The 72,089-nt window shown below is 33.4% G+C and overlaps 3 protein-coding genes, 1 long non-coding RNA gene and 2 pseudogenes across 6 annotated transcripts; 4 read left to right on the plus strand and 2 right to left on the minus strand.

Annotated features, from left to right (window-relative positions):
* Positions 1 to 16,862: 16,862 nt before the first annotated feature.
* On the plus strand, positions 16,863 to 18,348 carry LOC132273789 (uncharacterized; annotated as a pseudogene).
* Positions 18,349 to 20,003: 1,655 nt separating this feature from the next.
* On the plus strand, positions 20,004 to 23,268 carry LOC132299315 (uncharacterized). 3 transcript variants are annotated; one of them, XR_009480063.1, is made up of 4 exons: positions 20,004 to 20,116; positions 20,185 to 20,366; positions 22,052 to 22,353; positions 22,775 to 23,268. It is a non-coding gene; the product is annotated as an uncharacterized LOC132299315 (long non-coding RNA). The 3 variants fall into 3 exon arrangements; XR_009480057.1 differs by having other exon boundaries at positions 20,004 to 20,366; XR_009480058.1 differs by having other exon boundaries at positions 20,004 to 20,366; positions 22,779 to 23,268.
* Positions 23,269 to 23,664: 396 nt separating this feature from the next.
* On the minus strand, positions 23,665 to 30,360 carry LOC132273795 (probable LRR receptor-like serine/threonine-protein kinase At3g47570). Its single transcript, XM_059774869.1, has 4 exons — positions 30,149 to 30,360; positions 25,614 to 26,044; positions 25,117 to 25,464; positions 23,665 to 23,681 (listed from the first exon to the last, which is right to left on the minus strand). The coding sequence occupies exons 1-4, from the start codon at positions 30,358 to 30,360 to the stop codon at positions 23,665 to 23,667; spliced, it is 1,008 nt and encodes a 335-aa protein (XP_059630852.1).
* Positions 30,361 to 33,416: 3,056 nt separating this feature from the next.
* On the minus strand, positions 33,417 to 33,514 carry LOC132283944 (small nucleolar RNA R71; annotated as a pseudogene).
* A 16,141-nt stretch (positions 33,515 to 49,655) lies between these two features.
* Positions 49,656 to 50,930, plus strand: LOC132273802 (F-box/kelch-repeat protein At3g06240-like). Its single transcript, XM_059774881.1, has one exon. The coding sequence runs from the start codon at positions 49,656 to 49,658 to the stop codon at positions 50,928 to 50,930; it is 1,275 nt and encodes a 424-aa protein (XP_059630864.1).
* Positions 50,931 to 68,054: 17,124 nt separating this feature from the next.
* LOC132273812 (F-box protein CPR1-like) lies at positions 68,055 to 69,217 on the plus strand. The gene is made up of 2 exons (XM_059774889.1): positions 68,055 to 68,134; positions 68,668 to 69,217. The coding sequence occupies exons 1-2, from the start codon at positions 68,055 to 68,057 to the stop codon at positions 69,215 to 69,217; spliced, it is 630 nt and encodes a 209-aa protein (XP_059630872.1).
* The last annotated feature ends 2,872 nt before the right edge of the window (positions 69,218 to 72,089 follow it).

A 72,089-nucleotide genomic window follows, 5' to 3' on the forward strand; every position in this document is an offset into this window, starting at 1 on the left:
TTAGATTGAGTGTATAACGTTATTAAAGCTCTAATGAAAAATAAAATATTAAATATCTTGTCATTATAATCTAAACTCTTTAAATCATGCGTAGGGCCTTATTTTTAAAGATTTAATTACAATGAACATTTAATATTATTATTTTCATGAGATAACCATTCTTGTAATATTAAGACTCTTCAAATCATGCGTGGGGCCTTATTTTTGAAGATCTAATTACAATGGTTTTAATAACGAAGGCCATGGGGCAATATATAAAAATCCCCGCTCCCACTCAATTTTTAGTCATTAATAATTAGGGTTTTCAATTTACATGATATAATGCATGCAAAACGTCTTGATTTTAATCCCATTAAATTTAGAAAATATTTGGACTTTAAATGATTCACTAATATTAAATTTGAAGCACACTTTAAAAATAATTTACAAAAATAATTTTTCGTTTCCCAATAAGTGCCCTCAAATTAATTAGTAATCTAATCCAATTAATTTTCATAATTTAATTAATGTAAATCAAGCCATTTAAATAAATATCATGGATCCAATGCATGAATAATAATTAATAATCAATTATCTATTCCATGCATCACAGACATCAATAAATAATTAAACCACAGACAGAAACAATTTAAATGGCCAATGGATTTAGCTTTTAACATTTAATTGCTCTAAGTATTGCCCGAGGGTCCTTCATCCACTTGCAAACACCCATAGGAGACAAAAACGCGCCTGAAGAAGCATAACAGTGCCTGGAACAAGCCCGAAGGACCCCACATGCGCTCCCACGCGCCTAGGGGAGCTGCCAGGTCAAGACACGCGCCCCCACGCGCTTGCACGCGCCTGGGGCGCGTGGGAGCACCTCCAGCCGCCTGCACGCGCGCGTGGAAGAGGTTGACTTGTGCTGGCGCGTGCTTCTCATGCGCCAGCAAACTGATGACCCTGGCGCGTGCTCCTCACGCGCCAGGTGTATTATGTTGGTGCTGCACTTGATTGCAGCCCTTGATCAACGGTTGTGGATCCGGTTGTATGGTCCTGCGCTGCACCGGATCCCATCTCTTCCTCCGGTCCTACCTCTTGCCGCCAGCGAGCCTCCGGTCACCGGAAAATCGCCGTTAATTCCAGAAAAATTAATAAAAATTTTCAGAAATTAAATTTAGGCCCTAAAAATTTCAGAAAAATTCCAAAAAATTTCTAAAAATTCCCAGAAAATTCCTGAAGCCTAATTTAACCCTCTTGGACCTTCTTAAAGCTTCATAGCATCATTTGATGAAGATTACATGGCTTTAAATAAATTTACAATTTGAAATACAATGGAAAAATTAAATTACATCATTGAACTTTCAAACGGCTAAATCAAAATCTTAATTACAGTCATCCAAAGATAAAATTACATTCAATTAACCTATAAGCTTCATCCATGGCCCAAACACACATCATCATCCATTCACAATTATACATACATCATCATGTATCAATATATTAAATCATACATCAATATATATATATAACTTGGATCCATGATGATGATTTTGATAAAAACATGATCTCTAGTAATGAATCAAACCATGCTCTGATACCACTGTTGGGAAACGTGCAAGTTTTAAAAACTTTTCGAGGGATTTTGATTCATAGATCTTGATTCATCACATAGAGACAAGTTTTATGCAAAAATAAAAATATGATGTATCATTCAATTAATGAATTGAATACTTACATTAAAGGTCTGAGTAAACCTTTAAAACTTTCATCTAAAGTGAATGTTCTCACTTATTGTAGATCCCTTAGCAAGATGCCTTCTCCTTGGATCTCCATCTTCTTGGTAATTATTTTGCCTTTAGTAATCACTCATAAGCCTCCATGAATTACCTCAGAAAACTAGGCTTGTGGGAGCATCCATTAGATGAGAACATAAACCCTAATTTTCTAGAGAGAGAAAAAATATTCCTTTTTCCTTCTCATAAAAATCACACCCTAAAATATACATAGACCATGTATATTTATAGGCAACATAAAAATAAAGAAAAGGAAACAACAAATCCTTCTCCATCTCTAATTCATATGTCTCAAATCTAATATGATTCCAATATCAAGTTGGGCTATGAGTGAGAATCCATTGGGCCTATTATTTTATTGGCTACAATGAATTAATAATTGGCCCGGTCCATGGACCCAATTCAATTAATTCATAAATTAATTTCTACTCCACTAAAAGAAATTAATTGAACTCCAATTAAATAATAAATAACCTCTAAGTTAATATTGCACTTTGACCCCTCTATGCATAATTAGTTATCGGATAAATAAAGCCATCAATCCGACTACTTAATTAATATATCTATTTTGGTACCTTTGATTATTTCTGGCTCGATCACAATAAAACATTTGTTTGACAAAAATAATAATTTAAATAAATAAATATATAATAAATCATTTTGTCTAAAAATACACGAAGGCCTTCGAATTTACTTTGTGATCAACCATAATCAATACAAAATAAATACAAGTAGCAATGATGCAAATATTGAAAATATAACCCTCTAACTATTAATTACATAACTACCCAAAGTGTCGGTCTAAGGATCCCGAAGAATCCGCCGAATAAATCAAAGTAATTATTAATTAATAAAAGAGTCTATAATTTTCTCATACTTAAGAGTCAAATGCCATGACGGTGATAGGGAGCAATTGCATACGACGGCTCTCGCAATATATCTCAACCTAACGCGGATCCAATTCAAATCTTAATTAATTATGAGTCCATCCATAATTACCGACTATGAACCATTTATGATTACTATTTATATATCATGCATTGATTGCCATCACAAACATATATATAAATATCTCTTGTAATCAAATGGACACTATCAATTCTATAATGAATCGAAATATAATACATTGAATTCACCAATTGTATAAAATATAAATATTTCATAAACGTCAGGAACATATGTCACTTTAATCCAAACAGGAATTTGCTATGCCAGGGCATATAAATCCCAACAGCTCCCACTTGCCCTCATAGCCAATTCAAATTGCACAATGTAAACTTGTCATCTATATCCAAACAATAGATAATGCAACTCCATGCAATCTCACTATCTCCACATATAGGTCTACCAAGTGCCTCTGCGTTATCTGTCAATTATGACCTAAACACGATAAAGCCAATTCTGAACTCACATATCTTGTGTCATATTCAAATCGTCTAACTACATAACTATATGTGAGTATAGTGTAATACTCCTAATTTTAAAAGGATAGTCTCGGTACTTACTTATTTATTTTTATTGCATTTTTAATTGTTTAATTGATTATTTGACTAATTACTTATGTGTTTAATTGAATTAAGTGTTACGTAATTAACTGGTTATATGTCTACGTGTTATTTGTATTTTGTCTAGATGGTATTTGTATTATTTATTTAATTAGATTGTGTGCTTAAATGTTATGTTTAATTAATTGTAAAGTAAATGATTAAATGTTTTATTTTATTTTATGGTTATGCTTAGTCGTAATGGGCCAACCAATTAGGTCCCATGGACTACTTGGATAAGAGGTTTGATGGGTATGGATAATTACCCATGAATAGTTGTATATATATAGATATATATGTATATACATATATAAAAGGGAAAGTAATTTATTAATTACTTTTATGGTAACTTTAGTATTATTAAATAATCTGATGTATATATTTTATATATTTAATAAGAATATACATAGATTATATACGTAACATTTTAAGTTACCTTTTCAATATTTCAATATTTTAATTTTTATTTTTTTTAAGTTGACTTGGATTGGGAAAAGGATTAGGGTTATTTTATTTAGCCTATAAATATATAGCTATAGGTTGTAAAAAGGGGATAGAAATATATCACGTAATATATTTTAAAGAGAGAGAGTTAGAGAGAGAAGGAGGAAGAGGAAGGAAAGGAGAAAACCTTTAGAGAAGAAGATTAAGGAAGAAGAAGGTTAACTTTCGATCCAAAAGTTTAAGGCAAGTTCTTCTTTTATCTCTCTCCCTTTAATTCGTATTTCTATACATGCTTAGGAAATTCTAGGATTTCTTAAACACATAAAATTAAATAATTATGTATGTTTAATTGGATTAGACATAGGTTTTATGAAATTGGTTCATATTTGTTTTTGTTTTATGAATTGATAAATTTATGAATTTGATTTGATTCCTTTATGAATTTTTATATGGTTAAATGATGTTTTTCATATCTGAGGATTGATGGAATGTAGAAACATGCCTAGGATTCCTTAAACAACAAAAATTGAATTCACAGTAGGGTTTTTGGGTTGAATCGCGTAACAGTACTCAATCCGCCGTTACAGTGCTCGAGTCTTGGAAGTAAAGCTCGAGTTATAGGAAAATCTCAAACAATTGATGTAAAGCTCGAGCTATTGGAGAAAAGCTCGAGCTATGGTTAGGAAGCTCGAGCCTTGAAAGAAAAGCTAGAGCCATAGGTGAAAAGCTCGAGCCTGGGATGTAAAACTCGAGCAATGTACAGGAAACTTAAGCAATGTATAGGAAGCTTGAGCCTTGGATAGGAAACTCGAGCAATTAGGACAAAAGCTTGAGCCTTACCTGAGAAATTTTCGTAAACAACGTTAAATAGATCTTAATTGATTTTGAAGGGTCCTGAACATTAAATAAGGACTAGGTATGAGTTTAAATAAATTTTAAATAGACTTGATCATAAAGATGCTTGCTATTTGAATGTTTTAAACAACAAATGGATTTAATCTTTTAAATTGTTCTAGCAATTGAGATTAAATGTGTAGGATGAATTGGATATGCAGAATACTTATTTGACTGTATAATAAATTATCAACGTATTTAAGATTCAGTTTGTGGAGGATACATGATATATGAAGCTTAAATAAGTAATAAGTCATTCTTATTTTGTGATAACTTGATATCATATCATTGTGGTTATTTCTGGATTGTTTGATGTCTTTCTTTAATTGTTACATCAACTGTTGGATTGTGTGGTTTAATACACCGGTATGGGACGGTGGCATTTTAGGGACGGATCAACCAAAGAAGTTAAGTCCTATTTATTTTTGTATAAGGGAATGGATTAACTAAAATGTTAAGTCCTCCTTATATTCAAGTCAGGTCAACTAAACAAGTTGAATGACTTATAGCGGATTACTTTAGATGATTACTTTATACTGGATATGATGGATTATATATATATACTTATATGCCATAATATGAGCTTGAGTCTCAGGATCAGTGGTTAGGGTACATATATTGTCTGGGATGGATAACTGGACATATTAGACACCTAGTCCCCTGGTAAGTCTAGGTATACATGCCCACTTTATGTGCGATTTGCATGTTGTCTTCTATTCAGGTTGAGACAGACCTATAGTCCAGTGAGCGTCCTATAGTGTATATTTATATTTGTATACAGACTACTAGTTATTGTTGGATTGACTAGGATGTATACGTGTTTCGGATTCTGCTTGGACTGTAGTAGAGTAAAACTTATTTCTAGGCCTGACCCACCATTATTTTTCAGGTGTTCGTCAGGAGTAGAGGTTGTTCGTGCTGAGTAGGGATCAGTCTAGTTCATTCTTCCGATTCTACTTAGGAGATTCGTTTCTGTTTCAGCTTTCAGTATGGATTTTCTAAGGGTCCACATAATATGGATTCCCGAGTTGTATTATTTGGAGGATCAGTTGTATCAGAAGAGTTTATTAATTAATGAAAATTTATTCTGAGGTTTTATTATTGGATTATTATTTTAGTTTTCTTTTAGTAAATTATTTATTCCTATTTATTCTTTTTGTACTCTGTGTTTGATTATTGCCGATTTGTTTTTGATATCCTCGGGTGTTTAGCCGTGGGCCTGACCAACCCACATTCAAAAATCTGGGGGTATCACAATTAGTATCAGAGCACTCCAGGTTCAAATGTCCTTAGGAGTGTCTTTCGTTATGTGACTTCCGTGTTGCATCTCTTAAAACTTAGAGCCCATATTAGGATTCGTTGTACTCTATTTACGGTTCGTTAGGAGGAGCTGATGTTAATTATATTCCATATTTACGGAATGATTGATACTAGGAAAATGATGGGGTCCAAGGCGAAAGCGTAAAAGACCCAAAGGAGTAAATGAGTATGTTATCGATTTCTTTGCCAAAATGCAGAATTGAGATCAAAGGATTAGTTCCGGGTTGGCGTTACTTTAAAAGTATAAGCCAATGAAAGATTTAGATGTATGTGATAGGTCACCGCATATCAGGGCCAACACGACTTTAGTTGATCTCAAAAAGGAGACAAGCGAGGAGTAGGAGCCCGAAGATGATCCTAATGGAGGAGATTTCAATGTATCCAAGAGAGAGGGTACTAAATTTTGAAGATGGATGATTGTGCAAGGGTAATCTTATTTACTGGTAATATAGCGAGTGATATTAGTAGAATTGTGGTTGATCAATATACAAATGGTTAAACTTTCTTAGCATCTCTAAAAGAAATATATAAGAAGTACTCTTTAGGAGTTTGGGGATTTGATGGAGTTCTTATCAAAACGAAACTTATGATTTTGTATCACATTCAGGAGAGTATGTGGATTATGTTGTGACATTCTAATTCGCTTTATAAAGCCAAGTTAGATTGTTTACATTCTGCGTATAGGGAAGATGAGGGTTAAGCCCTTGGTATTTGCTTAAGCAAACGAAGGTTGCTTTTAAGCTATGTTATAAAGGATGTGTTTCGAGGATGGATGATTACCTATGAAACTATAAAAGGAAATTATGAAACAATCTGGTAAGGTTGATTTCAAATGAGATTTTCTTTTCTAAAAAGAACGTTGTCTTAAGTATGAATATATATTTTTTTTTGTGCTATTGTGTTTGTCATACGTGTTTAATTTTCGTTGATTATTCTGGGTAATGGTATGTGGTTTAGTTGGGGACATAAGTATGTGATCAGCCAACTATTATTTTAATAACACGGAGTAATAACGCTATTTACGCTAGATTTGTGAGTATGCGGTCGTAGGATTTGGTAGATACACATAAATCTAGCCTATCTATTAGACCTGGACATGCGTCATTATGGTATGTTATTTGGATTAGGATAGTTAAACCATCATTACGAGTTAAATAATCTGGTACGATTAGTTTGATATACTTTACCCTAGCTATGGATTCGTATCATATTACAACACTATGGTAATGGTGGTTGTTAATATTTCGGTATACGTGAGGTGGTGGAAAATAAAGGTCACAGTAATGCCACGATGATTTATTAGGGGTGCCAGATTTGCTGAGCATTTTTTTGGAAATTTCAGAAGTTGTTACTAAGTCGGAAGGAAGATTTAGTACTGGTTTAGGTACTGATTGGAATGACACCGAGTGAGGATAGTTGGCTGAATAAATCTTCATCAGTTAATTCTTAATCAAGAATTTATTCACGAGGGTGTGTCATTAGGAGGAGTTGTCAGTGTTGCACATGGAAGAGGAAACTAAGTCATATTCACTTGCATAAATAAGATGGAATTTTTTTTTTTTTAGGTCATAATTTGCAACAATTAGTTGTTGCTAGGAAATTGATGACTTATTTGAAGGATAAAGAGATTTCATATTCTTTTGAAGTTAGACAAAGATGTCAGATTGACATTAACTTGTCTTAAAGAAGTAGAGTATGACAAAGACAAGATAACGAGACAGTTCACCTATATAATAAAGAAAAGGTGCATGGTGTATATGGAAAGGTCGTAGTTTGTTGACTTTTGTTGAGTTAAAGTAATAGTTGATTATTGATAAATGGAATTACCGATTGACTTTCAATATCGGTAAGTTCATCACGGATCAGTGGTGGATGGATTTAGTTGCAGAATTTGCTTTTGAAGATGCTCCAATTTAAACAATGGGTACAGACGAAAGCTGGTGGTACCAAACTAATGGTACTTTCTGCAGATAAATTGGATGGAGGATGTAAGGACTGAGTTTCACAACTCTTAGTTCTTTATTCATCTTGGTGGAAACATGTGCTTTACGGTATGAAGAAGATGTTTGGAGGACAGGCAGGAGGAGGGACATAGTGATTTTGTCTCCAAGTGTAATATTTATTAGATAGTCGGAATTGACCATCAGAGATCACCAGATCCTTGCAGCCATTTCCTATACTAAAGTGGAAATGAAGGAGCATTTTACGGATTTAGTTGAGGGATTTCTGATTTTACACAAGGGTCAGGATTCTGGATGGGATATTGGTTGACTGGTAAATCAGTTCAGCTTAATTCTTGTCTATTTTGAACTGGTGGGACTTCAGTTTATACGAATCGAACGGACCACGAGACGGTTTCGATGGATTGTAGTGGTGATTCACACTTTGTATCAAATTCCGTCTGTTGGAAGGGAAGATGGAAATGGATGCTTTCAACAAACGATAGAATATTTAAAATATTTCGATTAGTTGATGATTTATCAGTTAAATTTATAGCAGGTGTAATCATAACACTTATTATTATTAAGGTAGTTGATAAGGTCAACTTTGAATATTGGAGCTGACCTTGGAGACGGTGTTACCTTACTCAGATAGAGTTTACGGTACTAGAGGAGGATTTAGTAGTTTCTGTAAATAGTGCTATAATGGTCGGGCGACTGAGATGGAAAGTTTAAAATTTTTCTCGGTGTGTTTAGACTGTTAAAAGGTACATCATGGCATCAAATATCGGTTTTGGTGAACATGTACGAAAAGGGACGTGTATATAATTGCCCTCAGTGTAACATCTACTAGAAATGTGGAAAGCTGATCATCGGATATCATAGGAATCTTTAGCCACTTTCTATAACGAATATAAAAGTAGGACTAAGCAGGAGTGGACGGTCGGTGGGAATTATCGACATTGATTTGGAAATTTAAATTTTTTCATATGGAATAAGAGTGGTGGATTGAGAAAGTTCGCTTGAGGACATTAATTGGAATAATGTTCATTTTAGAGCTTCATAGTAGTTCTATAGTACAGTGATAGTGGTGTTATAACATGTGGATGTCCATTATAGTGGATGGCAGGTGATATTTGGAAAGAACTTTCTGAAGATTTTGGAGCAACAGTTTTGCTTCATATCTCTAGACGGAGGAATTGATAGAGAGATTGTATTAGACCATAAAGGATATGCTTGAGTCGTCTATCCTAGGTTTTCATGGACAATTGGAAGAATTTCTTTATTTTTTCAGTTTTGTCTGTGGTAATGTTGGCACAAGGAGGTTGGAGTGTGACAACTTTGGAGGTTTTGTATTTTTCATAATGCAGACCTCTCATTTGTTGGTTTGAAATGGTAACTAAGGTTGTGCAATTAGACCTTGACTGTATTTAAAAATATGTCGGAGAGAAATACTCTCCTTTGTAATGGACTGCGCGTGGTTTGGAGGTGGCAATGGGATGTTGTAAGTAGTCGAACTCGTATACTAGAGTTTTCTATCAAGGAGTAGTTTGCTCGTTCTATTTTCCATATAGGAAGCAAGACGATTTTTGGAGAAAGGTCAATTTTACTTATTATATTGACTTTTAAAGGATTGTGTTTATAAATTGAGACAATCGCCTTTGGATTAGCGTTACCAAATTATTAACGCTGGGTGCATAGGAGTTTTGTGCGTATATTCTATGGCACTTGGAGGACTATAGATCATTACCTTGTCAAATTGGGATTACGTTGTTGTTCTATACAACCTAAGAATTGTGTGCGTATTGTGTTTCTTACATATAGGAACCATGTATATTACTTGGTGTATTGAAGTTAAGTGGAGCCATCATAGTGGGGCTGCATCTACTTGGGCATAGGAAGATGTTTTTCACTCACAGTTTCCAAATATAATGGAAGAAAGTAAAGGTGAATTCCGTGGATGGAATTCCTTTGTTAAGGGGGGAGAATGTAATACTCCTAATTTTAAAAGGATAGTCTTGATATATATTTATTTATTTTTATTGTATTTTTAATTGTTTAATTGATTATTTGACTAATTACTTATATGTTTAATTGAATTAAGTATTGTGTGATTAATTGGCTATTTGTCTATGTGTTATTTGTATTTTGTCTAGGTGTTATTTGTATTATTTGTTTAATTAGATTGTGTGCTTAAATGTTATGTTTAATTAATTGTAAATTAAATGATTAAATATTTTATTTTATTTTATTTTATAGTTATGGTTAGTAGTAATGGGTTAACTAATTACGTCCCATGGACTACTTGGATAGGAGGTTTGATGGGTATGGATAATTACACATGGATAGTTGTATATATATAGATATATAATATATACGTATATAAAAGGGAAAGTAATTTATTAATTACTTTTATGGTAACTTTAGTATTATTAAATAATCTGATATATATATTTTATTTATTTAATAAGAATATACATAGATTATATACGCAACATTTTAAGTTACCTTCTCAATATTTTAATATTTATTATTTTTAAGTTGACTTGGATTGGGAAAATGATTAGGGTTATTTTATTTAGCCTATAAATATATAGCTATAGGTTGTAAAAGGGGGTTAAAAATATATCACGTAATATATTTTAGAGAGAGAGAGTTAGAGAGAGAAGGAGGAAGATGAATGAAGGAGGAGAAAACCTTTAGAGAAGAAGATCAAGGAAGAAGAAGGTTAACTTTCGATCCGAAAGTTTAAGGTAAGTTCTTCTTCTATCTCTCTCCTTTGATTCTTGTTTCTATACATGCCTAGGAAATTCCAGGATTTCTTAAACACAAAATTAAATAATTATGCATATTTAATTGGATTAAAACATAGGTTTTATGAAATTGGTTCATATTTGTTCTTGTTTTATGAATTGATAAATTCATGAATTTGATTTGATTCCTTTATGAATTTTTATATGGTTAAATGATGTTTTTCACATCTGAGGATTGATGGAACGTAGAAACATGCCTAGGATTCCTTAAACAATAAAAATTGAACTCACAATAGGGTTTCTGGTTTGAATCGCGTAACAGTTCGTTATAGTGCTCGAGCCTTGGAAGCAAAGCTCGAGCTAGAGGAGAAAAGCTTAAGCTATTAATGTAAAGCTCGAGCCATGGATCGAAAGCTTGAGCTATTGGAGAAAAGCTCGAGCTATGGTTAGGAAGCTCGAGTCTTGAAAGAAAAGCTCGAGTCATAGGTGAAAAGCTCGATCCTGGGATGTAAAGCTTGAGCCATGGACAGGAAGCTCGAGCAATTAGGACAAAAGCTCGAGCCTTACTTGGGAAATTTTTGTAAACAACGTTAAATAGATCTTAAATGATTTTGAAGGGTCCTAAACGTTAAATAAGGACTAAGTATGAGTTTAAATAAATTTTAAATAGACTTGATCATAAAGATGCTTGCTATTTGAATGTTTTAAACAAACGAATGGATTTAATCTTTTCAATTGTTCTAGCAATTGAGATTAAATGTGTAGGATGAATTGGATATGGAGAATGCTTATTTGACTGTATAATAAAAAATATCAGCATATTTAAGATTCAGTTTGTGTAGGATACAGGATATATGAAGCTTAAATAAATAATATGTCATTCCTATTTTGTGATAACTTGATATTATATCATTATGGTTATTTCTGGATTATTTGATGTATTTTTTTAATTATTACATCAATTGTTGGATTGTGTGGTTTAATGCACTGGTATGGGACGGTGGTATTCTAGGGACAGATTAACCAAAGAAGTTAAGTCCTACTTGTTTTTGTATAAGAGAATGGATTAACTAAAATGTTAAATCCTCCTTATATTCAAGTCAGGTCAACTAAAAAGTTGAATGACTTATAGCGGATTACTTTAGATGATTACTTTATATTGGATAAGATGGATTTTATATATATAATTATATGCCATGATATGAGCTTGAGTCTCAGGATCAGTGGTTAGGGTGCGTATATCGCCTAGGATGGATTACTGGACATAGTGGACACCTAGTCCCCTGGTAGGTCTAGGTATACATGCCCACTTTTTGTGCGATTTGCATGTTGCCTTTTATTCAGGTTGAAATAGACCAATAGTCCAGTGAGTGTCCTATAGTGTGTATTTATTTTTGTATACGGGCTACTAGTTATTGCTGGATTGACTAGGATGTATACGTGTATCGGATTTCTGCTTGGACTGTAGTACAGTAGAATTTGTTTGTGGGCCTGACCTACTATTACTTTTTAGGTGTTCGTTAGGAGTAGAGGTTGTTTGTGTTGAGCAGGGATCAATCTACTTCATTTTTCTGATTTTACTTAGGAGATTCATTTATGTTTCAACTTTCAATATGGATTTTCTAGGGTCCACATAGTATGGATTCCGGAGTTGTATTATTTGGAGGATCAGTTGTATCGGAAGAGTTTATTAATTAATGAAAATTTATTATGAGATTTTATTATTGGATTATTATTGTAGTTTTCTTTCAGTAAATTATTTATTCCTATTTATTTATTTGTACATTGTATTCGATTATTGCCGATTTGTTTTTTATATTCTCAGGCGTTTGGGCGTGGGCCGCTAACCCGCATTCGGAAATCCGGGGGTGTCACATATAGCGAGTAGGGAATAGGGATCGTGCAAAAATGACTCGATTGATTGGTGTATCTATCAACTCCTCTAAAACAACTCTGCTTCAAGGATGGTGATTCATTTTATAGTCATCCTCGAGAAAAATAGCATTCATGCTAACCACGAAATGAATCACATCTAACAGTCAGTCACCTAACACAGCAAAGATCATGCTTTGCTATTCCATCTTTGCTAGTGGAAGGGTGACTCTTTCAGATGTATGATTCTTGAAATTAAATCCACTGGCACACCATGAAAATGTAAAATTGTAAAATTTTTCATTTTATTTTATTTGTGTACAGGGATGCGTGCCATGGTATTCCGGGAGTTACGTAGGATGTTTCTTCGGGTTTAGAACCCTTAGAAACTCATTTGGGTTACATAATTTCATATATCCCTAATTTGAGGTCTTTTTTGGACCATGTAACGCGTTGGAGACCTTACAAGTGTCATCTAGGTCATTTTTAGTCACTTAGATTCAATTGTGAAGTGCTCGAGCACAAATTCAAGAAAGTCATAAAATATTCTAGGTGTTGGAAGAAAAGATGCTTCGAAAATAATTGATGAAAAAATGGCTAAGTATGGGAAAAATGTTCGAGCACAAGCTGAAGAGCTCGAGCATAGAATTTTGTGCTCGAGCATTATTAATTCTGAAAATTTCTTTAAGTGCGAGATTATTATAAAATCTGTCATTTTAAGTTCCAGACAAGCCCAGGTGACAATAGAAGTCCTAAAGCCCATCCAAGAAGGAGTATGAGTTAGTTTCTTTATTTGTTATTTGTTATTAATGGGAGGTGATAAATGCACTCTACTTTATTTGTTTTTATTTTTTTAAATTGGAATCAAATAACAAATATTAAAAATGTGATAATGTTTATGTTTAATGAATGAGAGGTGATAAATGCACTTTACTTTTTTATAAAGAAAATTCAAATCGTTGATTCAATTAGTAAGAATAAAGTATAAAGGACATTTACATCATTTTGTTTTTTTAAAGAAATTGCATTTAACATTTTCTGTATAATTAACTAATTGTAGAGACTATAAAATGAAGATTACTTGAAAAAAAAGGGATTTGAGTTCTTCCTTATCAGCTCAAGATTAAGAACTCTGGTCCTCTACTAAGGATTTCTTCCTCGGACTTGAGAGTTTATATATATGTATATAACCCATGAGTGAACTTCTTCTAGTTAAAAAGAGAAGCTATAAATTTGATAATGATAAAGAGATGTAGGAAAAAAAAATGGACAAAATAATGTTTTCAACAAGGTTTAGAATTAAAGGGCAAAAATGACTAAATTAAAGTCATATAAAGTGAAAGTGAAAGTAAGAAGGTAAACGAAACGGGACGAAACGTGAAAGGAGCACCCGTTTAGCAAAGTTGCGTAACCTAGGACATGTGAATATGTGATAGAACCCAATTACATGATCTGTCCTTAAATTGTCCTACCCAGAGTTTACAAATGTTCATCATTGGGCCTCAAGGACTACTTAAAATTAAGGGTGTTCATTTGATCCTTCAATCCATGAAACCGATTTGATTCAATTCAATTTGTTCAGATTAGATTGTTTTTTAGCCTCATGGTTCGGTTACGAATTGATAAATAAGGAATTTGCAGTCCATGGATCTTTTAACGGATTAGGCCTTACAAAATCGATCAAATCCATTCAAATTTATATATTTAATATGATTTAGGGACTGAATTCAATTTATGTGAGAGGTGTAGTGAGTCCCATCACATGACGTCACAGTAACAACACATTTTAGAGCTCATCACTCCACTCACATAAATTGAATTCGGTAACTACAGAATTCGGTTCTTAAGTTATTATTTAATATATATATATATATATATATATATATATATACATATACATAAACATTATATGCAGATACCTCGATAGCCTATTGGGTTAGTGCCTTCGGTGGAGATTTCGACTCTCTGCATGTATTAATCTAAGTCCTAAACACTTCTTGCCTTAAAAAAAAAAAAAAACACTTCTTCCTTAAAAAAAAAAATACACACACATTATATTGCACTCTGCTTTTCAATTTTCTTTAAAATGAATGACAAAAAAGTTTCTAAGTTAATTAATGCATCATTTCTTATTTTATTATACCATAATTACCCTTTGCTCCATAAACTTTCTTCTTTTACCTTCTTTACTTAGAAAATGATAGTTAAATGTTGCAATAAATCAATCGGCCTCCTAGTTCTTACCTATCATTTTAAATGCACTAACTAATTTTAGACAATAGTATCATTTCATTCTCATCTTCTCATCTTCTTCACCATTTTATCTTTTTATATCAGTTTTTCCTCTGAACAATATAGTTATCACTGAAAATTATTCTTTCTATAAAATTATTTTCTTCAATAACTTTGTAGTGAATGAATTCCTTTTTTTCTTTTTATGTTGTCTTCAATTAATATTCTATATTGTTGATCTTTTAAGAAAAAAAAAAAATTATACCTCAAGAAAAAAAGAGAAAATATTGGGGAGTGACTTCTATTCCTGTAGGTTTTAGTTAAATTTAGAATTGTGTTTCAATTTAATTTAAGAAAAGATACAAAAACATGATTAGAGCTACAAAAGCTCAAACATCATATTACATCACCCATCTCTCTCTAGCACTTACATTTTTTTTTTTTTTTTTTTTCACAAAATTCATGTTCTTGAAATTTTATTGTCAAAACAGTAGTGCTTTTCTCATCAACAACAAAAAAAAAAAAAAACTTCAATAGTTAAAGATATTCCAAGTTAATTCTTAAAAATCATATGAAGGAAAAAAAAATTCAAATTAAACTCAAAGCACACAATACGAAAAGAAAAATAAAAGAAAAAAATTACCATCACCAAGAGTAGAATGACTGATAAAGTTTTGATAGTTCTTACGTACTTCCAGTGCTAACAATATCAATTACTTTGTTCAACTTTGCCATTTTTTCATATGTAAAATATTTCATTGTTACATACAAAAATTAATATTAAACTTCAAAGAGAAAAAGAAGATAATTAATACAAAGTAGAGAAAAAATTGAGAGAGCGTGAAAGTGACCCACAATGATAATTAGGGAAAAAGAGGGAGACGGAAATATCTTCCCATAGCTGAAAGGATAATTGTCTGTATTTGAAAAAAAATTTATTTATAAAATTAAGGATATAAGTGTGATTTCATTTAAAAGTGTCGTTCAATTGTAAAAAAATCATTTTTATTTATTATTTTATAGTTTACTAACTTGTAACCATAGAACATTTACCAACTTTTAAGATCTATCAATTTTTAAGTTTTACTAACAATTAAAAATTCTTCTATTAAGTAGTGATTAAAAATAATAATATTGAAAAACAACCAATCACTTGTAAAAAGACTTAATCGAAATTCAATTTAATCCTTAAATTAACTAATCGAATTGAATTCAATTTTCACTAATATTTGGTGACCCCTACTTATTGAAGCTTTTGCTCTGGCCAATTTGAACTTTAGGCGACATTCCTCTGGACACGACTATAGACATCAACAATGAACAAACCACCTCAACGAGAAATCAAGCTCGAAGGTACATCTCTTCGTGGGACCAGGATCACCTCCAGTAACACAGTGTCCCATTTTTTTCCATTTTTACAAGTTAAAGTACATCCCAACATTTTCCTAAGGCACATACATTTTTCTAAGGTACATCTCAATATTTTCCTACTGTGAATCTCAAAATTTTTCTACTATGCATCCCAAACTTCGGTGACGTGGTCATTTCTCAACCACTCATTTTAAAATGGAGTGAATGGCACACTATTTCACTGGAGGTGATTTTCACCCCTCTCCGCATGTGTGTGTGTGTGTTACAGACTTGCAGTGCAGATTCATTTTATAAATAGTGCTACAATTGACAATCTTGGTCAGTAGTGAATAAAGATAGTGTCTCGAATGAATCTATAACAATCGGACCTTTATCATTTTCCTTATTCCATGGGGAGTGAAATCTGATACGAGGGGAAGCTTGAGTCGGGAAGAAGTGAGCTAGGGTTTCCCAAGTCTGCAACTTACAATTTATTGTGCTATATCTTCTGTTAGATACAACTGCTCCAATTTATGCTAAATTAGTTGCTAAAGCTTACTGGATGTTGGTTTTTGTTGGAGGGAGCATTGTGATTTGTATTAATTCTGCCTCTGTACTTGGTTTTTGTTGAAGAGAGTGAGAGAAAGCTCTTTGAAGTATGAACTAGGGCTTTTTTTATATACTAAACAGCAGAAGCAAGTATTTCAGTCTTGGGGCTGGGTGCTCTAGTTATAACCAGGGATGGGATTGCGAGTTGAAACCCGTCCCAGTTTTAGGACCGGTATGGGATGCTGTAACAATAAACAGGGCGGGGTAGGGTTTAGGGGAACCTGTCTCAAATCCGTCTCGTTGCCATCCCTAGTCTGCACATCAACCCATGAAGCAGATAACCCTGTTGAAGTCTCTCTAAGAGAAGCTTCAGCTTCTTGAACCTCAACTCAGGCCTCCATTTCTGTTAACAATCCCAACTCCACAGGACTACGTAGACCTTAATAGGGCGATTCTCTGCGGTATTTTATGTGAACCCCAATTGGCCAAAGTTCATATTAAACACTTGCACAGCAAGGCCACGGATGGTTATAGTTTTTTCACGAACATGCTTACCAAGATTGTTGATGAATTGTACCCAAAACTTGTTGAGTTAGTGAAGGTTCAATTGATTTGGGTTACTTCCGAAATGGTCTATGTTTCGGCAGTAGGAGTTGATGTGTTGTTGGTGGCCCTTTTGAGGCAAATCATTGGTGGGTATTTTAGTGTAGGGAATTTGTGGTTGTGTTCAGAGTTGCTTTCTCTTCTTTTAGCCAAATGGGATTGTTTACTAGAAGAAGAGCCCCTGGTTTTGACAAGTGCTTTATATACTTTTCTCCGGTTATTGGCAGATCATTATAGGTTATCGGGTAATTCGAAGATAGAGGTGTTGAAGAGAATGGAGATTGATTTTTGTATTAGAATGTTGAGGGAGCAATTTCGTTTGTGTTTCAAGATTGGGAGGGATCTCATTTGGCTTCTACATGACTTGTTTCATATACCTGAATTTCAATCTATATGGAAGGACTTGCTGTTGAACCCAAGTGGATTTAAAACTGATGGGTTTTTAGATATTAAACAGCTTTATCAATCAAGGACTTCAAGTAGGTATTTTTCACTCCGTGTCACTCCTGAAATGGAGACCCAATTGCGATTTTTGCTTACACATGCGAACTTGGGGAGTCAAAAGCGGTACCAGGCTTGGTTTGTTACAAAGTTTCTGTGTGTGCCGGATAGACACTAGTAATTGACATTGTTCGGTTTATATGTTGTGCACACCGCCCATCTAACGAAATTATCCAGTCGGCTATCATCCCAAGATGGGTTGTTATAGGTTGGCTGTTGAAATCTTGTAGGAAGAAATATGTTGAAGCCAATGTGAAGCTGGCCCTGTTTTATGACTGGCTTTTCTTTGACGAGAGAGTGGACAATGTGATGAATATTGAACCTGTGATATTACTGATGGTGAACTCTGTTCCCGGATATGTTGACATCACTCACACTCTTCTCGAGTTTTTGTTCCTTCTTGTGGACAACTATGATTTGGAGAGGAAAGAGTCAATCACTCAGTGTGTTTCGTCAGCCTTCTCTATAGTTGTTAGGAAGAGAGTGGTTAACTCACTTGATGTTTTGGTTAGTTGTGACGCACTCTTGTCCCTTTCTCCAAGAGAGGCTTGTGATGTTGTTATCAGACCACTAAACTAGGTGTTTCAAAAGAAGTGCAGCCACCCCCATGGAATGGAAGATCATGGGAAATCGATTGGGTAGGATATTAACATGAAAACGGATCCAAGAACGCAAGATCATTGGAAATTGTTGTAATTTCTTAGACATATGGTGAATATTTGACTAAAAACTGACTCCAAAATCTCTAGGTGGAAGAACTCTCAACAAATATTTGTTATAGAATTCCATAATGTCTCTGGCCATGAGAAACTTGTAACCATTCATTGTTCTCTTTCCTTTCTCTTGATTCTGCCGTGGGTTGACGACTACAACGGCAAAACAGTGATGATCTAGCAATATAAGGTAATTTTCTTACTTCTTCTACTGCCGGTACTATTAGCTCTCTCTCCCCCCCCCCCCTATTGGGGCAGGTACAGATGGACCAACTGATGATACTAGTTCTTTTGACGGTGCCATGGGTATCTGTTCTTGCTGGAGGTGATACCGATAATAGGAATTTCTGTTGTTTGTTTTTTGCTGTTGTTCCAGCTACTTTATTGTGGGTAATAAAAATTTATATAGCTAGCGACCTGCAATTTTGATAAGTTTTTGATGATGCGGTAGGCTGGACACCCTTCTCTTCTCGAAGCTCATTTGGTTTTACTGCAGTCTTACTTTCATAGTAGATTTTTCGATAGCTTATTTTTAGAATATATTCTCAAATGTTTAATACTTCTCTCGTTTTCTAGTTTATATATATATATGTGTGTGTATGTATATTTCTTTTTCTTTATTTATTTTTTGTTGTAAATTATGGGTTTTAGAAACGCACACATCACATATGGGCTTTATATCATCATATATATTCATTTATTGTCCATATGGTCATATAGAAACCCACACTAATGGAAAATCAGCCTGAAAATTCTGCTGGAATTGAATCTGAGGAACTTCTAGATGACTTTCAGTGTTGCGTATGCCTGCAAGTCTTCATGAACCTCATAATAAGTGACCTAGTATTTATTGTGCATTCTTGATTTAGGTATTTGTTTTTGCATATACCATCACCAAGTTTTTTCTTTTTGTTTATTCGGATTGATTCCATTGTTTTTATGTTTTTTTTTTTCAACTCTGGAATTACTAATTTTGACAAAGAATTGGATGCTCCTGAGATTTATTTTTTTGTGTATAATATACATGTATGTATAAGGTTTTACTAAATATCCTAATTTCTAATACACTAGAATCATAATCATCACGTGTTGAAGTAAATTGTCAAAATAGAATTCTCATTGAGGCAAAGTCAGTGACCAACCAAAATTTGTTTAACATAATGGAATGACATGTCTGTGTGAGAGAGCAAAATTGTAAATCGGTGACTGACTTTACCTTTTATGTTGTAGAGAACATAGTTGATTTGGTTTGTTAAAGTAAAGAGATTTCCACAGACTGACGCGGGATGAAAAAAACAAAAGCTGTTAACTATAATAGCAACCTACACTCACCTTAGCAAAAGCATTGTTAATATTATGTGGAGTCATCTATCAACTTTTGCTTTGCCATTCTGATCAATTGTGGTCCATATTTTGTCTCACACGACACAACCAGAGCACCTCATCATCTCACTCATTGATGCACATCATGCACCTCTAAGATATCGTAAATGGGTACCGTTGATTCCTCTATCACTTCTCTCTTAATGATTGGTCATACATCTTCATATAAAACATACTTCTCTCTTAATGATTGGTCATACATCTTTTTACCTTGCAGGGATCTCTTCTACAAGCCAGTTGTATTGGGTAAGAAGGCATTACAATTTTTTAGTTATTCCTCCATCAAGTTCTAGACCGTTTTCTCTTGCTTGCAGCATGTGGCCACATTTCACGCTTTGGGTATAGCTTCAAATCTATGGATACTTGGAAGGGATCACATTGTCCAGTTTGTCGGCATCCTTATAATCATTTGCCTATCATCTGTCAGTTGCTGTACTTCTTGCTTCTGAAGTTATATCCATATTAGCCTATAAAAGAAGGAGAAGACAAGTCAGAGGTGCATTTTGTTCAAAACTTAGTTTTAATATTTAGAATTATTTTATATTGCTCAAAATTTTCCCAATATATACTATACATATGGCATATTTGGATTTCTCAGAATTTGTGAATAGTCATAAAATTTGCATTAATTTAAATTGCTTAGAATTTGTGATTAGTTAGAGAATATGCATCATAGTGCATTATATACTATTTTACTTTAAGGAAACCAAGGTTTATTTGTTTTGTTCTGTTCTTTTTCTTTTTTCTAGGGTTTATTTTAGAATGAATGCCATGAAAAGTCTAAAGATTTAGTCTAAGTTGGACATAGATTGACTTGAGAGGCTTATATTAATGGATTTCAAATGTTGAAATCCATGTCCATGGTGATTCTAGAAACACAAGGACTGTAAGATTATATGACTTCCATATTGATAAACTAAAAATTCATATTGTCTTTTGTATTCAGTGTCAATTATCATGTTTTCGTTTAAACTCAAGTTCCGTCATTTCAAATCCATTGATTTATCTAAATGCAGCATAAGGAATTGTCCACTAGAAACATTTCTAGTGAGAAACGTTGCAACATTTTAATGAGTAATGTTGCAACGAATAAAATTTTTCTATAAATTTTTGCCATTACATTTATTTTTTATTTGGAAATTCAAGCAAGATTTTAAATTATATTAAGAACTAAATCACATACTAAAACCATGAGTAGCTACAATAATACATACTTAAGAGGTAACCTAAAACTACATGAGTTATTACAAACATGACATGTGATGGAACAACACAAGTAATCATAATTTAATCTGTTACATTTTTTTATGTTGTTGTGGAAGATGAGAAAGTCCTAATAAAAAACATTATGTATAGATACCATGAAAACACACATGCCGTCCACAACTAGAAAACACAGAATATAAACAGCCGAAGCAGTACATGACCACTAGTTCCTAAAGATGATCAATCCAATGAACTAATAATCTGACAGACAGCACCATATATATCCATTTATTTTATAAAAAAAAAATTGAGAAAAGAACAATATGTGTGCATCCATCAGTGGCAAACAATCCACCTTGATATCTATCTTACAGAGCAAACTTCCTTTGAGACATAGTTCCGATATGATGGAGCAGAAGAGCTACCAACACTTCCACCTCTCAAAGTATACAATCCGTTGCAATAAAATCATGTCATAACATGTGAATATTTTTCGATTACTTATTATCCTTGATATAGACACTACAAGAAAAGGAGGCTTTTGGGATGGTTTAAAAATTGTCTCAAATGAGCCTGGTTTTTGGGACCATAACATATCTACTGTCCCAAATGAGAAAAAAAAAATGATTTTGGTGGGAAAATGAGGCTCTTGGGACAGATTATATCGTCTCAAATGATTCTGGTTTTTGGGACAACAACATATCTACTGTCCCAAATGAGCTAAAAAATAACCGGGAATATTTTTGGTGGGAAAATTTGGCTGCATTGTATATTTGGGAAAATTTGACACTTGATTTTCCTCCCTCCCTAATTCCAAATTTCCACGTGCAAAATATTAAAAAATTTCTATACTACACCTTTTTGGGTATTGTAAAGTTGTAAACCCACTCTCTCTCTCTCTCTCTTCTCATTCTCATTTCTCTCACTATACAACTTAGCCTAACATCATATATCATCTATCTACTCTCTGTACAGCCAACGCCACACCAGTTGCAACTATCTCACGCCGGCCAGTTTGGCTTCTCATTCTCATCTCTCTCTGTACAGCCGACGGCGCTGCACCAGTTGCAGCTACTTCATGCCGGTTCGGCTTGCCACACTCTTCTCGGCGTGAAGCGATACACCTAGGGCTAAGAAGGAATTCATTTGTAGAAGCATAGTGAGGAGGATCGATTGAATTTGGAAGATCTGCTTTTTTGCTGCTTCTAATCTCTCTCGTGTCAATCGGAGCTTACTCTCTCTCTCTCTTGATCGGTGATTGAAATCGACAACTATCCGTAAGTTTTCGCAATCAATCTTACGGTTATTGTGTGCGTAATTTCTTCAATGGCCTCCACACTTTTGATAAATTTCCCCCAATTTTCAGAGGCATGTATATATACATATATATATATATATTAGGTATGTGTTTTAGTTTTCGTTTTCAATTTTTATGCAAACAATAGCAATTGAATCCATATACGTAGGTGGACTATGTTTAACATCCCGAAACTGAAATTTGAAATCAACATGTTGAAATATTAATGACCTCAAATGAAGAAAAGACAAAAAATTGGAATCCATGTTGAGAAATTGAAAAACTGATTTACATTGGAATTGTTCAGTGGGTATCAAGTTGATTTTATGATTGTCTTTTGATTTGGAGGTATTCAATCCCTTGAAAAGCATGAACGTAATTTTTTTCATGTATTCGTGTAGACAGATTCTTCAATGAACTTTGGAAAGAGATGGCATGGAAGTTTTAAGTTCACTAAATTTATGGAAAAAAAAAGCTCCCCAGCATTCTCTCCCGCACTCTTTCAACATACTAAACACAAGCATTGTATCTCCACCGTTAGATGGCTATGTGCATAATAATTGTTCTGGTTGTATATTTTATATGTATATTGGTGATATCTTGTCCAAGTAATGATGCACTCCATAAATCTTGCTTCTCTGTGCATAGAAGCCCATTGTTCCTATTGATTTGTACAGAGCAGTGCGAGATTCACAACTTGTAAGACTGTCAGATTACACAAGAGAGGTGCTTATTCTTGATCCAGATTAATCTCATTTTCAGCATTTATGTTTCTTGTCTGTATATATTGGTACGTCTGATGTAGTTAAATTTGTTTATAAAAATGAAACCGATGGAACTGTGTTGTTCTCTCATGTATTCTTACTAACATGTAGTGACTATCTTGTCATTGTTATTGGTGTAGGATTCAGCACGTTTGACAAAGCTTCTGTAAGGATTATTGTTTTCCCCCAAATTCCCTTTGACATTCATAATCATGCAGTGTATGCATGTATATATAAACCAAACTCATCTGGTTCCAATGTTAACATGTTTATAATGTACTTCCTAAAGCTTTCTAGTGAGTGTTTTTTATCCAGTGGTTATGCGTCTCAGCAGATGTTGGTAAGATTGAAGAATTGTAAATTTGGTTTATATGGATACAAGGACGTGTGTAACGGTAGCTAGAGATTCAGGAAGTACATTATAAACATGTTAACATCTCTTTCGGATATTTTATGTAAACAATGTGGCTTTGTTTATGGCTTTGTTGATTATTTGCTGATACCAAATTTTCATTAATGCGATTTGACTATGGAATCACAGGACCTACAGAGATAAATATGCAAATGATTCCATTTACATTTCAGAATATTCAGCGTATCTTTGAACATTTTTGAAGTGTCTCGATTAAACAGTCATTTAAATTCATCTGGATTAGTAAAATATACACAAAAATGAACAGGGATACACTAATTTGTGCTACTTAAGTGAAAAACGAGAATAATCAAGATGGGTTGTGGGTTTTGAGTCATTAGGTCTGGTAGGTTCCACTCCCAAACCCACTTCATCAAAGATTAACAACCCAAAATTGCTTCAGTTGCGATTATCCATTTTTATCTGTTATTGGTCAGACTCACACAACGTAGTTCTAACCATGATGGCAAGATAGGGGCATTTGGGCAGATAGTACAGCCCACCTGTTTGGACCGAGTCATTGATCATCGTTGCCACATGGCAGACTTGAAATGTTTTGTGAACGGGTCCTAGTACCACACAACCAAACAACTTGGTACAAAGACACGTGGCCCTAAGATTTCCGCCATAACTAACCCAATTCAAGGGCACTAACTGACTTCAACCAACTCTTTCGTCCTCTCACATTTGTGATGTCTCTTCATGTTGTGATAAATCCTCTTGCAACACACACATACACAGATCATGGCTCAGCCCAGCAACTAACTTCAAGCTACTTTTGGTCCTCTCACTTTAGGATGTCATTTTCATGATGTGAAAATTCTCATGCGTATGTGTGTGTGTGTGTGTGTGTGTGTGTGTGTTGTGTCTATTTTGAGTGTGTTGTGTCTATTTTGAGTTGTTCATATCTGTTATACTTTCAGGAAGCTTTATCATATTCTCCACTAATGGAGAATATTTGTCTAGACCCCTATGTAGGCATATCCTTGTAGACAGCTTTACTCTCTACTATTTAGTTACCAAAATGTTATACTTGTAGGATTTTATTGCGTCTACAAGTATTTGGGACGGATAGTAAATACTTGGTTATCAGCTGTACTCTCTACAAGTATTTAGTTAATGGCGAATCTTCCGTCCCAAATAAATATTTGGGATGGATTTTTATTCCGTCCCAATTAGTCCATCCCTAAAACCCTTTCGGGATGTAACTAATTGAGACGATAACATTTACCGTCCCTAAAAGGTACAATTTTAATACTTTTAGGGATGATTTTTTTTGTCCCTAATAACTAAAATTCTTGTAGTGAGACATTCTAGGAAATATAGAAATTAGAAAATTAGTACTAGTGGCACGTACTAAAGTAAAATCACAATGTATTCCTATGGTTTGGGAAGTTAATTGTATAAATTTATTTATTACTTATCAAAAAAAAAAAAAAATTGTATAAATTTATTTATTAAAGGACTATTTGAAAAGAAATGCCGTGTTAAAATGAGGTTAATTAACTTCTAAATATGCCCTTAAGAAATTTGATACATACAAATAAAAGTAACATAAAATAGATACCTTCATGGCTTGCAAGAAACTGATGTCTAATCTTCTTTGGTGTTGCCATGGCTTCTTCCATGTTTAATCTATCCTGTGGTGATTCTGCACGGCAATTCAGAGCCAATTGCATGATGGATGATACACATTGCACCTTTGCACTGAGTTGTCCGTCCTTTGGCCTGAGCAAGTTGGCATCTATAACTTCAATTATTGGATTAGGTAGGGACTCACTTACCCATAGCTTCAAGCTCAAGCCTCCAACAAATATTTCATCAGTGGGCTTTGTTCTTGTAAATGTTTCCATTAAGATAACCCCATAACTGTAGACATCGGACCTTGTGGAAACTAATCCTTCCAATCCGAGCTCTACGTCAAACATCAGAATTAATCAAAACAAATAAAATGTGAAAGGGAAGTAAAACTTCAATTAAATTTTTTGTTAAACTTGAAGTAAGATGTGAAGCTTCACCTAGTGCAATAAATCCCAAAGTAGCTAGTCTTGGTGTGAGCAATACTCTCCCCCTCACCCAAGAACTTTGAAATGCCAAAATCACAAAGATGTGCAACCATATCTTCATCTAGAAGGATATTGTTGGGCTTCAAATCACAATGAACCATTGGTATTGAATAACAATGGTGGAGATAGTCAAGTGTACATGCCACATCTATCATTATGTCTAATCTCTGCAAGATAGTTAAGAAATAGTGACTCCCATTAAGCATGTATTGGAGTACGAATGCTCTGAAATTTAGGTTGGAGCAACTCCTGATAACTTTGGTGAGATTTCTGTGACGAATGTTGCGCAACATTTTATATTCCGTATCGAAACTCCTGGATGCACCTTCTTGTTGCAAATTGAATACCTTGATCGCCAAAATAGTCCCATCCGTAAATGTCCCTTTGTAAACAGAACAAAAACTTCCCGTTCCAAGCAAGTTACTATCACTAAAACCATCAATAGCTCATAACAGTTCTTGCTATGTAATTCTTCCATGTGCTGATGTGGGTAAAAAGTCCGTTTGATTTGGAGTTTTGTTTCTCTTTCGACATCTTATTAATACAATTGTGAAGGTCAAGGAAATTAAAGCAATGGGCAACAAAATGTATATTACTAGAAGAACTCTTTTTTTCCTTGATCCATTAAGAGAGCTTGAATGGCATGGTGGGACTTGCGACTGCGGGGCACCACATAGTGCTTCATTCGATGTAAAGGATTGACTTTGAAGTTTGCAAATGGTCCCCCGGTGGGAATTTCTCCTCTTAACCTATTGAAAGATGCATTGAAATACAATGCATTGTGGCATGGTGTGACTTGCAACTGCGGGGCACCACATAGTGCTTCATTCGATGTAAAGGATTGACTTTGAAGTTTGCAAATGGTCCCCCGGTGGGAATTTCTCCTCTTAACCTATTGAAAGATGCATTGAAATACAATTATGAAAAAAAAAAAAAAAAAAATGCATTGAAATACTGAAGATACAAGAGTGACTCCATTGACTTTGGAATTATGCTTGAGAGATTGTTGTAAGATAGATTCAAGTATTCCAAGCTTATCAAGTTGCCAAATGACTTAGGAATAGGTCCTTGTAATCTATTATGTGCCAAAGAAATATTGATCAAGGTTTGCAAATCTCCAATTGTGGCAAGGATATCACTTGAAAAGCTATTCAGTGACAGATCTATTTGTATTGCTGCCTTTAAAGTTCCAATCTCTGATGGAAGAGAGCCACTCAAAGAATTTGAGGACAAGTTCAAATACAAAATATCTTGGAGGTTGAACAGGTTTATGGGTATTGTGGAAGGTTAATTTGTTGGAACCCAGAAAGAGTTCTCTTAGAGAAGTAACATTCCCTAGGCAAGTTGAAATCGGACCAAAAAGTTCATTTTCACTCAGAGCTAATGCACCCAAGTTGTGTAAGTGGCAGAGATCATTTAGAATCGGCCCTTGTATCCGGGTAATTCCAAGATCTAAAACTTGAAGCCTTTGCAACTGTTTCAATGTCGCTGAAATAGATCCGGTGAAGTCATTATCATATAGTAGCAAGAAAGCCAAAGTGCTCAAGTTACCAATATGGTTTGGAATTTTGCCCTAATTTCACATTCACTTGCCCAAAAATCTTGAAGTGAAGTGGAGGGGTTCCCAATGGTAACTGGAAGAATGCCCTTCAGAAGGTTGCCTCTTATCCGCAATAAAGCTTAATTCTTGGTTTGGAGATTCATTAATGAAATTGTTTCTTCCTAGTTGTAGAATTCTGAGTTGTCCCAAGTTACCAAGCGAGTTCGGGGATTGAATGACTGAAATTCTTATAGGAAAGGTCTAAAACAGCGAGTTTGGATAGATTTGAGATGGAGCAAGGGATAATTCCGTTGAGGTTATTTTCACCAAGATATAATTCTTCAAGATTGGGTAACCTAATACTTGACATAAGTATGCCTGAAAGATGATTTTACACTAATGAAACTTCTCGCAGTGTCGAACTGTTGAAAATTGTAGCCGGAATGGGACCTTGTAAGTTATTGGCAACTAAGAATAAAACCTCCAGATTGCAAAGGTTACCAATCTCTTGTGGAATTACACCTGTAACAAAAGTATTATAATACACGCGAACAAGTAAATTGTTGGCATCTATAGATTGCTATGATTAACAATCTCATGTAAATTTTAGCAAGCACTACATCTTTCTGTGTTAGTAGTGATCTTATGATAGCAAAGTTATTTAAAATGAGTCATGATCCAACGCGGTAATAGTGCGGTGTTGTATGGTAACAGATGTTTGTGAGTGATTATAGCCGTCCCGGGTGTATCGCAGGGGGTCTGACTCATTTAAAAGAAAGTTGGATATAATTTTTATTTTGAAAAACATTCCATACCACTTTTGAAAATCAAATTAACAAATAAAGTAGATGATTAAGAAGGTACTTATCAAACTGTTCCCATCCAAATATAATTTAATCAGTGAAGTAGAGTTTCCGAATTCTCTTGGAATGCTTCCATACAATTCATTCATGTTAAGATAAACTTCCTCAAGCATAGGAAGATGTCACCTCATACCCAGTGGTAGACTAACACTAAAGGTATTGATATGGAGATAAAAGTGTTTTTAAAGATGAATGACGGTATGGTACCAGTGAGGCCGGCACGCTCGATCATTAGTATCTCCAAATTATGAAGATTTTCTAGCTGTTGTGGAATTTTACATACAAAGTAATACAAAATTACCAACAAACCTCTTTTTTCAAATATATAATTATTAAAATGATCTGTTTGAGAATATTCTAGGTTTTCTATTTAAACAAAGCAGGCTTGCATAGCATGCACTTAGCATATATATATATATATATAGCTTGAGGCCATGCCATGCTGTGGAGTTACAATTAGAGTGAAGAACTATCATCCTTTATTGAGTATGATTGGTACATCTAATCCACCCCAGACTCTGCATTGGCGGGAGCCTCGTGTACTAGGCTAATCCTTTATCTTGAACCAATCATGTAAAATTTAAGTATGTATAACCAGTACATTTTATTTAAAACTGGAACACAACTAAAAGATTGCAATGAAACACAAACGATGGTAATGTCATGTCTATTCTTGAGAGGTTGTATTTGAGAATTGGATTAGAACGGAGGAAGTGACTCCTCTTTTTTATGGTCTTTTTCAGATCTGTTCATAAATCTTTGTCTTTATACAGAATCATTTTAATCTGAGATGGCCTTTCAAAGTAAACAACGGTAACCTCTTTTCACTTATTGTTCACCTTCTCTAGAAGGCATATGATAAATTAATCTTTGACATCCATGTCCATTTGTTCAATCTAACTAGATTGTATCAAGTCCTTTCAAATGCTTGAATATGCTAAATCAAAACTGAATAGAATGTCCTTTATTTGGGAGATTGAGTGCACATAAGTTCTTAATTAATCTTTTTAACTGTAACATAAATAATCTATTTAAAATATTTCCAGGGGAGATTAGCAAACTAAATATATTTTTTTTAGTATGAAGAAAAGTTTTTGCAAGCAAATTATTCATTTATAAGATTTTAGAGCATTTGAATATATCTTTATACATTCATTCATCTAAGTAAATAATATAAAACATTAATATATCACAATTTTCAAAACTTTCGTGGTAGGCAAAAATTTGTTCAGAATCATTGTATAAAATAAAGTCCTTGCATATATTTAAACACACATGGATATAGCAAGGAATAACAAAAGCAGAATTTACAATACCTATCCAGTTGTTTCACCCAAGATATAATTCTTTCAGGATGGTTAAGTTCCCAATCTCTCTTAGTATTTTTCAACTGAATTTATTATATGATAATGACAGGATTTGAAGTTCCGAACATTCATAAAAAGTGGAAGGAATTTGGCTATCGAAATGGTTATAGGACAGACCAAGCCAGGAGAGTTTTGGAAGACGATAGCACATATCTGCTGGAAGATTACCCGATAGGCTATTATTGGCAAAACGAATAATTTCCAGCGAGGAGATGTTGAAGATAGAGGCAGGTATGGAGCTCGAAAGTTGGTTACACTTCAAATCCAAAAACTCTAGAGTAGCAAGCTTGCCAATTTCTTTAGGAAGGTTTCCTGTAAAGTCGTCGAAAGTTAAAATGATGACTTTTAATGAACGCTAATTACCTATCCATATAGGAATATCACTATGGAAACTGTTGTTTCTTATGTTGCCAGATAGTAGTAAAGAGAGGTTATGTATTTATTCATTTTAGAAATTAGCATGCATCATTAACTGAGCCCAATATCCTAAACCATTTTGGTATGCAAAACATTGTCACAATAGAAGATGAAGTCCTTGCATACATATGTAAGCACACATGGAGATATAGTAAGGGAGAAGAATTGCAGAATCTAACTTACCTATCAAGTTGTTTCCGCGGAGATATAACTCTTTAGGATGGTTAAGTTCCCAATCTGTCTTGGTATTGCTCCACTAAATTTGTTATTTGACAATGACAACATATGAAGTTCCGAGCATTCATATAAAGTGGAAGGTATTTGGCCATCGAATTGGTTAACAGACAGATCAAGCTTGTTGAGTTTTGGAAGATGATAGCACATATCCGTTGGAAGGTTTCCACTAAAGAAGTTATATCCTAAACTGATGGATTTAAGTCTCTGCAAATGTGCAAGTTCTTTAGGGATAAGGCCATGGAAACTATTATTTGTAAAGTTCAGCAAAACTAGGAACGAGGGGTTTCCGATGTGTGGAGGGATGGTGTCTTCTAGAGCCATGTTGGGGAGCTCTAAGACAACGACTCTGTGGTAGGGAATGTTGCAAATAACACCAATCCAGTTGCAAGGGGAGGTTGAGATACTTCAGTTATTTTCCAACATGTTGTAAGGGTCGAAAGTGATATGGGATTTCAGGGCAAGAAGAGCATATTGATCAGTTGTGATGTTGGTTGCAGTCCTAGTACTCATCACCAAGCAAACCACGAGAGAGTACCGCACCAACAATATAAAGGTAACAGAAACAAGGGAGCAAGTTTTCTCTATGACGAAGGTGATACAGGTTGAGGTGAATTGATAAGTGCTTAAATGTTACACATTTCAGCACCTAAGTTAGGATATTTCAATTCTTACATCTATCTTACTTTCATGTTTTAGTCCTAATTTATGTTTATGTGTATTTTAGGGCAATAAAGCTAAAATAGGCTTACAGCGGTCCATTATGACCATTTTGGAGTCAAGCCAGAGCATCGGGACAAATTTGAGAAGGAAGCAGAAAAATGCAGCAACATCACGTTCGGACGCCAAGCTTTTAGCAGCAATTTTAGTTACGGGTTTGACCTGTTTTTATGGTTGCAGGTTTTAACTTTTTGGGCTGATTTTTGTAACCTATGGGCTTTATTAGGTTTTGTATTAAAGGGAAAATAAGCCCATTATTTTTAGGGTTAGTTTCTTTATTTTAAGAGTTAGTTTTTATTATTATATTATTGAGTTTTATTTTTTTATATATCGATATTCTCTCTGGAAAGCACGAAAGAGGAGAAACAGAAGAACGAGCTAGGGTTTGGAAGAAAAAGCTCAGAGATAATGAATCCAATGATGGAGATTGTTCTGTCTTCAACTCTATCAACCATGAGTGGCCGATTCTTCTACTCAGGGTTGGATAAACCCTAAGCATGTAACCTAACTTCTCTCTCTTTTACTATTTTGGGGATGTAAATTATGTAATTTTTGTATAGACTTTGAATATTATTGAATAAATTCTTCCAATTGGTTATCAATGTTAAATTCATGTTGTCTTATGTGTTTTTGCTTGTTAATCAACCTTTACACTTGATTTCTCTGTGAATTGAATCTTGTGATGTCTATGCATGTTGATAATTAGTTATAGTTGTGCTTCAATTTGATGGAAATTACTTTTACTTGATGGATGGTACTACACAATTAGGTTAATTCATTGTCTGATTAATTGTTTAAGTTCATGTTTAATTAGTTTAATTACAATTTAATTATTAGGTAAGTAAACCATCCATACTTGTGTTTGAATTCCATGCTCTTTGTCACAGTTGCATTACCTTCTTGATTGATGTATGTTAAAATTGTAACTTGAATTGATGAGTCATGTTTTGGATCGATGAATTATACTACACCTAGTTTAATTGTCATTAAGTAGGTAATTCAAGCTTGAAATTGATGATTCATACTTTTCTTTGCAAATGTTAGCTACATTAGAATTACATTTAATTATTTCCCCAATTAGTGAAAGTTAGTGTGTTAGGGAATGTGCTTAATGGTGAATCCTACACCCTAAGTCTCTTTCCAATCTTTTAAACTCCATTATTTTATTGCAGTCACTTAAGTTAAATTAGTTCTAATCACAAAACAAAACCCTTTTCAGTAATCACATAAGTACTAAAGTAGAATTCGATTCTAAAACCCTATAATTGTTTAGATCTCTTGGGACGATCCCTGTTCACTTCATAGTCCATAGTATAAGTGTTTAGTGGTTTATAAATTATAAAATATGATACCCACTTAACATTATTTCTAAACCTAAAGTATTGTGCATTATTTTGTGCACACGTTTGGTTGTATCATAGTTTTGGCGTCGTTGCCGGGGATCTAACGGTTTTAAAGAATTGAATTAGACATTAGTTCTTTATTGATTGTTTACTTTAAAGTCATTTTAATTTTTATTTTCTTATCTAATATTTGTCAATTAGGTACTTTAAGTAAAGTGGAGCAAACGCTGGACTTTGAAGCAATTAATTTTTTTTTGAAGTTGCTTAAGGACCATTTGTAAGTTTCTCTTAAATTTTTGTGCTTTAATTGTTTACTATCTTGCATGCTTTGGACAACTCAACTGGAGGCTTAATTTGAATTGTTTTATTTTTAAGTCCAAGCATACCTTCTTGTAGAAGGCATCGGCCCGTGTGGAGGTATTTATTTGTTTTAAGTGCATTAATATTATTGAGGAGTTTGGGAATATCGTATGTGGAGGTTGAAAATTATTGTGTTGATATGTTGACTTATTCTAGTGCATGCATGGTTGTAGACTACTTAATCGCCCTCTTACTCCTGTAAATCAAAATCTCGAAGTTTCCCTTCAGCGTTTAAGAGGTATTACTAGGGATAGTTATCCTAATCTTCCAAATTTTGATCTTTCATCACCTTTAATGGAAGACCCAATAGATCCAATTGAAGATCCCATTGAAGATCTTGGTCATGTGCACCACCCACCACAAGTTCATATTGTGGATCCTCAAGGTGTGCATCCACCCTTGGGAATGCCACAACCAATTAATCATGTTGTGCAACAACCTAATCTAGGGATGTCAAAGCCAAATGTTGTTCCCCCAATTGATGAGCAACAACAACAATATGTTCAAATGGTATACCCTCAACAAGGTCAAATGGCATACCATCATCAAGGTCAAATGCCATATCATCCTCTCAATCCTCTCAATCCTCCAATGGTCCTTAGGAATCATTATACTCCAAATCAATATAATGCACCAACTTGCATTCAATTGCCAAATTTCTGTGCTCATCATTATGAGATTAAAGCTTCCACCATTAACATGTGCCCCCTTTTCTATGGGTTGAGCAATGAAGAGACTTATAAACATTTATATGAGTTCTTGGAAGTTTATTCCACTGTGAAAATCACGGATGTTTCGAAAGAAGTCCTAAAAATGAAGCTTTTCTCTTTCAGTCTTCGGGATAAAGCTAAATATTGGTTCAAAAACTTGCGGTCAAATACAATCACCTCTTAGGCACAATTGCAACAAGAGTTCCTAAAAAGGTACTATCCTGCGAGTCGAACCGATTCAATAAGAACTTTCATTTGTGAATTTGCACAAGAAGAAGGAGAACCCCTTCTTGTAGTATGGGAACGTTTGAATGACTTGCTACGGAAGTGTCCACATCATGACATTCCTAAGTGACAATTAGTTCAATGTTTCTTTTCAAGTTTATCCGATGCTAATAAGGGCATTGTTGATGCTTCTTGTGGCGGAAGCTACATAGAAAGAAATGAAGATGAAATTTGGCATCTCTTTGAAAAAATGAGTGAAAACTCGATGCATAGGTCTTCATCTTCTAGGGGGGTCGCCTAGCAAATATGGGAGGAAAGAAAGCTCTATGTCAAATAGACACTTCCATGGAAATTGCCACCGAGGTCAAAAATCTTTCTCAAAGGTTTGATAAATTCCTTTTAAATCAAGGTTCGGCAATTCAATCTTATCCTCATCATTCTAATGAAATATGCATGACTTGTTCTAGTTATACTCAGTGGCGTAGCCACATAGGGACAAGTGGGGGAAGCTGCCCCCACTGAATTTTTAATTTGTTTAATTTTTTTTTAATTTTATATGGAAAGATTTTTATATTTGTATAATTATCCCCACTAAAAATTGACATTGCACACACACACACACACACACACATATATATATATATATATATATATATATAACCAAATGACCATTCACGGTATTATAAAATAAAAAAAAGGAATATAATCTTTCCAAAAAATATGATATTTTTTTCCACTTTCTCAAAATATTATATTCTTTCTCAATTTCGCCAAAAATACAAGATATCCTTTCACACTTTTGACTTTACCACAAACAAATGCGTTGTTAATTTCCATCACATTTTCAATCTTCAACATTTCTCTTTCGACGAGTCTTCAATATTTCAAAATTTCACAAAATCCAAACAAATATTACAGTGCGAAGACAGGTAATCTGATATATATTTTTGTTTCATCTAAATTTACTATTATTATGCCATGAACATTTTGAAAACTCGACTGCGCGCTTTCAAAATATGAAAAATATTCTGAAATATTTAGTACTGATTAATTTTTACATATATTATTTTGGTTCAATATATATATATATATATATATATATATATATATTATTACTGTTAAAAATTGCCCCCACTGAAGGAAATTTCTAGCTACGCCACTGGTTACACTCACCATACTTCAAATTGCCCTCTTGGACAAATCATACCAAGTGAGTCTCAAGAACAAGCAAATGCCGCTTTCATTCATCAAGGGAACAACCTTTATTCCAATACTTACAATCCGGGGTGGAAGAATCATCCAAACTTTGCATGAAAAATCAAGGAGATGGTGCAAACCCTTCTCAACCTCAAGGTTACCAAGCAAAGTATGTTCCCCTACATCTCCAAAATCAAAATCAGAATTCTCAAGGTTTCCGTCCTTCATTCTATCCTCAAAATGTGAATCAATATTCTCATCCTCAAGCATCAAATTCTTAATCCTACTCTCAACCTTAAACATCAAATTCTCAATCCTACTCTAATCCAAATCAAGCGCCTCCTAAGAGTCCTGTTTTTGAAGACAAGGTCTTGGAAGCCTTAGGTGATCTTCGAAAAGAGAATCAATTATTTCACTCTCATTCTTAATTAATTACAAAGCTTGAAGCTCAAATTGGGCAATTAGCTAATTCTTTAAATGTAAGAGAGAAGGTAAGTTGCCTAGTCAAACTGAGACCAATCCTAAGGGGCAATTTACGCAAGCAAGTCCTTCATCAGAATTTTCTGGAAATGAGCAAGCTTAAAGAATTACTACTTTGAGAAGTGGTAGGAAAGTGGACAATAAGGTAGAGATACCTAAAAAGGATAGTGAACTGGCACAACCGAGTGGTTGCATCCGTCCCATTCCAAATTATATTCCTACATCCTTAGATGCTAGTGGTTCCAAAAAGGACATTCCATTATCTTCATCATCATCTCCCTAATTAGAGAAGCCTTATGAGCCAAAAGCTCCATTTCCTCAAGCTTTGAGAGAGACTTCATCATTTGAGAGACAAGAAGGAAAAATTCATGACATGATGGAAGTGTTCAAACAAGTGAAAATTAATCTTTCTCTTCTAAATGCAATTAGGCAAATTCCACCATATGCAAAGTTCTTGAAGGACTTGTGCACTCAAAAGAGGAAAAGCAAAGGAAAGGACCTTAAAAAAGTGCTAACGGAACAAGTGAGTTCCATTATTCTTTCCAATACTCCTCCTAAGTTCAAGGATCCGGGTGCTCGGACCATTTTTTGTGTTATTGGAAACCAAGAGGTACGTAGAGCTCTCCTTGATTTAGGTGCAAGTATTAATCTCATTTCATACTCTGTTTACTTGCAATTAGGATTAGGGGACTTGAAGCCAACATTGGTAGTCATCCAACTAGCCGATAGATCAATTAAACAACTAAGAGGAATTGTTGAGGACATCTTAATTACGGTTGATAAATTTTATTTCCCGGTTGATTTTGTGGTACTTGATATTGAGCCAGTCCCTAATCTTACCAATCACATTCCAGTCATCCTAGGAAGACCATTCCTTGCCACTGCCAATGCCACTATTAATTGTAGATCCAATATTATGGACATCTCTTTTGGCAACATGATGGTTAAGCTTAATGTATTCAATGCGAGTCAACATCCCAAAGATGAAGACGAGTGTTTCCTAGTGGATGTTTTGGATGAAATCATAGAGGAGACTCTCCCTTCTATTCTATCTAAGGATCTTCTTGAGGCGTGCCTTTGTGAAATGTTTGAAAGTTGTGGTTTTGATACAGAAGGATCCATAACTGAGGTGAATGCTTTGATGGACTCTGTGGCTACTTTGGATTTCCCACTTTGGAAAAATAAGAAAGAACCTCTTCCTTCACGCTCTAATACTCCACCAGTTTCTTCTTTCATCTCTCCTCCTACTCTTCCAATCTTAAATACGCCTTCTTAGGCCCAAAAGAGACTATTCCGGTCATCATTGCTTCAAATCTTAAAAATGACCAAGAAAATGATCTTTTGGAAGTGCTTAAAGCTAGCAAAAAAGCTATTGGATGGAGTGTGGCTGACTTAAAAGGCATTGACCCTTCTATTTGTATGCATCGCATACACATAGAAGAAGATGAAAGTTCATTTAGGGATGCTCAAAGGAGATTGAACCAAATATGAAAGAAGTTGTCATGAAGGAGGTTGTGAAACTTCTAGATGCGGGAATCATTTATTCTATCTCTGATTCCAAGTGGGTTAGTCCAACTCAAGTGGTTCCCAAAAAGTTGGGAATTACAGTGTTGAAAATGCTAAGGGTGATCTCATATCTAAATGTATCACCACGTATAGATTATCGAAAGCTAAATTCTGCCACTAGGAAAGACCATTTTCCATTGTCTTTCATTGACCAAATCTTGGAAAGATTGGCCGGGTAACAATATTATTGCTTCTTAGATGGTTACTCGGGGTACAATCAAGTGGCTTTAAATCCATTGTGGTGGTTATCGCGGGCACCAACGTTAAAAGATGCACTAAGAGTGTGTGTGTGTAATTTGGTTAAGTTTTAAATTTATAAAAGCCACTACTACCTCTAACTAAAAATACAGCTAGGGCGAGTAGAGATCGTTCCAAGGGATTGTAGGCGTGCTTGTAATGGAAACAATGTATAGGGTTAGTAGGTCAAATGATCAAAAGATGGTTTGTTTGGTTGATTAAACTACAATGCAATTGAAATTAAAACAAGTAAAAGGTAACAATTGAGAATGAAGGTTAAAGATATAGAGGAGATAACTTAAGGTACTAGAGCTCACCATTAAGCTTGACTTCACTAGACACTAACAATTGTATATCAATGGGGGAAATTGAATTGTAACTTTTGTATGTGTGTGTGACATTAATTGAAACTAGGCATGAATGACAAATAAGTAAAGATTGTCTAGCCAATTCAAATGAAAAACACAACTTATCAAATAAGACCAAAATCCATTCAATGAAACCACAATTTATGCCCACACAACTATCTAGAAGCATTATCTAGAAGCATACACCATTTGCATTCATAAGTATGGAACACCAAGGAACAAGAAAAGATTGTCCACCTATCTATGAATCTAAAGCAACTACACTATATCTACACTAAAGACATAGAAATTAAACTAAGTAAGCTAAAGGTGTGGCACAATCCATCAAAAAATAAGTGTGAACCATCAAATAAATTATAAGAGTGTTCAATTAAGCATTATGTTTTGACCATCTCTAGATTAACTTCATCCATACATATAAACATGCATAAACTCTACTAAATCTAGAGAAAAACACATGAATCATCCATTCTAGCATACATAGACATATGGTTAGAGATAGAGAATCAATTGAAAGCATTAAAATCCATACACATCAAGTAGAAACTACAAGATATGTATATAAATCCAAAATCAAAACATTTATTACAAGCAAATCCCTAAAAATATACAAAACACTAGGTTTAGGAAGCAAACTTAGGGGCTACTCTAGCCCCAAGTAGATGTCTAGCCACTCATTGAAGTAGTCATCCGACCCTCGAGGGCTATCTCCATGGTAGGCATGACCTCCTTCTTTTTGGAAACCCTAGAAGAATGGAAGACTCCCAAAGATGTGTAAAAGCTCTCTAGTCTCTAGCCTCCTCTCCAAGATATGAGATATGATATGTGTATTGAAAATGTGTTCAATCTTCCAAGCTATGTGTAAAAATGGCTCAAAACCCTTATATAGAAGGCTCAAGTGTTACACCCAATGGTCTAGATTCGTGCACTAGGGTCCTTGCAATGATTGCACCATGAGCCAACTTTTAATGAGCTGGACTTTGTTTTAATTCGGACTTGAGGAGGTTCGATCGATCGAACTGTGTTAAGATCGATCGAATATTGGTGAGATCCATCGAATGCTGTAGAGATCGATCATCCTTAGTGGCGCCTTTTTGAATAAAGACAAATCTCTAAGATATTTTGGGATATTTTGGGAAAGAGACAAGAGTGGTAGGTGGGGTGGTAGGTCTGGATAAGATGGAATATTTTCGATCGATCTAAGATAAGTCGAATCGATCGAACATGGTATAATTTTTTGGATAAGGACAAAGGCTTGGATCTATCTTGAAGTGTCCAAATCGATGTTGCTCTGATCGATCGAAGGAATGTTGAGATCGATAGAACTTGTTGTTTTTCCACACTTTGCTTCATTTTGCTTCCACTTTGCTACTTTCTTCTATTCAGTTTGAGATTGTTTCTTTTAAGCTCTTATTTGGCTGAATTAACTTATTTTTGGGATAAGTACCTAAAAAGAGCAATAACATGAAATTAGTCTAAGACAAAAAAAATAAGATAGATAAAGATCCTAGAATACCTAAGCTTAAGGGGTTTAATTGCACAGTTTTCAGTGCTCATCACATTGGACCAAGAAAAGACCACCTTCACATGTCCCTTTGGTACATTTGCTTATTGACGGATGCCTTTTGGATTGTGCAATGCTCCTGCTACTTTCCAAAGGTGTATGATGTCAATTTTTTTAGACATGGTGGAGAAATATATAGAAGTCTTCATAGATGACTTCTCAGTTTTTGGGTCCTCATTTGATTCGTGTCTTCAAAATCTCATAAAAGTGCTTCAAAGATGTCGTGAGACTAATCGTGTCTTAAGTTGGGAAAAAAGCCATTTCATAGTTCAAGAAGGAATCATGCTTGGACATGTCATTTCTAAAAGAGGAATAGAAGTAGATAGAGTGAAAGTTGAGCTGATTTCCGAAATGTCTCCACCTACTATGGTGAGAGAAATCCGCTCATTCCTAGGACATGCTGGTTTTTATCGCCATTTCATCAAAGACTTTAGCAAAATTGCTAGACCCTTATGCAACCTTCTTGCCAAGGAGACTCTATTTGTCTTTGATGAAACATGCCTAAATGTTTTTCATCAACTTCGCACTCTTCTATCATCCGCTCCCATCATGCAACCTCTAAATTGGTCCTTACTATTTGAGATTATATGTGATGCTTCCGACTTCACAATGGGTGCTGTTTTGGGGCAAAAGGTAGGTAAGCTACCATGTGCTATATACTATGTGAGTAAGACTTTCTCAGGTGCCCAATTGAACTATTCTACCACCGAGAAATAATTACTTGCTGTAGTATATGCCTTTGATAAATTTCGGTCATATCTCTTAGGATCTAAGGTAATTGTGTTTTCCGATCGTGCCACTCTTAAGCATCTTTTAATGAAAAAGGAAACCAAACCTCGCTTAATAAGATGAATCCTCCTTTTTTAAGAATTTGACTTTGAAATCAAGGACAAAAAGGGCTTCGACAATGTCGTTTCCGATCATCTGTCTAGATTAATGGTTGAATCTTCTCCAAATCTTGAAATTTATGAATCATTTCCGGATGAACAACTATTTCAAATCTCAAATGGGACATTGTCTTGGTTCTCCGACATTGTTAACTATCTTGCAACCGGCAAACTTCCCATTAATCGGTCAAAACAAGAAAATAACAAATTCTTTGCTAACATCTGAAAATACTATTGGGAAGATCCCATTTTGTTTCGTTATTGTCCGGATCAAATCATAAGAAGATGTGTGCCAGAAAGTGAAGTTCCGAGCATCCTTGTGTTTTGTCACACACTTGCTTGTGGTGGGCATTTTAGTGGAAAAAAGATTGCTTTGAAGGTTCTTCAAAGTGGGCTCTTCTGGCCCACTATCCACCGAAATGCCTATAACTTTTGCAAGGTATGTGTTCGGTGCCAAAAGTTGGGATCAATGTCAAAGAGAGACATAATGCCTTTAACTTTACTCTTCGTGGTTGAAATCTTTGATGTATGGGACATAGATTTTATGGGACCATTCCCAATGTCTTATGGCTTTTAATACATTCTCATTGCCGTTGATTATGTGTCAAAGTGGGTTGAGGCTTGTGTTACCAAAACAAATGACCACTCCGTGATAATTGCATTCGTCAAATCAAACATTTTTACTCGTTTTGGTATGCCAAGGGCCATGATAAGTGATGGAGGAAAACATTTCTGCAATCAATTCTTGAAGCAACTCTTTTTGAAATACTCTGTCACACATAAAGTGATCACTCCCTACCATCCCCAAACAAGTGGGCAAGTCGAGGTATCTAATAGGGAAATCAAGAACATTCTTGAGAAAACTGTTAATCTAACCCAAAAAGATTGGTTAAGGAAACTGAATGATGCTTTGTGGGCTTATCGAACGGCTTATAAGACTCTAATAGGCATGTCTCCATATAGACTTGTTTATGGGAAGCCTTGTCATCTTCCGGTTGAGCTAGAACACAAAGCACTTTGGGCAATAAAAAATATCAATCTTGATCTTGATCAGGTTGGAAAGGACCGTTTGCTCTAAATCAATGAGCTAGAGGAATTGAGAAATGAGGCCTATGATAGTTCAAAATTTTATAAGGCAAGGACTAAAGCATTTCATGATAAACATATTGTGAAAAAATCCTTTGAACCTAGGCAAAAAGCATGGCTTTTCAACTCTAGACTCAAATTCTTTCCTGAAAAGCTTCGAACCAAATGGGAAAGTCCTTATCTAATCATCTCCGTCTCACCTCATGGGGCGGTTGAACTTCAAAATTTAAAAGATGAAGGGACCTCCAAAGTTAATGGTCAAAGGTTTAAACCATTCATTGATGGACAAGTTCTTCAAATAAATGTGGAATCCGCCCTCTTGGTGGATCCCATTTACTTTGAAGATTGAGAGCATTTCATGTCTTTCTAACGACGTTAAACACTAGTTATATTAAGTTCCTCCTTCGTTCCTAAAAAAAATAAAAAAATAAAAATAATAGTAATAATAATAATAATAAAATTTTAAGTATCAGCTGCTGGGCGACCATCGCCCGGGTGAGCATTTTCTGACAAGAAGTATCAGGTGTAGGGCAATCATTCGCCCGGCCTTGGGCGACCATCGCCTGAAAAAAAAAAAAAAAAAATTTGCGAGTAAGTATCAGGTGTCGGGCGATCATTCGCCCGGCCTTGGGCCACCACCGCCCAAAAAAAGAAAAAAAAAAAAAATTGCGTGTAAGTATTAGGTTCCGATGATCATTCGCCCGGCCTTGGGTAACCATCACCCAGAAGAAAAAATAATAATAATAATAATAATAAAATAAAAAATAAATAAATTTGCTTGTAAGTATCAGGTGCCGAGCCATCATTCGCCCGGCCTTAAGCAACCATCGCTCGGAAATTTTTTTTTTTTTTTTCTTTGCATTATTTATTTCATTGCATTTTCATTTATTGAATTTTTATTTCTTTACATTTTATTGTTGTTTGTGTACATAAATGTTATGTTTTTAATTTTTTCTTTTTTTTTTTAAAGAAAAAAAAAAGAAACGATTGTTCAAAGTTACATTCCGTCTTGCTAGAGACTTTCAACTTAGAACCCATAAGACATATTGTGTCTTTTATTCCTTGTATAGTGCATGTTTACTTTCCTTTTCATTTTTTATTTTTCTTTCATTTTGTTTCTTTACAAGCTTTCATGAAAAGAAAAATAAATAAAAAAAAATGTTTTTTTTTCCATTGTGCACTTCTGCATAGTTATGCATGTTTTCATTCTTACCAAGGGTTTCATCTCATATCTCTTTGCATCGTGTTATATATTGTTTTGGACTGTATGCATTACTTATCCCATGTGATATTTGATGTGACTTTGCTAGTATGGTTATACAACTAGGTTTTTGTATCCAAGTTTGGGGGAGACATCTTTTCTACTGGATCATTACCGGACTTCATAGTCTTTGCCATCACGGTATACTCTTTCCATCATTTTTCATTGTTCTCATTACACATTGAGGACAATGTACAGTTTAAGTTTGGGGGTAAGGTCATCATAATTCATTCTACTTTAAGTTGAGCTTTAAATGCATGATGAGATTTAAGATGTGTTTGGCAATGATTTTGAACTTTTGAAGCATAGTGCCTTTGAAAATCAAGTTGTTAGAGTCTAATACTTCTTGTATGCTCTAGGATGTCATTTAGGGGTAAATTTCAATTTTTGACATCATGTTTGCTTTTGTGGTACACATCATCTTGTTGGTTGAAAATACTTTGAGAGTTGATTCTAGAATTCTACACTTGCACTTGTGCACACTAGCATTCAATTTGTGGGGTACATGTTTAGTTGATTATTGTTTTGGTTTATCCCAATTGAGCTAGTATGCTTTGAAAGCTTTCATTCTTGATAAAATGACCTTGCAAATAAAAGAAATAAAAACACTCACCAAAGGTGAGCAAAATCACTCGCTAAAGGTGAGAAATAGAAATAGAAATAGGAACAAAAAAAAGAAAAAGAACAAAAAAAGAAAAGAAAAGAAAAGCATTCACCAAAGGTGAAAAAAAGAAAGAAAAAAAAAATGAGATCAATTAAAAAAAAAATGTTTGATTGAATAACAAGGTTCATTTAATGTCTTAATATCTGGTACTATATCTGTATGCTAGTTTGAGGGTAAGGCTATGCCATTACTTTGATTTGCTAGGATATCAACACATTTTGATACCGGTTCACTAAAAAAGAATGACAGAATTAATTCAATTTGCATGATTAATTGCTTAATGTGTGGATGACCATTCTTGCTTATATGATGTTGAAATATTAAGAATAGCTTAGAAATGACAGAAATTTGCATACTTGAAGTAGTCTACTTTCAACACTTATTTAATATGTGTCGTTACTTCTCAAGTAAGAAAGGGTTGTTGATGTTTATGAATACCATTTCTAAAAACACTCACGAGACTTCACTCGTCCACTAGGGGTAACCTAAGGGATAAAAAGGCTTATTGCATATGCTAAATGCAACCATAATACCTACAAAAGTGGTGTTATCTTTATTTGTTTATTTAGTTTATAGTTGTATATATGTTTGTTTCATTTTCATACTGTAGTTCATTACTAGGGACTAGTAATATATATCTAAGTTTAAGGGCGTGATAAATGCTTAAATGTTGCAAATTTCAGCACCTAAGTTAGGGTATTTCAGTTCTTACATTTATCTTACTTTCATGTTTTAGTCCTAATTTATGTTTATGTGTATTTCAGGGCAATAAAGCTAAAATAGGCTTACAGCGGTCCATTATAACCATTCTGGAGTCAACCCAGAGCATCGGGACAAGATTCAGAAGGAAGCAAAAAAATGCAGCAGCATCGCGTCCGGACACCAAGCTTCTAGTAGCAATTTTAGTTACAGGTTTGACCTGTTTTTATGGCTACGGGTTTTAACCTTTTGGGCTGATTTTTGTAATCTATGGGCTTTATTAGGTTTTGTATTAAAGAGAAAATAAGCCCATTATTTTTAGGGTTAGTTTTCATTATTTTAAGAGTTAGTTTTTATTATTATATTATTAAGTTTATTTTATATATATATCGATATTCTCTCTGGAAAACGCGCAAGAAGAGAAACAGAAAAACGGGCTAGGGTTTGGAAGAAAAAGCTCAGAGATGATGAATCCAAGGATGTAGATTGTTTTGTCTTTAACTCCATCAATTATGAAGGTTTGATTCTTTTACTTAGGGTTGGATAAACCCTAAGCATGTAACCTAACTTTTCTCTCTTTTACTATTTTGGGGATGTAAATTGTATAATTTTTGTATAGACTTTGAATGTAATTGAATAAATTCTTCGAATTGGTTATCAATGTTAAATTCATGTCGTCTTATATGTTTTTGTTTGTTAATCAACCTTTATACTTGATTTCTCTGTGAATTGAATCTTGTGATGTCTATGCATGGTGATAATTAGTTGTAGTTGTGCTTCAATTTGATAGAAATTGCTTGTACTTGATGGATGGTACTACACAATTAGGTTAATTCATTGACTGATTAATTGTTTAAATTCATGTTTAATTAGTTTAATTGCAATTTAATTATTAGGTAAGTAGACCATTCATACTTGTGTTTGAATTCCATGCTCTTTGTCACAATTGCATTACCTTCTTGATTGATGTATGTTAAAATTGTAACTTGAATTGACGAGTCATGCTTTGGATTGATGAATTATACTACACCTTAATTGTCATTAAATAAGTAATTCAAGCTTGAAATTGATGATTCATACTTTTCTTTGCAAATGTTAGCTACATTAGAATTACATTTAATTATTTCCCCAATTAGTGAAAGTTAGTGAGTTAGGGAATGTGCTTAATGGTGAATCGTACACCCGAAGTCTCTTTCCAATCTTTTAAATTTCATTATTTTATTGCAGTCACTTAAGTAAAATTAGTTCTAATCACAAAACAAAACCCTTTTTACCAATTACATAAGCACTAAAGTAAAATTCAATTCTAAAAACCTATAATTATTTAGATCTCTTTGGACGATCCCTGCTCACTTCATACTCTATAGTATAAGTGTTTAGTGGTTTATAAATTATAAAATACGATGCTCACTTAACATTATTTCTAAACCTAAAGTGTTGTGCATTATTTTGTGCACACGCTCGGTCACATCATGAATCAGAAGAGGAAGGCCAGGTGTGGTATTAGTATGACGAATTTAGTCTATCTTTCTCTTTCCCTTGGCAATTTCGATAAGATAATTGTGGCCTTGCCTTGATTCTAAGTCTTTGCATATTTCCATAATCGAACGTTATCCCTATCGTTCATGGAAATGCAGACCTTGCTCAATGTCAAAAGTCTTCAACATAGTAGTTTTCTCTTGTTGAGTTGGATGGGTGGGGGGTCCCTTTGTATTTATTTATTGAACCATACTTCTGCCCGAATATCATTTTCCTTATTTATGACGTGAGTATATAGTTTGGGTTGTCCGTGTGAGCCCATTTTGGGGACTTTATTGGTCTTGGTCACATTAACTTCAATCCGTGTGAGCCCATTTTTAGGTTATCCTTGATAGTCACTAATGCAGAATTATACAAAAGGACTGTGCTATATGCACCTACCAGGCTGGCTGAAATGGCCAGCAGAGGGCATCTAAGCCCTTGATACAATCCGGTGGGATGACCATTTTGGCTAGCTTGGTAAATTTTGACTATGCAATCACTCTATCATGATTTTATTTATTTATTTATTTTGTTGTTGTTGTCTTGGCTAATCAATTATGCACTTTATTTATGCCATTCTTGACTCTTCTCCTTGCCTTAAATTCAATCCTTGCTTTTCGTTCAAGAGGAAGATTTGAATGCTTTTGTCAAATTTGTTTTCTTTTGCTTTTGTCAATTTTGTTTTGTGCCCTGATTTCACCTTCTTACTCTTTCAATTTGCACCACTCACCCTTTCTTTATAATGAATGCCTGAAGTCATGATTCGACGCAAGAAACGGTGTTATTGAATAACCTTAGTGGAGATAGTCCAACACACATGCCGCATCTATTATTTTACATATCTAATCTTGACAACGAACCTAAGAAGTGGTCATGAGAATACAACCACTAAGGCATTGAGATTGAGGTTGTAGCAATTGCTGATGTTCTTTAACAAACATTATGTGTTGACACCCATTTTGGCATTTGGGCTGTAGACCCATCTTCGGCCCAATCATGAATCCATAAACCAATTGTCCTTGGCACCCATTTTGGTAATTGGGTTCTAGCCCTAATTGGATTTGATGGACAGTGAAGCAAGAAGTAGTATGGGCCGTGTAAAACCTGTGAAACAATGATGTGCTGGAGGATTGGGCCGAGAGGATAATGGGCTGAATTGATTTGGTCTTCGGCTGGGATAATATAATACAGTTAGAATGTTGGGCTTCACACATTGCATGGATTGTGGTTGGTTTGGATGACATGGCAAAAGATGGCAAAGCTACATACAAGGGCACTGCAGATAGGATAGAAGATATTTGAATTGCAAATATATTAGATAAGGGTTATACATTTATCTTGTATTTAAATGGAGTTAAGAGTTAGTATTTAGTTAGGATTAGTTAGATTTGAATAATTATTTAGATGTATTAGAATACAACTAGGATGCTTGTATTTAGGTTTTTGTTTACTATTTACTTTATAAATAAATAAAAGGGTACGCTGAGAAAGGGGTCCAACACCCTCAGAATCTTTATTATTATTTATTTGCTTTCTCAAGCTTTTCCAAGAATAGCGTCCTTGCTATTTCTTCTTTCTTTCCTTCCTTTTATATTTCTCAATCTCTCTTTCTATCTATTTCTCTCTTTCCTTCTATTTCTCTCTTTCTCATTCTTTTCTTGCTATATCTATTTTCCTCCCTTTTTCTATTCTCTTAATCTTTTACTATAATTTATTCATGATAAAGTCCTTTTAACTAAGGCAATTCTTGAACTCTAAGAGGAGTATCATTTATCCTTCCATCGTCTGAAAGTCAACCCTCGAAAGAGACTACAAGTTGACAATTTACAATCGAACCATATATTTGGTTCTGGCACACCCGGCTTACGTTAATTTAAGATCGGCTTTAATTAGCCGATTTTAGGGTCAACATTATGTCATTAAAATACTTGAAGTTCGCTGAAAATACTTAGTTGGACTTTTCCATTAATACTAATTAAAGCTTTAGTTGCTGTTTGGCAGTTGTTGGAAGAAGCCCGTGAAAAGTGTTGCTGTTAAAGTTGAGGATAACTAAGCACAAGAGATTTCCAAGCGAAGAAGAAACTGTGATGTCATTGCCAGAAACTTGAGGCCTTAACTCTGTTGGTGGCGAGCAGTGCAAGTGGCTTAAATCCAGTTGCAAAAAGGATGTTGCAGTAGTTACTTATTTGCCGAAGCAGCGGATGACTTCGGCCTGTTCGTTAGCTATTCAACACCTCCGACCGTTTGGTTTGGCTCAATTCCGAATTAAAACGAGGGAGATATGCAGTTTTAGTAACGAATAAAATTTGAAGACATGGAAAAGAGCAGACTGTGAAGCAGTCTCTAAACAATATGACGGTGCACCTTTTAAACAGTATTTGTACTGAAATTTGACTATTTATTGTGATTTATATCTTTTAAAAATATAAACAAGATATAGAAAATGAAAGTGAAGAGTACTGTTGGACTCCATGTAACCATAATGCAAAATGCAAAATGCAAAATGGTTTAGTTTGGTTTGGTTCCACAATTTTAGAATTTTTTTATAATTCAGTCTAATATATATAGTTTAAAATATATATTATAATGTTACATATAATATATTTTACTATATATTATGATATATAGTTGAGTGGTTAAAAAACTAATCTTATTATTCTATTATTTATATGATAAAAAATATATAAATCTATACAATTTATAAAATGGTCCGGTTCGGTTTTGTCAAAAAGAACCTCAAATCGTAACCGAATTGCCAAACCTTGAAAAAATCAAACCAAACCTACCTGTCCGGTTTGGTTTGGTCTGGTCCGTTTTATAGGTTCAGCTGGTTTTTTGTGCACTCCTACTAAAATCAAGTTTTTTTTTTTAACCATACTTCATTACTAAAGCAAATTTTTGTAACTATTAATAATAATTCAAACCTTGTTTTATTGGTTTTGTTTCTCTCTCCATAATGCTTAGGGTGCACATTGTTCGGATTTGATCAGTTTGAAAATATTTTGGAACCAAATCATTTATGACAGTTCATAAAAATAGGAATCAAACAGAACCGAACAGTGAAACTAATGGAATCGAACCAAACCAAACCATGAATAAATGATTTGGTTTGGTTTGATTCCACGGCTCTAGGCTTTTTTATAATCAATCTAATATATATATATATTTAAAAATTAAAAAATATTATATAATATAATTTTCTATTATATTATAATTTTTTATTATATATTATGATATATAGTTGAGTGTTTTAAAGGCTAATCTTAATATTCTATTATTTATATAATACAAAAATATATAAATACTAGTAAAAGACACATGCACGTGGTCAAAACTTAAAAAGTTAATTTATAATAAAAAATTTCTTTTATAAATAACTAATTAGCAACTTGTTTTAAATAGTTGATATTTATTATTTATAAAGTCATTATAAATATATATTTATAAGAGTTCAGTTTTATTATTTCTTTTACTAATAAATTTTATAAGCAACAATCAAATAGAATTAATAATAAAATAATTGTCATCCAAAACTAAATTAAACAATAATCAATAGAAATAATGTAGCTTCTATATGTAAAAAATTAGCAGTAATCTAAAACTAAACAAAACAATAATCAAACAAAAATAATATACATTCTACATATAATGTTATATTTAATTGGTAACTTGTTTTAGCCTGAAAGAATTCCGAGTATAATATGATTTATTTTATTTGGTAACTTATTTTTTTATTTGGTATATTATTTTATTTAAAAAAAATTTGTTTGTTAATATAATGGTTTAGTTTATACTAACGTAAAGATTAATTTTCAATTAAACAATTACTTATTTTATTTTAATTGGTAACTTTTTTATTATTTGGTAAATTATTTTATTAAATAATTACCCATTTTATTTTAATTTGTAACTTGTTTAGTTGTTTTAGCCTTTAAGAATTCCGAGGATAATTGGTTTCAGTTGTTTTAGCCTTAAAGAATTCTGAATAATTGGTAACTTGTTTTAGCCTTAAAAAAATTCTGAGTATAATTGGTAATCTAAATATATTGTTATATTTAATTGGTAACTTGTTTTAGCCATGAAGGATTTAGAGTATAATATGATTTATTTTAATTAGTAACTTATAATATTATTTGTATCTTATTTTATTTAAATAAAATTTATTTGTTAATATAATTGTTTAGTAGACACTAAAATAAAGATTAACTTTCAATTAAATAGTTACCTATTTATTTTAATTGGTAAATTATTTTATTATATAATTAGCTATTTTATTTTAATTGATAACTTGTTTGAGTTGTTTTAGTCCTAAAAAATTCTGAATATAATTGGTAATTATTTTATGATTTATTTATTTATTTTAAATGATGATTTGAAATTTTTAACACTGTTGTAAGTGTTAATAATAATATAGATATATACAATTTATAAAAATATTCTATTCAATTTAATCTTGTATATATCTCAAATTGCAACCGTTTATAAATGTTCTATATTTTTGAAATCGAAACCGAATCATTAAAAAAATTACCAAATCCACCACCAATTCAATCTATCAATTTAACCGGTTTTAAAACCTAATAATGCTCTATCCTCACCTAACTAACCCCACGATTTCAAAAGAAATTCCAAAAAAAGCGCCAGTCTGGTTTTATACTCTACTCTCTAGTCTCAAACTATATATATATATATAGCTTTCTGGAGTTCGTGAACTGAAGAATTGGGGATGCAATGGCGGTCCTGAACCTACCTCGAGATATCCAAATGGACATACTCTCAAGACTTCCGGTTGAATCGCTTTTGCGATTCAAGTGCGTTTCAAAACAATATCGCTTTTTAATTTCTGATCCCTACTTCATCAAATTGCATCTCAATCGATCAATTCACTCCAAGAATTGGCACAAGCTCTCTTTCTATCGTTTCGGTCCTCAATCAATAATAGACTATGAATCATTATTTGGCAACAACAACGTTAATGATGGTAGTAATGCTAGTAATGCAGTAGTGAAGTTGTACCCTCCCTTTTTGAGTCCAAGTTCTGATAAGTGCATCACTGTAATAGGTTCTTGCAACGGCTTGATTTGTTATCTGATTCATTATGGGCTCCTACAAATTATCGTAGAAATTATCTTATATAACCCTTCCACTAGAGTCTACAAGAAATTGCCAGAACCACCACATTGGATTGTAGGTAATTTTGGGTTTGCTTATGACTCCTCAAACGATGATTACAAGGTACTTATAGCAAAACGTCACTTTAGTGATGTCATATTCAAATTTTGTATCTTTAGTCTTAGAGACAATTCTTGGAGAACAATGCCGGGCGTGGATTGTAATTATGTTGACATATTCTCATCGTCTAGTTGTTGCTTGAATGGAGCTTTACATTGGCTTTTGAAACCCAGGGTGATTGTTTGTTTTGATTTATTAAAGGAGGTGTTTAGTGAGATGTCCCTAGATGGTATTCAAGGTGGAAATGAAATAGATTTGTCGTTTTGCAAAATGGGTGTTTTAGAAGAATGTTTGTATGCAGTGTCTGCCTCGAATGGTGTTAATGGACGTTTGGTTGAGATATGGTTGATGAAGGAATATGGCGTGAAGGCATCTTGGAGTAAGTTTATCACCATCCCATGTGACGTGGGCACTCTTTGCTTCACCCCCTTGTGTTTATTGAGGAATGGTGAACTGGTACTGAAGATTCACTCGGGATTGTTAGTTGATCAAGCACAATTAGGATCGTACAATACTAAATTAAATACATTTACGAAAATTTGTGATTGTCCCAATGTTCATGAAGAGTATTTGTACGTGGAGAGTCTGGTTTCACCCAACAGCTTTGACGGTCCCCGCTCACGTTCACTTTCACTTTCGTGTGGGATGAAAGCATTGATGAATTGCTGGTCTTCCTTCTTCCCTTCAAGATTTTCTGAAGCGTTTTTGTACATGGAGAGTCTGGTTTCACTCAACAGCTTTGATGGGGTCTGTTCATGCCATCACGTGGGATGAAACTAGTGATGATGATGTTAATGTTGCTGATTTTCATTTCGTTGCTCTTCTTTCTTCTCTGGCAATGGATTGGACATTATACCTGTAGATTGATCGACACCTAGTGTGCTGATTTTCTTTTCTTTTTATTTCTCCTTTTTTTTTCTTTTTTTCTTTTTTCTTTCTTTTTCAATGAATGGAATGAAATGGAATGGTATGCTGAAAATCTATGTTAGTTATATATTAAAATTTTGACGAATTAAATTGTTTGACCATTTCTTTGTGCTAAGAGGGGTTGCTGTGATTATTTTGATGGAAATTTGTGCATTAGTTTTTAATAATTTTTTTGGGAGGTTTTTATTATGTTTTGATTATAAGTTAAAGTTTTTTGTGCTCAAGCCACATAATTAGATGTCTACATTCGTGGATGAAATAATTATATGTTAAGTTCAATGCAGTCACCATTGTTCCTGCACATATAAGATGTTAAACCAACCATATCAAATGGGTTTGGATATAAATTATAATTAGTCGTTCCTCAACAAATAATTCTGAGATACAATACTATTGTTAGTTTCCTTAATTTTTTAAAAACTAAACTCTATGGATGTCCTCACCGTTAGCAATAATCTCCAAGAAAAATGATCCTTTTATCTTTTTGTTCATTGGTTTATTATTCTTTGGTAATTTTAATTTGACATGGTATAGTACATGATTATGTTATGTATTTATTTTTAAAAATCTACCAAAGACCCTTGTTTTGCATCTTAGAGAATAATATTGTGCTATTTATATTGTCTTGTTTGTAAGACGTGACTAACTAATGTATTGCGATGTTCATGAGGAGAATTTGCTAAGATTTATTGTAAGATACTTAAAAGATATGTGAGTTAGGAAGCACAAACAAGCTAAAAAATCTATGTTAAACACCAACATAAGCTGGACAGGCCATGAATACGTGTTTGAAAACGCAAGCTACATTCTTGGGTTTTTTTTTTATAATTTTTTTTTTTCATTAGTAAAGCATTCTTAGGGATTTTTTAAAAAAAAAAAAATTAGAAAGAAAGCTGGATTGAAGTACAAATATAAGGAGTTGTTTAATGACTTTCAATAATATGATGATCATTGTATAGTTAAGTAGTAGAAGTAGTTTTATAAAAATCTTATATTTATGCTTTATATTTCTGTTCAAAGTTTTAAACTCCTTCAGATCAACTTTGACTCTTTTTTTCATTCACAACAAAATTCTTTGTGTTTCTCTTTTTCCTCTTGTTAAACTGAATATTTTATCTTCTACGGATCCTTACCTTATTTTTCACTAAGACTTAATTCTTTTTCTAACAAAACCCTAATTTTTTTTTTTAACCTTCCCTGTTTCTTTTTCTCATAAAAACACAATTTTTGTTTTCATTATTTAGATTGATAAAAAAATAATATTACTCATGATTTCTCAAAGTACATCATATATATGTATAAAAAATATAATCCCTGCCATATTGGTATCCAATTTTTTAGAATTTATTGTGTTGTGTTGTGTTATGTTATATAGGTGTTCCGTATCTACTTCCCTACTTCTTAGTATGTGAGTATGTTTACAAGTTACATAACTTATTTTCTTTTTTCTTTTGCATGTACGGTGGGTGCAGGCATCCGGTAAAGCCGTGTCTCTATATGGTAAACATTCCATAGCAATATTTTCCTTCGGTTAATTCCTTCATCTAAACTCTTACCCAAAAATTGTTTTCCTTTCAAAATATCCCTATTCCGAAATAAATTCTCTCTTTCCGTCCAAAACTTTACCTCTCTCGAAATGTTACCTCGTGTGTGTATATATATGTTATGTATATGGTTGGATCTCCGATTCTCCGTAATATTATCTTTATTGTCTTCGCCTTGTGGGTTGAAAAAATTTCCTAACGTTACCTAGAAAGAACAGTTTCTTAAAAGATTTTGTACTGCAAAAGATTGGAAGTCATCAAACAAATCTATATTGTCATATAACTAAAATTATATATGTGTCTGCATTTAATTAGTTGGTGATACTATATATGAGAAATCAGCTGAATATTCTTCCTTATACGTGATTGGTTCCAATCATGGAAAAAACTAGTTTTTCTGAAACTAGGACAGAGCTCGCGACTGCCGATTGGGCTAAGCTTACTTATTACTAGAGCAAGGGAAGTACTCTCTGATCAATACAATTCGGTTCATAATGGAACATAGGCAGTGATAAGGACTTTTAAGATTACATACTGGTTTCATAGTTTCATCTCTTTTTTTCTTTTACTTGTGTGTGGGGGTGCATGTGGTTTGAGTTACAGACTTTAATTGTGTTCATGTTATATTCTTCCTTATACGTGATTGGTTCCAATCATGGAAAAAACTAGTTTTTCTGAAACTAGGACAGAGCTCGCGACTGCCGATTGGGCTAAGCTTACTTATTACTAGAGCAAGGGAAGTACTCTCTGATCAATACAATTCGGTTCATAATGGAACATAGGCAGTGATAAGGACTTTTAAGATTACATACTGGTTTCATAGTTTCATCTCTTTTTTTCTTTTACTTGTGTGTGGGGGTGCATGTGGTTTGAGTTATAGACTTTAATTGTGTTCATGTTATAATTTTGTCAATCTGTTTAACTAATCGTGTTTATGTCATAATCGTGTCAATCTATTTAATTAATCGTGTTGTGTTCGTGTTTTGGAGCTCAACCCGATTAGACTCCTTTAATTAATCGTGTCATAATCAGGTTAACCTAATTAAAATTGTAACTTCTTTAAACCCACATTTTTATCATTTCAATATAAATTCAATATGGCTATTGTATTTGGAATTTTTGTAATTCTATTGTCCAAATTATTATCTCAATTTTTCATTGTATTTTATTTTTATACTTAAATTAATAAATAGGTAACGTGACCCATTTAAATTAAATGGGTTAAACAATTTACTTGTATAACTCGTTTAACAAACGGGTCGTGTTCATATCAAGAGTTTCTGACATGATTATTAAACGGGTTGTATTTGAGTTGACATGAATATCCATAGGTTGACACGATACGATGATGACGGACATGGTTATGATCCATGAACATGATTTGTCACCCTTAAATTAAAGCAACAATTTAAAAATTAGGGTTAATTTCACTGACACCCCCTCATATTTGGCCAAATATCATATTGAAATACCTTTCAAAAATTATTATCACTCACACCCCAAAATATTTTTCCGTCACTGACACCGTCAAAATGGGTGTGAATTGACATTCTTACCCTCATTTTTTTAATGCCTTTTAATCTATAACAAGCCTTTCTCCAAAGCTCGAGTTCTGTAGTGTTATATATATATATATGTGCGTTTACTACTTTCTGTGTGTGTGTGTGTGACGTTTCAAATTTTTTCTATTTTTCAATTTCAGGGATTTTTTTATTTTTCTGGATTATTTTCTTTTCACCACGTTTTGCTTGTCGGACACCGTGGGGTGTGCTGGGTGAGTTCTGAGAGTTGATTGGAGCATTTCTTTGAGTTCGGGACTCTTAGAAATGCATCGCTGATCATTTCGGCATTTTTTCATTTATCAGGCCGGGAGGTCCCGGACGGGACCCGCAACCGGATTTGTAGTGTACGGGAATTATTTTTCGGAATTGCTGCTTGTCATACGATATTAATTGATGTATATTTATGTGGCTATGTGTTAAAGTAGTGGCTATGATGTGTTTAGTGTATATATATATAATGGATATAAAGATAAAAAGATATTTATATTGCTGTGGGACCCTCCATCACATGTCATGATGCCTAAATGCATGATTTGTTTGTTTGTTTTTTTTTTTTTTTTGGATTTTTGGTTGGTACTTGATTTGTTGAATTGAGGTGTTAATGTGGTTAGATGACTATCTTGTATATGAATTGCTCATGACATGCTAAATTCTTGTATTGGAAATGGATTATGTGCCACTTTTATATGGTTATTGTGAGGTACTTAGTTAGTCATACACAAAATGATAATTCAATGTTTATAGCATGTTATAATTGGTAATTGATATTGTTGTGACCGTAAAATTGCTTATTGTGTTGTGAAAGTATTTTCATATGCATGGCATAAGGGTGGTTAAGGACTTGAGAGTTGTGTGAAATTGATGTGCGGAAACATGAGGGTGTGGTTGTGATGTGTGGATATAAGGGTGTGGAAGTGGCATGTGGACATGTGAGTTGTGTGGTGGGACGTGTTTGCATTGGGTATTTCATACATTGTTTTGCATTGAATGGCATGATGGTTATGTGGAGAAATGAAAATGTTGTTTTGAATCCCTCGCTTGATCCCGAGCTCTTTTTCCTATTCATTGTTTAGAAGACATATAATTATTTACATTGCTCAAGGAGATACCACTTAGGCAATCTCTACTGAGCTGTTGCGCTCACTCCTTTACATTTTTTTCAGGTCACGGGGATGAGTTGGTGGATGTTGATCCTCCATGGATATAGACGGGGCTAGAAAGGATTTCTTATTAGCCATTTTGTAGTATGATGTATGTTTGTAAAGTTTTTGACAATTATATGTAATTGTTTTATTGTTTTAATGTTATAACATGGCAATGTATCAGTGTCTTTAGACAGCAGTTTGATGTATATTGTATGGCCATGGAGGCATGTATTAGCTATGTTTGTATACATGGGAATAAATGGATTAATGGTGTATTATTTTGAGGAGTTATTGACGTTTATGACTGTGGGATGTTGTGTGGTGTTTGCTGTGAATTCGGAGCAGATTATTTAGCAGGTTTGGCACGCAAACGAGCCCGGTTGGATGTTGTTTTCTGAAGTGATGTCTGCATTATATACAGCTTTTCAGCGCATGTCAGCCGGCTGACAAGGCTAGTCAGCCGACCGACAGGGCATTGCAAGGTAAAAATAGAGAGATGTTGTAATGTCCCGAATTTTTGGCTTTTTTTTTCAAATTTTTATTTTATTTTATTTATTTATTTTCTCCGTGCATCGTTTTGCGTGCCGTGTGGGACCCGGTATTATTTTCCCATTGCCATGCATTTATTTAATTGTGAGTTGATGTGTTAGTTGGATATGTATATATATAGATATATGTGCCATGTGGGTGGAGATGGATATTTTGTGGCAATGGTGTAGTTTTAGTAAGCTTTGAAGGGCATTTTTGGCATTTGAGTTTGGGTGGACTTTTGACCCATTTTGAGCCAATCATTTTGGATAAAGTCATGGCAAACATTAGCCATAACTTCATTTCCTCTTCTTCCCATTTTCGTCTCTCTTTCTCCCCTCCATTTCACTTCCTCTCTCTAAAATCTAAAACTTCTGTCTAGATTTTGAGATAGCTAAGGTGAGATTTAGGAAGGGAGCAAGAAGGAAGGTTGTTCTACTTTTCAAAGTCTACATTTCTATACCGGTCTTGCATGCATTTGGGGATTTTCGAGTGGGAGTTCTTGGTTTTGGAATTACTTTCTTGACGTGGGGAGGTTTAACTCATTATGCTTTGCCTTCTTTTTGAGCTTAATGTTTGATTTCTTGAAAAGCATGATCTATGTGTTTATGTGATAAAATTATGTGTAAAGGTGATCTTTTCTTGAAAAGCATGATCTATGTGCTTATGTGCTAAAATTATATGTAAATGTGATGTTAATTATGCATTTGAAGGTAAATTTTTGAGAAGCATGCTATATGTAAAAGTGTTTTCTTGAGAACATGTTTATGATGATGTTGATGATGATAATTGTAATAAGCATGATAGATTAAATTAATGGAATTGCAAAGCATGGAAATTATTAATATTGAAAATACATAATTCCATTCATGGCATGGACATGGTTGGGGAATTGGGGTGGAAAAGTCGTCACACAATTTGTGTTGGAAAGTTTTATGGAAAGAAATAATGTTTTAAATGTTTTGAAAGGAAAAAGGTTTTAGGAAAAAAAATGATTTTTTTGTGAAAGGAACTGGGTTTCGCGAGCCCGGGGCTAATTCGACCTAGAGGGAGCGCATGCCGGATAGGACGTGTAAAGTTGATTGCTATGCCCCAAATAGTTTCCGGATTTGGAACTAGGGATAGCTAATCAATCTCGCCTCAGTAAAGTCGGTTAGCGGTTTTTGGTGTGAGTTGAGTTGGGCTGGGATTGTGGTCGGGAAAGCATGACATTTCATTGCATTGTGATGTGTTTATGTTAATTATGACTTATTGACATTTGCGTGCATGACCCCTATATCATATCTCTATTCCTTGTATGTTGACTCAAGGGAACCCAAAGCCAATGCTTTAGGCATCTCTTACTGAGCCATTGTGCTCACCCTTTATCTTTAACATTTTCAAGAAAGCCGGAGAAGATTTGGCGTAAGACTTGCAATTGCGGACTTAGACAATGCTAGGATTTATTTTATTTTATTGTATTGTATTGTAACGTTGTATCTACGGCCATGGCGGCCTCGTTTATGTATTTAATTCCTTGAAATTTGTGTAAAGACGATTCGTATATTTTGATTCATGAGAGATGTATAAAAGATGTTATTTTGACGATTCTATAAATGTTTAGGGATTGATGATGTCCATGGAGTTTTAATTTCATGTTTTGATGTTTTGGGATTGCACTAGAAGGGGTTTGGGAAGCAAGAATTTCGTTGTTTTCATCTTTGGGCATCATCTAACCGATTAGATAGGAACATCTACTCGGTTAGATGAATCGGCACTGTGTTGGTTTGATGGTTTTTTTTTTCCCATCTAACCGGTTAGAAGGGTTTTCCTAACCGGTTAGATAGGAATTGGGTGTTCATCTACCCGGGTAGTAGATTCCTTGTACTCGGTTAGATGTATGGGGCAGAGAAGGAGTCGGATAATTTTCCTTATCCAACCGGTTAGATAAAGTTTCCTAATCAGTTAGATATGATTTTTTTTTTTTTTTTCTTTTTTTTTCACTGGCCATTCATGTAACTGGTTAGAAGAAATCTTCCAATCGGTTAGATGTGATTTGAAAACTTGTAAGCCTACTGGACCATTCATCTACCCGGTTAGGTGAACTAATGTTTTCACTAGGACTTCACATTTCAATATATTTACCCAATGACCCCCAAACCCCAACCAAAGTGTATAATGACCCCAAGAAAATGACAGAATTACCCCTAAAGGGTGGGAATGTTGTATTTTGACCAGAAAATGACTATTTTACCCCCAAAGGCTTTTATATCACCATTTGATTATGGTAAAAGTCTATTTTACCCTTTTGGGTTTAATATTATTATTTGACCATACAAAAAGACCATTATACCCTTATGAACTCTAGGAGCATTAGAAGGACGTGGTATGACTACAAGGCCCCCAAACCCCATTTAATTCATGGAATGACTCTAGTAAATGATGGTTCTACTCATGGTGGACCTTAAATCATTAAATTAATGTGAAATGACCATAATACCCTTGTGTCACCTCGGGTCCAGCTAAGGACTCGGTTAGCAATCCGGATCCTCGAATTTGGGTCGTTACATATGTGTTGTAAGAAACATCATTTCGACCGGCCGAATTGCACCTTCAGCCGACCGAAACCCCTACTTCAGTCGGCCGAACCCTATTTTCCAGTCAACTGACAGACTATTTTGGAAAAGTCTCGAGAGCATGCACTTTTGAGCATCATTTCGGCCGGCTGACCATCTTAGTCAGTCGACCGAACATGCAGTTTCAGCCTGCCGACTTTCCTCTTTTGACCTGCACTTTGACCCTCCTCTATAAAGTTGTAGTTTGGGGTACCTTAGACCCTGGAATGACGTGTGTACCACATATTGACTTCGAAAAGGACGGTAGTACATTAAATGATCTCGGATTCGGGTAAGGACTCGATTAGCAATTCGGACTCCCGAATTTGGGTCGTTACAAATTTTGGTACCTTTAGGTTCGAAAACCTAAGGATGTCGGGTAGGGTTGACCCAGGTTGAGTTAGAGTTAGGCTTGATGATTTTGCATGCTTATATGGTTGTTGTTTGTTTAGTTCAAAAGCATAACTAATTACTATGTGCTTGCATACGAGTTAATTTTTGAATTCATAAACTAATGAATGAAATAAAGCATGCTAAATGATAATATGTTTATTGTTATTAAGTTTATCGTATGGTATGCTTATTTGCTAAATGTTTATGTGTAACTGATTATATGATTAAGTTACTTAATATATGTTTGATTTTTTACATGATTAATTATTAACTATTTACTGTTGATGAAAGCATGTATTATATGATGTGACAACATCTATTTGAGCATAATGGATATGATTTTGTTTTGGGACGTAGTTGCACGTTTAGGTTCACGTTGTGGTCGTCCATCCATTAGGGAGTGGATGTATATATGAATAGTTTGTCTCGTTATTAACGAGTTTGAGTGTTCGTAGCAGTGTAGTGTGTTGGGTTACGAAGGGTTCTGACTCACGTATTTGAGGAGCTTGATCATTCCTATGTTTGCAAATGTTTTAGTTCTTATTGAATAGTTAATGTAAGCACCATAACTTGTGGATTGAGTTATATCAAGTATCTTTGTGTTGATCATATAATTGCTTTTATAGTACCGCGCTTAATATAATACCCATAATTTTAAAAGGATAGTCTCGGTATTATTTTAAATATTTTAGTCGCATTTTATTTATTTATTTGATTATGTGGTTATTTGCTTACGTGTTTAATTATATATTTTATTTGCTCACATGTATTATTTGACTTAACTGATTATGTGCTTGAATGTTATTTGAATTAGTTGGTTTAATTAAGGTGTTGTTTATTTGTAATAAATTGTAGATTAAATATTTCTTTTGTTTTATTTTATTTTTACTTTATGGTTAGTAGTAATGTGCCAACCAATTGGGTTCCATGGACTACTTGGATAAAGTGTTTAATGGGTACGGATAATTATCCATGAATAATTGTATATGTATATATATATATATATATATATAAGGAAAGTCCTTTAGTAATAATTTGATGTATATTTATATATTTTATATAAAAAGAATATACATAGATTATACGTAACATATATTTTAGTTATATGTTACTTGTATATATATATAAGGAAAGTCCTTTTTAGTATTTTAATTTTATTATTTTATTTATTGGTTTGACTTGGATTGGGAAAAGGAGTAGGGTTATTATTTAACCTATAAATATAAAATTATAGGATTGAAAAAGGGGACTAAAAATATATCATGTAATATATTTTAGAGATAGAGAGAGAGAAAGAAGGAAGAAGAAGGAAGAGAAAGAGGAAGAAGGAGGTTAGGGTTTTTATCAAATCCCTAAAGGCAAGTTCTTGTTCTACACTTCTCTTTTGATCTGTGAACTATGTATTTAGAGTATAATTTTAGGATTGTTTAAAGAACAATTAAAACTGAAATTTATAATTTAATTGATCTAGAACATAGGTTTTATGAATTTTGTTCATAGTAGTTCTTGTTGTATTAATTGATAAATTCATTGATTTGATATGGTTTCTTTATGAATTTTTACATATTTTTAATAATGTATTTTCATATCTGTGTATTGATGGAACCTAGAAACATGCCTTCGAATCATTAAACAATAAAGAATGAATTCACAATAAAAGTTCTGGGTTGAATCACGTAAGCAGTGTTCAATCCGTTGTTACAGTGCTCGAGCCTTGGAGGCAAAACTCGAGCCTTGAAAGAAAGCTCGAGCCATAGGTGAAAAGCTCGAGCCTTGGATGCAAAACTCGAGCTATTGATGCAAAGCTCGAGCCATAGATGGAAAACTCAAGCAATTAGGACAAAAGCTCGAGCTTTACCTGGGAAATTTTCATAAACAACGTTAAATTGATCTTAATTGATTTTGAAGGTTCCTGAACATTAAATAGGGACTGGGTATGAGTTTAAATAAATTTTAAATAAATTTGATCATAACGATGCATACTATTTGAATGTTTTAAACAGATGAATGGATTTAATCTTTTAAATTGTTCTAATAATTGAGATTAAATATTCAGCATGAATTGAAATTGGAGATACTTACTTTGCCGTAAAATAAATATCAGCATGTTTAAGAATTAGTTTGTATGGGATACATGATGAAGGAAGCTTAAAGAAATTTATAAGTTATCCCTATTTTGTTATAGCATGATATTCTATTATTATGTTAATTTATGGATTATTTGATGTATTATTTTATTTGTTACATCAATTATTGGATTGCGTGGATGTAATGCACTAGTATGGGATGATGGCACTCTAGGGACAGATTAACTTATCAGTTAAGTCCTACCTATTTTGTTTAAGGAAATGGATTAACTAAAATGTTAAGTCCTACTTATATTCGTGTCAGGTCAACTGAATAAGTTAGATGATACATAGTGGATTACTTTATATTGGATAAGATGTATGATATATATATATATATATATATATATATATATATATATATATATATATATATATGCCATGATATGAGCTTGAGTCTTAGGATCAGTGGTTAGGGTGCGTATATTGCCAGGGATGTGTAACTAGATATATTGTAGTTGTGTGCCCTGGTAGGTCAATGTACTCATACCCACTATATGTGTGTTTTGCATATTGCCTACTATTTAGGTTGAGGCAACCCTATAGTCTAGTGAAGTTCCTTTAGTGTGTATATGTATTTATGGAATATGTAGTTATTGCATGAGTTAACTATAAATATATAACTTCTCCGGTCTTTGTTTGGGTTGTCGTAGAAAGAACTTGATTTCAAAAGGATAAGATGTGATTAGTGCTTAGCCTTGTGATTGTTGATTTAATTCTTCCTTTTGAAAAATAGAGGTATTAAATTCCTATGTAATACCATTAGTTTTCAAAAGGATAAGATGGGAATTTAATTTTAATTTTTATTGTTTTTTATTTAATTATGTGACTTATGTGTTTTGGTTTCTGAATTGATTAAGTGTGTATTTGTTTTAACTTAATTGTTTAATTGAAATTGTTTTAATTTAATTGTTGGTTTATTTAAATACTTGATTATTGATGATTTAATTGACGTGTAATTTAGGGTTTTATATTTGGTAGCTGATATAATTTGTATGTGCCGTAGGGTTTTATTGTTTTAGGTAATTATGGTCGCCGACTTGTATTTTATTTGGGATTTAGAATTAGGGTTTAGTGGAAGCTTATATATATACTGTATAATCCAACGTAGGGTTTAGCCGTATATATATATATATATATATATATGCTTGGTTATGTTTGCTAGGGTGGAGAACCCTAGTCACGTACTGTGAGGCAGAGAGATATAGAGAAGGGTTTGGGAGGTTAAGAGAGGAATTTGAGAGGAAGCAGAGAGGTTCAAGGTATAAGGAAAAGGATTTGCTCATAGGTGGAACCAAGAGGCAACAGAGGAGGAGAACAGTGAGTAGAAGGGGAGAACAGTCTTGGGATTCGCCGGAATTTAGAGACGATGTTGAAAAGTTTCAAACCGAAACCTAAAGGCAAGTTTCAGTCTATCTCTTTCCTTTAAACTTGTATTCTATGCATTCTCTGTAGTCTCTAGGATGTTAATTGAACTTTAAATTGGAATATTGATGCATGTTATCAGACCTTAAATTATTCTTTTGTTTTGTTAACTGAAACTATGGTTCTTGCATAAACTGTTCTGTTATGCTTTAAGTTTTGGGTCAGTTAAATCACACAGGTTTATGAAGGGTTTCTAGGACTTTAGGAACTTAAGTAAGCCCTAAGAATGCTACAAAGGTTTGGGATAGGACACTGGACTTCGCCGGAAGCGCAGAAGGCAACCGGACAAAGCAGAGAGGAAACAACGGAGTAGAGACGGCTTTCAGGGGGAGCGAGCCGGCTCCCTAAGTGAGGGAGCCCGCTCCCAAGAAGGTAGAGCCAGCTCTCCATAAGGGAGAGTTGGCTCTGGAAGATGAAGAGCCGGCCCATGGGGGGGAGCCGGCTCCCTTAAACAGAACCCCTACGGGGTGTTTTCTGTAATTTTTTTTCCTGAGTTCTAGGGTTAAACGCAAATACTGAAAATTAAAGGGTGTTTCAAATATGTAAAAATTAACCTATTAAGACCTGTAAACAATTGGTTTATGCTAGGGTGCTAATCCTAAGGGGCATTAGGAAACGGAAACGTCGAATAGGCATGCTGTCAAGGAAGGAGAAAGGTTTAAGTTACTAAGTTTGTTTTAACAATTTAAACTGACTGGTATTGAATTACTTTTGGGATGTTATATAAATTATTTATATAATTTAATGGAGGCCAGAAAGGTCAGTTTAGGAGATGGTCATAGACATCATTAACTTAGATATTAAAGGGCATGTTGTCAGGAGTGGTAGGAATTTTAGTTGCTACTTTTGGTTTAGTGAACTAAATGGACTAATATGGGAATGTTGTTGGGGTTTTATATAATGGGCAGTTTGGACTTTAGAGTGTCATATTATATCAGGCACATGTTTTGGAGTGGAGGATCAAAGGGATGTCATGTGGTGTAAATGCTAACTTTCATGCCGTCAAAGATTGTGGAGGAATTCATTATTAGTCTTTGTTTTGGCAATTTAAATAAACTAGTATGAGAGGATGGTTTGGGATATCTAGTATAATGTATTCAGTTCAAAATTCTGATTAATCATTATACCATGTTATGGATGTTAATTGATGAACTGTTTTAAATTTCTGTTTTGTCAATTGGATAGATATGGATAATTTAAATTGTTATCAGTAATTTAACAGTTTAAAAGGAGTTTTTATGATTATAATCATATACTGGATGCATGATGGGATCTTAATAATATCTGTTTTCTATTATGCTAGTTTCTGGATTTATTTGATATTCATTTGAGTGTGCATCACTTGTGGATTGTGACACCCCCGATTTCCGAATGCGGGTTGGCCAGGCCCACGCCCAAATACCCGAGGATATCAAAAACAAATCGGCAATAAACAAACACAGAGTACAAAAGAATAAAGAAGAATAAATAAAATACTGACAAGAAACTAAAATAATAATCTAATAATAAAACTTATAATATATTTCAATTAATTAATAAACTCTTTTGATACAACTGATCCTCCAAAATACAACTCGGGAATCCATATTGTGTGGACCCCTAGAAAATCCAAACTAAACAAATGACAGCAATAACTGTCTAAATCAGGAAACTGAATCATAAAGGAACTCCTATGTAGCATCGGAAGAATGAAGCAGATTGATCCCCGCTCAGCCCGAACAACCTCTACTCCTGACGAATACTTGAAAAATAATGGTGGGTCAGGCCTACAAACAAGTTCTACTCTACTACAGTCCAAGCAGAGATTCGATACACGTATACATCCTAGTCAATCCAACAGTAACTAGTAGTCCATATATATATATATATATATATATATATACACACACACTAAAGGAACCTCACTAGACTATAGGGTTATCTCAACCTGAATAGTAGGCAACATGCAAAACGCACATATAGTTGGCATGAGTACCTAGACCTACCAGTGTACACAACTACACTATATCTAACTGCACATCCCTGGCAATATACACGCCCTAACCACTGATCCTGAGACTCAAGCTCAGATCATGGCACCATACTTATATATATATATATATATATATATATATAATTTAGTAACCATCCTATCCAGTATAAATTAATCCTCCATAAGTCATTCAACTTATTCAGCTAACCTGACTTGAATATAAGTATGACTTAACATTTTAGTTTATCTATTCCCTTATATAATAAATTAATCCCCCATAAGTCATTCAACATGTTCAGCTGACCTGACTTGAATATAAGTAGGATTTAACATTTTAATTAATTCATTCCCTTATATAAAATGGGTAGGACTTAACTGATAAGTTAATCCGTCCCTAAAATGCCACCGTCACATACCGGTGCATTAAACCACAAAATCCAACAATTGATGTAACGAATAAGGAAATACATCAAACAATCTAGAAATAATTATGATAATATGATATCAAGTTATTACAAAATATGAATGACTTATTATTTGTTTAAGCTTCCTATATTATATGTCCTACACAAACTGAATCTTATACATGATGATATTTTATTATACCGTCAAATAAGCATTCTCCATATCCAATTCATTCTACACATTTAATCTCAATTACTAAAACATTTTAAAAGATTAAATCCATTCGTTTGTTTAAAACATTCAAATAGCAAGCATCATAATGATTGAGTCTATTTAAATTTGTTTAAACCCAAACCTAGTTCCTATTTAATGTTCAAGAATCCTATGCATGTTTCTATGTTCCATCAGTCCACAGATATGAAAAATACATAATTTAAACATATAAAAATTCACATCAGAAATCAAATCAAAATCATTCATTTATCAATTTATAACACAAGAACAGATATGAACCAATTTCATAAAGCCTATGTTCTAATCCAATTAAATATGCATAATTATTTAATTTTATGTGTTTAATAAATCCTGAAATTTCCTAAGCATGTACAAAAACACGAATCAAAGGGAAAGAGATCGATGAAGAACTTGCCTTAAACTTTCGGATCGAAAGTTACACTTCTTCTTCCTTGATCTTCTCTCTACAGGGTTTTTCTCCTCCATCCTTCCTTTTCCTCCTTCCCTCTCTAACTCTCTCTCTCTCTAGAATATATCACGTGAATATTTCTAACCCCTTTTTACAACCTATAGCTATATATATATAGGCTAAATAAAATAACCCTAACCATTTTCCCAATCCAGGTCAACTTAAAAAAATAAATATTAAAATATTAAAAAGGTAAATAAAATATGTTACATATATAATTTATGTATATCTTTATTAAATAAATAAATTATACGCATCCCATTATTTATTAATGGATTATCCAATAATACTTAAGTTACCATAATATTATAAAATAACTTAAAACATAACACGTATCAAATCTATGTATATTTTTATTATTTAAATATAAAACATATACATCAGATTGAATATTACTACCCAAGTTACCATAAAAGTAATTAATAAATTATTTTCCCTTTTATATATATTAAAAAGGTAAGTAAAATATGTTACGTATATAATTTATGTATATCTTTATTAAATAAATAAATTATACGCATCCCATTATTTATTAATAAATTATTTAATAATACTTAAGTTATCATAATATTATAAAATAACTTAAAACATAATACGTATAAAATCTATGTATATTTTTATTATTTAAATATAAAACATATACCTCAGATTAAATATTACTACCCAAGTTACCATAAAAGTAATTAATAAATTACTTTCCCTTTTATATATATTAAAAAGGTAAGTAAAATATGTTATGTATATAATTTATGTATATCTTTGTTAAATAAATAAATAATACACATTCCATTATTTATTAATGGATTATCCAATAATACTTAAGTTACCATAATATTATAAAGTAACTTAAAACATAACATGTATCAAATATATGTACATTTTTATTATTTAAATATAAAACATATACATTAGATTAAATATTACTACCCAAGTTATCATAAAAGTAATTAATAAATTACTTTCCCTTTTATATATATATATACATGCATAACCATCCATAGGTAATAATCCATACACATCCAACCTTCTATCTAAGTAATCCATAGGACCCAATTGGTTGGCACATTACTAGTAACCATAACCATAAAAGAAAAATAAAATAAAATAATAAAAGAAAATAAAACATTTAATTTACAATTAATCAAAACACCATTTAAGCACATAATCTAATTAAACAATTAACACGTAAACAAATACAAATAATATATAGACACATAATCAAATAATCAAGTAATATCTAATTCAATTAAATACATCAGCAATTAGTCAAATAATCAATTAAATAATTAAAAATACAATTGAAACAAATAAATAAATACCGAGACTATCCTTCTAAAATTAGGGGTATTAAATTTTTCTCCGGTAACAAAAGGAATTCTGTACTCGTAATTCGCCCTTACTTTCTTCCATTATGCTTGGAAACTGTGAGCAAAAAATATCCCCCTATTCCCAAGTAGACGCAACCTTACTATTAATACCAAGCGTGAAACTCTTGGTATTATAGAAACTCTTGGTATTATTAGGTAATTTATAATTTAAATTTTATTAGGCAATTTATAATTTAAATTTTATTAGGTAATTTGAAAGTGGTGATTGAGTTTGAGTTGAATTTTATTAGGTAATTTGTAAATTGAATTAAACTCTTTTTATATCAAGTAATAAATATTTTTTTAAAAACAAATAGATAAATAGGTAATTTGTGTTAGAGTTTTATAGAAACCCTTTTTATAAAAACTCTTTTTATTTTAATTAATAAATATATTTTTATATTTTGTGTTAGAGTTTTATAAAAACTCTTTTAATAATAATATAGATTTTTTTAGAAATAAAAAGATAAATAGGTAATTTGAATTTTAGAAATACTGAAATAAAATTTTTTTTTTATATTATCGATATTTTTAGAAATAAGTAATATTTTTTTATATTTTGATTTATATCAATTAATAAATATTTTTTTATATTAATAAATAAATACGGAAGTAATGAAATTTTTGCACTTTTAATAATAGATATAGTATAGATATAGATATAGATTAAAAGGATAGAAATATCTAATAAAAAATAGTTACCTAAAAGGATAAAAATAAAATAAAATTGGCCCCCACAATTTGTTTTTATAAATTTTCTATATGAATCGTGGTTATCAAAGTTTGATTGAAGATGAATTTACTTATTAGCCAGTTTTAATGAATCTTTTGATATTTAAAAAATTCAGAACACATTATTTATTTATTTATTTATTATTGTTTGCTACAGCACACTATCCATTCATATATAGACACATTGTGGAAACTTGTCCCACATCGGATTCGGATGAGAAGTGACATCAGTATAAATGGGTGGGTATGCAGCACTATTCAATAGTTCGAGCTTTTGGGTAAATGGGCAAGCGCTCACGTTACAGTTGGTATTAGAGCCAAACCCAATCCTTGATTTGGTACCACGCCAAACGCCCGATCTGAAATACATATTAATGAGAAAGAAGAAAAAAATTACTTGAATATCCAGTCTCAACTCTCTCTCTCTCTCTATATAAGCTTTCTGGAAGGTATGAATCGAAGAATTGGGGATGAAATGGCGGTCCTGAACCTACCTCGAGATATCGAGATGGACATACTCGCAAGACTTCCGGTTGAAACACTAGTGCGTTTCAGGTGCGTTTCAAAACAATCTCGCTCTTTAATTTCTGATCCCGATTTCATCAAATTGCATCTCGATCGATCGATTCACTCCAAGAATTCCCGGAAACTCTCTTTCTATTTTTATACTCCCAAATCAATAGACTATGAATCATTATTTGACAACCACAACATTAATGATGATAGTAATGCAGTAGTGAAGTTGAATTGTCCCTTTTTGGGGGGAAGGGACAATGACGTCATTGCAATAGGTTCCTGCAATGGCTTGATTTGTTATCTTGTTGGTTTGGGGTTCACATTTGTCTTATATAACCCTTCCACTAGAGTCTACAAGAAATTGCCAGAACCACCACAGTGGATTGTAGGTTATTTTGGGTTTGCTTATGACTCCTCAAACGATGATTACAAGGTACTTATGGCAACAACTGACTTTATTGGTGATCCCTCTAAAAAGAATATCAAAATCTATATGTTTAGTCTTAGACACAACACTTGAGACGAATCCGAGACGTGGGTTGTGGTTATGATGCCATATATTCATTGCGTAGTTGTTTCTTGAATGGAGCTTTACATTGGCTAGTGAAACCCAGGGTGATTGCTTGTTTTGATTTATCAAAGGAGGTGTTTAGTGAGATGTCCCTAGATGGTATTCGGGGTGGAAATGAAATAGATTTGTCGTTTCGCAAATTGGGTGTTTTAGAAGAATGTTTGTATGCAGTGTCTCTCTCAAATGGTGTTAATGGACGTTTGGTTGAGGTGTGGTTGATGAAGGAATATGGCGTGAAGGCATCTTGGAGCAAGTTTATCACCATCCCATGTGACGTGGGAACTATTTGCTTCACCCCATTGTGTTTCTTGAGGAATGGTGAACTTCTACTGAAGATTGATGGATCAAACTCGGGATTGTATGTTGATCAATCAAAATTAGGATCGTACAATACTGAAGAAAATACATTTACTAAAATTTGTGATTGTCCCAGTTTTAATGAAGCGTTTTTGTATATGGAGAGTCTGGTTTCACCCAAGAGCTTTCATGGGGGCCGTTCATGTGGGATGGACTCTGTGATGATGGTGTTGAAGTGTTTTTGTTTATGCTGATTTTTTTTTCATGTGACTGGTATGCTGAAAATCTATGTTAGTTATATATTGAAAATTTGACGGAGACAATTGAACTGGTTGATCATTTCTTTGTGCTAAGAGGGGTTGCTGTGATAATTTTGATGGAAATTTGTGCATTTGTTTCTTATCATTCTTTTGGGAGGTTTTCATTATGTTTTGATTATAAGTTAAAATTGTTTGTGCTCAAGCCATATCATTAGATGTCTACATTCATGGATGACATAATTATATGTTAAATTCAATGCTATCACCATTGTTCCTGCACACATTAGATGTGGTTGATTAAACCAACCATATGAATGGGTTGTTCAGTTTGGAATATAATTAGTCATTCGACTCATTCCTCAATAAATAATTTTGAGATGCAATACTATAGTTTCCTGAATTTTTTTAAAACTAAACTCTATGGATGTCCTCACCTTTAGCAATAATCTCCAAGAATGATGATCCTTTGTTCATTTGTTTATTATTCTTTGGTAATTTGAATTTGACATGGTATAGTACATGATTATGTTATGTAGTTATTTTTAAAAATCTACTAAAGACCCTTGTTTTACTTCTTAGAGAAGAATATTCTCCCATTTATGCTGTCTTGTTTGTGAGACATGACTAATGTATTGCGATGTTCATGAGGAGAATTTGCTGAGATTTATTGCATTCCCTTGAGAGGGAACTCTAACAAGATACTTGGAAGTATGCTTAGGTTTTATGAGTCTGCTGTATCACTATGCCAAAAATGGTCATTACAGACAGATCATATACAAAACTAACCTTTGGCATTTGAACCCATGGTTTCACGCTTGAAAACCCCAGCATTTCACCACTGCACTAGTGTCTTGTTGCATGTATGTGAGTTAGGAAGCATGAACATGCCTAAAAGGGCAAATAATATGTGTTGAACACCGACACGTGTCGGACACACCCCAACACATGTCGGAGACGCCAAAAAAACGTGTCTGAATTGCACGACACGACACGCATTCCATATGCCATAGATACGTGTATGACACACGTGTTGCATTCTTGTTTGTTTTTTTTTTCAATTAAATCATTCTGGGGGATTTTTAGGAAAGTTTTAGAAAGAAAACTGGATTGAAGTATAAATATGAGGAGTTGTTTTATAAGTTTAAATAACATGATGGTCATTATATAATTACTTTAAAGTTGTTTTTTTATAAAATAATTTTATAGTAGAACAACCATATATTTATTCTTATATTTTAGTTCAAAGTTTTAAGCTTTTGCAAGATCAACTTGGACTCTTTCTTGTTCTTCCACCGACCAAGCTTCGGTGGATTATCTCTCTCGCTCCTCTTTTCTCTCTTCTTCTTCTTCACAAACCCTAAAACTTCCATTTTTCCATTCACAACAAAATTCTTCTTTTGTTTCTCTTTTTCCTCTTTTTAACATGAATATTTTCTCTTCTACGGATTCTTACCTTTATTTTAACTAAGCCCTAATTATTTTTCTAACAAAACCCTAATTTTCTTTGTTTCTTTAATTTTTTTCTCTTTCTTAACCTTCTTTCTATCTATTTTTCTTTTTTCCAGCAAACACAATTTTTTTTTTCATTATTAGATTGATAAAATATAATATTACTCTTGATTTCTTAAAGTACATCATATATATGTATAAAAAAATATAGTCCCCGCCTATCCCTGTCCAATTTTGTAGGATTTATCGTATCGCTGTATCCGTGCGTGTCATATCTGTGTCCCGTATCTGCTTCTGTACTTCTTAGTATGTGAGTATGTTTACAAGTTACATAACTAATATTCTTGCATAATTCTCTTCAAATGTCGTACTTTTGCATGGAGTATGGGTGCAGGCATCCGGTAAAGCCGTGTGGCTAGGTGTCAAATTTGTCTAACCTTGTAAAACTATGATAATGTCAATTTGTTTGTCCTCTCAAGTTTAGTGTAAAATGTAATTGTCGTAGTCTCCGACGTAAAATATTTTTTAAAAAATATTTTTTTATTTTATGGTGTTTGGTTGTGTCTAAAATATTTACGAAAAAAAAAATATTAAAATTTAACAAAAATAATTTATTCATCAATTTTCTGTAAGTTATTTTACTTGTTGTCTTATTCGATGGACTCGACCTCAACCTCAACGTATGCCTTTGCCAAATACCGACAAAATAAAAATAAAAGAATATTTTACCTGCAAAAAGAAAAATATTTTTTAAGAGAAAATTTTATGTCGAAACAAACATAGCACTAATGTTAAATATTAGTGCTTCATTCAATTTTAAATTATTGACCGGGTAAAGTCACAACTTGAAAGTTTTCTTAAAGAACCCCCTTTATGTGGTATATTTTTTACAATGTGCTATCCTTGAGTTTGACATCTAACAGATTTTTGTATACAATTATAGTTGTATAATATTTATCTGATGGATATACATCTAATAGATTTGTGTATATTATATGTATATAATCCTATATGATGGATATATTCACAAATCATGTGTGTATATGTATGTTATGAATAATCTCTTTGTGCGTACAAATAGAATGGTTCGATCTCCATAATATTATCGTTATTGTCTACTCCTTTGGGTTGCATCAATTTCCTAAAGTTACCTACAGAGAGAGTATCTTAAAAGGTTTTTTACCCCCAAAATAATGAATGGAATAATGAATACCAGATTGGGAGGAAGACTTTCCCACACTGGTTCTATATTGTCATACAAGTAAAACTGCATTTACTTTAGTGTCATCATATGAGAAATCAGTTGATTATTCTTCTTTTTATTTCTCTCTTATACCTTATTGGTTCTGAACTTGGAAAAAACTAGCTTTTCTAAACTGGGACAGAGTTGGCGACTGCTGATTGGGCAAAAGCTTGC

The sequence above is a fragment of the Cornus florida genome, unplaced genomic scaffold, assembly GCF_030987335.1.
Source record: "Cornus florida cultivar Cherokee Brave unplaced genomic scaffold, ASM3098733v1 CherokeeBrave_3.0.0_Hap2_Chr01, whole genome shotgun sequence".
NCBI classification, from domain to species: domain Eukaryota; kingdom Viridiplantae; phylum Streptophyta; class Magnoliopsida; order Cornales; family Cornaceae; genus Cornus; species Cornus florida.

Excerpts from the sequence above, each read along its gene's own strand:
- LOC132273795 (XM_059774869.1), bottom strand. The coding sequence starts at position 30,360 with ATGGCTCTAGAAGACACCATCCCTCCACACATCGGAAACCCCTCGTTC. Across the intron at positions 26,045-30,148 it reads AAACTCAACAAGCTTGATCT|TGATAGTAACTTGCTTGGAA; the intron begins GTCTGTTAACCA and ends TGATGGTTTTAG. Across the intron at positions 25,465-25,613 it reads GTTCTTGGGTGAGGGGGAGA|AGCTCGGATTGGAAGGATTA; the intron begins GTATTGCTCACA and ends TGTTTGACGTAG.
- LOC132273812 (XM_059774889.1), top strand. The coding sequence starts at position 68,055 with ATGGCGGTCCTGAACCTACCTCGAGATATCGAGATGGACATACTCGCA. Across the intron at positions 68,135-68,667 it reads GAAACACTAGTGCGTTTCAG|TTGTTTCTTGAATGGAGCTT; the intron begins GTGCGTTTCAAA and ends TTCATTGCGTAG.
- LOC132273802 (XM_059774881.1), top strand. The coding sequence starts at position 49,656 with ATGGCGGTCCTGAACCTACCTCGAGATATCCAAATGGACATACTCTCA.